The sequence below is a fragment of the Homo sapiens genome, chromosome 4, assembly GCF_000001405.40.
Source record: "Homo sapiens chromosome 4, GRCh38.p14 Primary Assembly".
NCBI lineage: Eukaryota > Metazoa > Chordata > Mammalia > Primates > Hominidae > Homo > Homo sapiens.
In genome coordinates this window covers 130,004,924-130,077,012 of record NC_000004.12, presented here as the reverse complement: position 1 = coordinate 130,077,012, position 72,089 = coordinate 130,004,924, and the positions used below count along the sequence as shown (strand labels likewise).

The 72,089-nt window shown below is 37.2% G+C and overlaps 1 long non-coding RNA gene and 1 pseudogene across 1 annotated transcript, besides 4 other annotated features; one reads left to right on the top strand and one right to left on the bottom strand.

The window, feature by feature from the left end:
- Positions 24,153 to 25,352: an enhancer, noted in NCBI's record as "MED14-independent group 3 enhancer chr4:130972816-130974015 (GRCh37/hg19 assembly coordinates)". NCBI's record gives its function as "activates an origin of replication core promoter dependent on BRD2, BRD4, P300/CBP and CDK7 cofactors, and independent of MED14, by STARR-seq in HCT116 cells {active_cell/tissue: HCT116}" and the evidence as "EXISTENCE:reporter gene assay evidence [ECO:0000049][PMID:35650434]".
- LOC105377418 (uncharacterized) lies at positions 46,248 to 53,935 on the bottom strand. The gene is made up of 3 exons (XR_939192.3): positions 53,868 to 53,935; positions 49,871 to 49,912; positions 46,248 to 46,397 (listed from the first exon to the last, which is right to left on the bottom strand). It is a non-coding gene; the product is annotated as an uncharacterized LOC105377418 (long non-coding RNA).
- Positions 47,022 to 47,721: an enhancer, noted in NCBI's record as "OCT4-NANOG hESC enhancer chr4:130950447-130951146 (GRCh37/hg19 assembly coordinates)". NCBI's record gives its function as "activates a minimal SCP1, AML or CMV promoter by ChIP-STARR-seq in naive H9 embryonic stem cells {active_cell/tissue: H9 hESC(naive)}" and the evidence as "EXISTENCE:reporter gene assay evidence [ECO:0000049][PMID:30033119]".
- Positions 50,159 to 50,705: an enhancer, noted in NCBI's record as "OCT4-NANOG hESC enhancer chr4:130947463-130948009 (GRCh37/hg19 assembly coordinates)". NCBI's record gives its function as "activates a minimal SCP1, AML or CMV promoter by ChIP-STARR-seq in naive and primed H9 embryonic stem cells {active_cell/tissue: H9 hESC(naive and primed)}" and the evidence as "EXISTENCE:reporter gene assay evidence [ECO:0000049][PMID:30033119]".
- Positions 50,706 to 51,254: an enhancer, noted in NCBI's record as "OCT4-NANOG hESC enhancer chr4:130946914-130947462 (GRCh37/hg19 assembly coordinates)". NCBI's record gives its function as "activates a minimal SCP1, AML or CMV promoter by ChIP-STARR-seq in naive and primed H9 embryonic stem cells {active_cell/tissue: H9 hESC(naive and primed)}" and the evidence as "EXISTENCE:reporter gene assay evidence [ECO:0000049][PMID:30033119]".
- CYCSP14 (CYCS pseudogene 14) lies at positions 54,130 to 54,426 on the top strand (annotated as a pseudogene).

Here is a 72,089-nt window from a genome sequence, read left to right as displayed (position 1 = left end):
TTATTTTTAATAAGCTAATCTCAAAAGAATACAGTATGATTTCATTTATATAAAGTTAGACAACAGGGAATGCTAATCAAGGTGATAGAAGTCAGAATAATGGTGAGTTTGGAGTGGGAGATGTTATTTAGAAGAGGACATGAGGGAGGCTTCAAGGCTTCTGTTCATATTCTGTAGTTTTGTCCGAATGGTAGTCTACTGGGGATATTCATTTGCAAATTGACTACAAAATAAAAAAATGAAATCGAAACTTTCACAAAGAATCAGCTGCCACCAGTTTGAGCTCATCACTTTACTGTTCACGTCCTCTTTATTCATGATGTTCCTGCACACCGGCCTCCTTGCTGTCCTCAAGCGTAGCAAGCATGCTCTCATCCAGAAATGTTTACACTTCTTTCCTATGCCTAGACTACTCTTCAGAGAGAGCCACATACTAAATCTCTCACCTCCTTCAAGATTCTGCACAAATGTTGCCTTCCGTGATAATTTTATATAAAATACACACACACACACACACCACTCTCCTCTTCATCCTGGTTATTATTCATAGCCCTTATTATACCAGTTATTAATATATTTATTTATTTTGTGTAAATATGTTCTATATATTTATAACCTTTTGTAAGCCCTAGAAAGCTGAGAATGTATTTGTTCTAATCACCACTCTATCTCAGTCTAAAACCATGCTTGGCACAAAGTAATTGCTCAGTAAAAATTTGTTCAATAAGTGATGAATAAATGTCCCAGTCTAGAAAAAAAGCTATTTTTTTAAGTCAAAACTTACAGTAACTCCTCACTTAACATTGTCAATAGGTTCTTGTAAGCTGTGACTTTAAATGAAACAGAATGTAAGGAAACCACTTTTACTAGTTTACTGGTATAGACTAATTGATATAAACGAGAGTTTAGTTCCTACAGCATATTTCTTGTCACGAAAACATCACCAAACTTATCAATAAAGACTAGAACGCTTCTAATATTGAATGTTGAAATAAATGTGAGCTATACCTACATTTAAGCAAGGTTAATTTTACAAAATAAGATAATTACCTAATTTTTCCAGTTCAGGGCCACAGGTAACCAGAGGCCATCACTGCAGCTGAGGGTACAAGCTGGGAACCAGCTCTAGATGGGAAGCCATCCCATTGCAGAGCACACTCACACACATACCCACACTTGGACGCACCAGTTCACCTAACATGCACATCTCTGGAATGTGGAAGGAAACAGGAGTTCCCAGAGAAAACCTAGGCAGACAGGAATGGAACAATCAAACTTAACACAGACAATGCTCTGCTAGGAATCAATTGTTTTTTCTCATCAATGTTATAATGAAACGATATCGAAGAAAATGACATTATTCAAGGACCAGCTGCACGTTATTAATAAAATATAAATTAACCTTTTACAGATTATAAACTCCATAACCAATTTACATCAAATAAAAGACTATTGAAAATGTTCTTCCTCTTTGTTGTTAAGGTTAGTTTTTAACAGGCTTTAGAATTCAAACAGGAAAAAAAATTCAAAAAAAGGATTATATCCAAAGTTGTCATCAGTACTAATGGCAGCTACTTTGTAACAGTGGGAAAAGTTATTCTCCTTCTACTTTCCTCTGCCCATCCCCCGTTTATTCAAAGCAGTCTCTTAGGTTCTGTTATTTACACTATCTTTTTGATATCTATATTAGATATTACCCTTTTGTACACTCTGTAGTTTTACTTTACTGCAGACACAGAATGGTCTACGTTCCAATTCCTTCATCCCTTAAAACCATGTTGAATTCATAAATTGTTCAATAATTGTGATCAGATATGTCTATTAGTTCTTCAATCCTCCCACCAATCTTGCCCTAAAGCCCCATATATATATTAATTTTATTACATATTTGTATTGCTAATATAAACACCTCTCCTAGCTAGCACCTGCCTTTCGTAAGTATATAGGCCCACTTGAAGCACAGAGAATTTACATTGATTTAGTCTGTGGCCCAAAGAGGAAAAAAAAATTGATTCTTCTTCTCCATCCTTATTTTGCCAGAAAAGAAGCAGCATTGGCTACAGTAAAGAAAGAGGGCTCTTAACTTCCACAGTAGAGAAAGACTGCTCCTGGTCACAGGTGCAACAGCCCTACTCCTCCTAAAGCAGAAATTCTGCCTGGTGATCTGGCATCCAGAAATTTAACATTCTCAATTAAATGAGGTGGTCTAACCTTCTAGTCTTTCTTTTTTTTTCAGAATGCCTGAAAGATAATAGCATTAATCATGAAAATAATAAGCAACTTCTGTTGCAAGTGCCTGCACTTAAACCTAAGTATGTTCCAATTCTGCACATTTGTAACATTGGTTAAGGAACTACCCCTTTGGGTCTTAAGTTTTTGTGCGGACAACATTTATGAAATTAAACTAATCCCAAGAAGAGAATTGAGCATTAGTAAAATAAATGGGGTGCTAATACTAAATAGATCATTTTATCTTTTACATACTTAATTCCTACTTTTTGATACTCTTGCTAAACCCAAATATCATGACCTGTAAAATAATCTTGAGTGAAAACCTGAAGAACTGAGGTGAAAAGCAACAGCGCCATCAATATGAGTACCTTCTGGCGGCAGCAGACAATCTCGTTGCATGCAGCCCTTGGCCTAGTGCTGATGCCTATGACAGGCTCAGGGCAGTGTTTGGCAGGCACTGGTGGAAGCTGATATGAGGAAGCGGGCAGGCACCTGCATACCTCCTGCTTTCAGGGAACAGGGGTGGCTGAGCAACAGGCAACACCAGAGAGCAGAGTAGGTAAGAAGAGGAATGGCAGCTGCCAAACAGTAACCAAGCACAAGCCTGTGGGCAAAACACCAAATTCATTCAGAATTTACAGAATGAGAGGAATTTGCGGGGTGCTAGAGTTTCAATGGAGCCAATATGGGTGAATTTAGGCAAATATTTCTGTTACTAATTTAGAAAGGCAGTTTTATCATTCATTAACTATATAACGTTGGAAAATATTGTTCTTGGGCTTCAGTTGACTCATCTTTAAAATGTGAGATAATAATAGCTACCTGGAAGAATTGTTGGAAGGATTAAATAAACATATACAGTTGACTCCTGTGTATCTATGTATCTATCTATCTATCTATCTATCTATCTATCTATCTATCTATCTATCATCTATCAAGATGTACATAAAAAAGCAGGCAAATCCTAACACTATATAAATGTTATTGTTATTATTATTACCTAATTTCCCTTCACCCCCGAATGCTGTGTCCTGGGGAGTATGAATTACACTATTTATAAAAGACTGCATATCATGGCAGGTGAGGGAACCCACAGTAGAGAAAGTAAAACAATAGAAAGTGAACACAAAAGTTGACACGAGTAGCAACTGCTGTTCATATTCCAATTTCAAGTAAATAGTAAAAATGGACATGTAAGTGCACTGGCTGACTGCTTATTTAAGACATACTTTAAAGCTAGTTCAGGTAGGCAGGTTTTCAAATGTGGTCAATGAATTAAACTGTGTCAGTTTCAAACTGTCACCATTAGAATCTAATTCAAATTTAAACAGCAATTTAAACAGTATAAAAGATTGCCCTCATCAGTCCTTCATAATCTTAACCTTTGGAGCTTTCCCCAGCACAGATAGCAAATTGAGTTAATTATTAGCCTTTCACCTAGGGGACCTAGGTAGAATTCAGCAGGTCAGAAGACAGCTAATGAGATTGGTAGGTTCATTTCAGTCCCCAGTGTACTTTAATCCCCAACACATATCCACCTGTCGTATTTTCCTACTGTTTTTTTTTCAGATAACATAATTCTAAGAAGTCAGAGTTGGCTGACATTTAAAATCCTCTTTGTAAAGTGACATACTCATATATACCAGTAAGGTCAAAGCAATGTCATATAGAAAACCACAAAAGAAAAAAATTAATGTCCAACAACAGAGTTGATTCCAATTGATTCCCATCATTTTGGGAGTGCATTTCTATTTCTAATATCTTCCAACAAAGCAAGCATCTCATTACATATTCATTAATTCATTTATATATTCAATTAGTACTTATAAATGATGAACATATGACAGTCCTTGTGGGTTCTGGGTACTTATTATCATAGAAATTATTGCCTGGTGGGAGATACAAACAGGTTAACCAAAAATTTTATTAAGGTATAACAAGATATGTAAAAGAGGGAGTATGAAGTTGCATAACCTGGACTGGGATGAGTCAAACAGGTTTTTTGAAGAAAATGATATCTAAGTTGGATCCTTAAGAATCAGTAGGTATTAGTTAAGCCTTGGAAATAAAATGAGGGTCTAGGGTAGTATATCTCAAGAAGAAGGAATGGAATATCCACAATTCTGGAACTTTAATGTGGCTGCAACGTAAGAGCATAAGAGGTGGGTGTTAGGGGAAGACACTGAAAAGAAAAATAAGCTCAGTACATTGTAAGACATTTAAAGAAATGTTGATTGTTTCCAGAAGGCAAGGACAACTAATTTCTGATAGGGACCATATCAGATTTGCATTTCAGAACGATTGTCCTGGCAGCATTAGTGCTAAACTGGCAAACCTGTGAAGAGGCTCTTGTAAAAAGTAAAGTTACTGATCATGATGAACTAGACAAAGGCAAAAACAATGAATATAGAGAAAAGTGAATGAGACTGAAAGATATTTGATAGAATAAACAGAACTGATGAATAGATGAATAAGGAGAAAATGATGTAGGAGTCAATTTAAAGGTCTAGCTTTCTTGTTTGATCCAACATGTAGGGGATGTTTTTGGTTAAAATAATAATAATAAAATCCTAGATGTATATTTCTAACTCCTCATTGGAAGCTAAATCTCCATGGGGTGCTAACATCCTGCATGTGTTCTGTTCCAGACTTCCTTTTAAAGGATGTTTGTACAACAAAGACACTCAGAAGATGCAGTGCCCGTGTCTTGGGCAGAGTGCAGATTTTTAAATAAAGATAATGTCTTACTGCAGTGCAAAGGTTGGAAAAGTTTGCTAGCAGCCATGTCTAACAGCTTAGGGCTGCCTTGGCTTAGAGTTCCTTAGCTGTGACACAGCCCCACTGTGTATGCATAACTGGGCCCTCCTCTACATTGCCCCATGGGACTTGGGGGCCTGGCAAAGGGAACTGATGTAAACATACAGTTCCTGCTTCCTGCTTTGCCATGAGTAAAAGCGTTCTTTTTCTCTGATCCAGTAGTTTCTTGTTTTCTGGGACCTCCATGAAACAGTAGCAGGCTAACCTGTTTTAATGTCAATACATTTCAGGTAATTCACAATTCTTGAACACTGCCCCACAACACCACTTTAAAATCATTTAAGGTTGTGGGTTTGGACTATTTGTGGTGATATAAAGTTATTATATTGAGGGTAGAAATTTAGGGTTAAAAAACATGTTAAATATATTTGAAACATTTTCAATTTTATATCTCTGTGAATACCTAAGTCCTATGTTTTTGTGTGTCAGCTTGTGTTTGTGCATCTAATTTTTGATAGATCAGTAACTAGCATATTACATTTGTATCCAAATTTTTAAAATTCTAAAATTGGCTTTTGCGGAGCTTAACTTTCATATTTGGAATCAAAAACTTAAAAAAATACATAAATTTAGATTTTAACATTAGAGAATGCAAATTGGCAAATTTGTAAGAAATTTTATTAACCCACTTAAAGTTTCCTGCAATTACTGCTGATTGCAACCAATAACTTAACAAATAAGGGGATTCTGACTTGAAAATTATAAAAGCAATGATACATTGTATAGCTAAAATTAAAAAAATTCTTTTAAGAAATGTTTGTTAGTACATTCTACAGGCTAGAAATACAACAACGAATAAAGAATCATCCCTATTCTCAAAAACTGAAAAATGTAAATAGAAAAATTGAAGCTGAGTAAAAAACAAAACATTTATTTTCGTTAAGTATGCATACTAATCTTATGGTTCTGGTCAAAGAAATGTGAGGAATTTAGAAATCTTATCATCTTTACTTCCAAGTATTCTACCTTTCTTTTTCCCTGAGTATGATAATTCAAAAGAATGACATACCCATGCTCCTGGGTAGGAAGAATCAATATCGTGAAAATGGCCATACTGCCCAAGGTAATTTATAAATTCAATGCCATCCCCATCAAGCTACCAATGACTTTCTTCACAGAACTGGAAAAAATACTTTAAAGTTCATATGGAACCAAAAAAGAGCCCGCATTGCCAAGTCAATCCTAAGCCAAAAGAACAAAGCTGGAGGCATCACGCTACCTGACTTCAAACTATACTACAAGGCTACAGTAACCAAAACAGCATGGTACTGGTACCAAAACAGAGATATAGATCAATGGAACAGAACAGAGCCCTCAGAAATAATGCCACATATCTACAAATATCTGATCTTTGACAAACCTGAGAAAAACAAGCAATGGGGAAAGGATTCCCTATTTAATAAATGGTGCTGGGAAAACTGGCTAGCCACATGTAGAAAGCTGAAACTGGATCCCTTCCTTACACCTTATACAAAAATTAATTCAAGATGGATTAAAGATTTAAATGTTAGACCTAAAACCATAAAAACCCTAGAAGAAAACCTAGGCAATACCATTCAAGACATAGGCATGGGCAAGGACTTCATGACTAAAACACCAAAAGCAATGGCAACAAAAGCCAAAATTGACAAATGGGATCTAATTAAACTAAAGAGCACAGCAAAAGAAACTACCATTGGAGTGAACAGGCAACCCACAAAATGGGAGAAAATTTTTGCAACTTACTCATCTGACAAAGGGCTAATATCCAGAATCTACAATGAACTCAAACAAATTTACAAGAAAAAAACAAACAACCCCATCAAAAAGTGGGCAAAGGACATGAACAGACACTTCTCAAAAGAAGACATTTATGCAGCCAAAAAACGCATGAAAAAATGCTCACCATCACTGGCCATCAGAGAAATACAAATCAAAACCACAATGAGATACCATCTCACACCAGTTAGAATGGCAATCATTAAAAAGTCAGGAAACAAGTGCTGGAGAGGATGTGGAGAAATACGAACACTTTTACACTGTTGGTGGGACTATAAACTAGTTCAATCATTGTTGAAGTCAGTGTGGCGATTCCTCAGGGATCTAGAATTAGAAATACCATTTGACCCAGCCATCCCATTACTGGGCATATGCCCAAAGGACTATAAATCATGCTGCTATAAAGACACATGCACATGTATGTTTATTGCGGCACTATTCACAATAGCAAAGACTTGGAACCAAGCCAAATGTCCAACAATGATAGACTGGATTAAGAAAATGTGGCACATATACACCATGGAATACTATGCAGCCATAAAAAATGATGAGTTCATGTCCTTTGTAGGGACATGGATGAAATTGGAAATCATCATTCTCAGTAAACTATCGCAAGAACAAAAAAACCAAACACTGCATATTCTCACTCATAGGTGGGAATTGAACAATGAGAACACATGGACACAGGAAGGGGAACATCACACTCTGGGGTGGGGTTCTGTTGTGGGGTGGGGGGAGGGGGGAGGGATAGCATTAGGAGATATACCTAATGCTAAATGACGAGTTAATGGGTGCAGCACACCAGCATGGCACATGTATACATATGTAACTAACCTGCACATTGTGCACATGTACCCTAAAACTTAAAGTATAATAATAATTTAAAAAAAGAAAAAAAAAGAAAAAAAAGAAAAAAGAATGATGTATACCCATGGTCAATTAATAAGCAATAATAGTCCCCCCAACATATCTTCTAATTCTTCTTATTCCAACATTCATACCTTGACTCTCTGAAGATATGCCATAAAAAATGTTGGTTTTCTGCCATGGGTCTAATTATTTATATTAAAGACTCAAAGGAATAAAGAGAGCTGAAAACAGAACTATAGCTAGCTATAAGGACCAATAAAACCTACACCTACTTACTAAATTCTGTAGCTGTTTTTGTAATAAAAGGTTTAGCTCTGTGCATCTAGCACATTGGTAAGTATATCAAATTCACATGTTAAACATGCAGCATCTTCCTAGAAAATATAGTTTCCTTGAAGATTTGGAAAACGAATGTGATGAATTGTGGAACTCTTAAAAGTGTGAAAGCAAAACCTACAGTTTACTATTTTTCCTTTGGCAGTTCATTCTCATGGTGTTTGATAAAGTTAAGAAAGCTGAAAACTTTTGTGCAGCAAAAAATTTGGTATTAGGCAATATGGCAGTATTCATTTTCTCACATTCAGAAGACCATATTATTGCCAAGAGATAAATTTACGCTAACATCACAGGTCTGCAGAGAAGACTAGCACTAATTTACCAGCAAGGGCAAGAGACACAGCATTCTGTAGAGTGTCCAAAACACCTACACAACCATCAGTTTTCTTAAAATTAGTTTGACACTGTACAAGTAAAATTTAGAGATGAATCTCTAAGCAAAAGGTTTTATTTGAAAACACATATAAAAACAGGATTGCAATTTAGCTTATAAACACTGACTAGGGTAGTCTTTGGTGTTCCAAAGAAAAAAGGAAAATTTGGGGCTTTACTGGAGAAGAGAAATGTTATGCAAATTGTTTTAAAAGCTCATTAGCACTAGTAAAGTTTTTTTGGGTTGTTGGCAAACTGATTGGTGAGTAGCAGTGGTAGGTAAACTAGTTTTAGAATCACAGAAGGTTGCTTTGGCAGCTACTATGTAAAACTGGTCTTAAGGTTACAGCAGGTCGTTTTGGCAGATAAGCTTGTGAGATAATCTCTGGAGCAGGTGTTTTGTGACCTTAGTGCTTCTTCTCCCTGGTCCCTCAACTATAATTTAGTTGGGTCTGAAAAAAATAACTCCAATTTGTAAAGTCAATTTTCACATTTTCCCCTTTTGTTCAAGATCTTTCTATGAAAATATCACTGATCAACCATCCTGAAGTTAGGTTTAATTGTCTCTTAATGCTGGGATATCCTAATTGTGTCTGGTCCCAAATTGAGAGCAAAGTATGGGAATCAGTGTTAGAAACCCAGGCCACATTTGTGGCCAGAAAGAAAACCTCTCAGGGCAGGCTTGCCTGGAGTCCAGCAGAGACTTCCAGCTTACCAGTCCCATATACATTAGCAATCATCTTGAAGTATTCTGCTAACATTATTCTTTTGTGAGGACTGGTTTTACAAAGATTAGACAGGCAAGAAAAATGGAGCTTAAAGATCTCAATGCAAAGAATGATCAGGAATAATATCATAAATTCCACTTTAAATAATTGTTCTCAACCATGAACCCAATTTTGAAGGTAATCAACTGAACAGATCAAAAAGTCCAGATGTATCTGCTGAAACTTTTTGGAGCCAAGTGGCTTGCTTGCTTATCTTGTGTAATTGCCGCTTTACTTCTCCAGAGGAATTTATCCATGTGCAGCAAACAGTGTTAGCAACTGCACAAATACTACCTTGTTTAGCTAATAAATAATCCAGAGCAATCCTGCTATCAAATGCCACTTTAGCAAAATAATCTAAGGAAGTATTTTTCAGCTGCAATAGCTTTAGCTGTGGAGTTGACTATGGACCAAATTGTTAAGGATAAATTTCTGATGATTGTTCCTAAGTGGCTAATTCTGATGCTAGGGAAAAAAGATTTAACAACTGAGGCCCATCTGCTAGATTTATGCCTCCTGACAAAGTGTCTCTTTTAAATATCACGATGTAACCTAAGAGGTAGGAACCAATAATGTTTAAATTTTGCTGATTTAAATTTAATACAGAAGTATTTCAAACCACATTGGTCTTTTAATTTTCCATTTCTTAAGATGTAATGTTGCCCAAACAGGTAGTTGACTTTTGAATCCCCCACAGATGAAAATGTATTCCAATGGAACACAAGAGGTAATTCCATAGGGACTACCTTGTGTATTAACAATTACTCATAAGGAGGTGTCAGCACCATTTTGCCAAGATTACATTACTGAACTATTGCATTGCTGGAGGCCATCAAAAATTAGAAGACCAGGGGAAGGAATAGTTTTGCAATCTGTTGAATTTCTTTTATCTTGAGTACTCTTACCATATTTTTCTTTATATAATATTAATCTAATTTTAAAGTCTTTTGTGTAGACCTTAGATACTGTTAGGGTAAAGCGTGAAATCTGCATATGTAAATCTCAAAACTTGATCTTATGAAAAGAACCAGATACACAATTTGAACAGTTCATTGGAAACATTAGTAAAATATGTTATGGGGTAAAATAAAGATTAACTTGCATAATGAACAGATGGGAAGTTGTGGTGACAAATCCAATAGCCAGTTGTGTGTCTCCCTTTGGCAATAGATTGGAAAATGTGAATTATAGCATTGTCTTTCCAGGAAAATAAAGGCATATAAGAAGAGACCAATTTTTTTTTTATATAAAAAAGAGTATATATCCTGGTCTGGACATGTTGGGAGGGAAGTCTACTTCAGATGTCATCTGCTTCAATTCTGGAAGAACTTTAGTTTTAAAACCCTTGTTGGAGTATTGGTCCAGTCAGGAGTGGGGGACTTTTAAAAATAAGATATGTAGATCCACAAGTCAGTGCCTTTGAGCTTTGCAGCAAAGGGATTGGTGAAAAGGGCTTGATATGGACTCTTCTAATAAGGCTGGTGAGAATCTTTATGTAGATATCTTTCCAGTAGACAAAGTCACCAGGTTGCACATCGTGGTGCTCTAGGTCTTTATCTCCTGAGTGCACCAAGAAAAGATTGTTCTGCCAAAGTACAATTTTTATCCATTGTCTAATAATGCTTTTGCAATATAGAAGTATATCTCCTTTTATTAACTGATGGTCAAAAGTAGAGAGAGACAAGTTCCTGTGATTATTTCAAAATGTGAATGTTTGCGAGCCTTAAAGGGAATGACTCTCCAATTTAATATCAAAAGAAGAATCTTAGATCAGGAAAGGTTAAGGTTTTCATATATTTTGCCAACTGGGTTTTTTGTTTGTTTGTTTGTTTGTTTGTTTTTGGAGTCTCACTCTGTCACCCAGGCTGGAGTGCAATGTCACGATCTAGGGTCACTGCAACCTCTGCCTCCCAGGTTCAAGAAATTCTCTGACTCAGCCTCCTGAGTAGTTGGGATTACAGGTGCCCACCACCATACCCGGCTAATTTTTGTATTTTTTTTTTTAAGTAGAGATGGGGTTTCACCATGTTGGCCAGGCTGGTCTCAAATTCCTGACCTCAGGCAATCCACCTGCCTCGACCTCCCTAAGTGTTGGGATTACAGGCGTGAGCCACCGTGCCTGGCCACCAACTAGGTTTTTATAGTTCCACTTATTTATTTTATAAAATCAGAAGCTTGGGGATAGTAGGCACACTGGAAATGCTGTAAAATTGGTCAAATTTAACATACCTACTGTATTAGTCCATTTTCACACTGCTATAAAGAATTGCCTGAGACTGGGTAATTTATAAAGAAAAGAGGTTTAATTTACTCATAGTTCTGCATTGCTGGGGAGATCTCAGGAAACTTACAAGCATGGTGGAAGATGAATGGGAAGCAGGCATCTAAAGCAGGCACACACACACACAAACACACACACACACACACACACACACACACACACACACAAAATACAGGCCAGGCACAGTGGCTCATGCCTGTAATCCCAGCACTTTGAGAGGCTGAGGTGGGTGGATCATGAGGTCAGAAGATCAAGACCATCCTGGCTAACATGGTGAAACCCCATCTCTGCTAAAAACACACAAAAAAATAGCCGGATGTGGTGGTGGGCACCTGTAGTCCCAGCTATTTGGGAGGCTAAGGCAGGAGAATGACGTGAACCTGGGAGGCGGAGCTTGCAGTGAGCCTAGATTGCACCACTGCACTCCAGCCTGGGTGACAGATCGAGACTCTGTCTCAAAAAAACAAAAGAAAACAAACAAACAAAATCAGCCTTCTTCACAAGGTGGAAGGAGAGAGAAAGAACAAGGGGGTAAGTACCACACTTTAAAACCATCAGATCTCATGAGAGCTCACTCACTATCAAAGGGCAGCATGGGAGAAACCGTCCACATGATCCAAACACCTCCCACCACGTCCCTCCCTCAGATTACAATCTGAGATGAGATCTGAGTGGAGACACAGAGTGAAACTATATAATCTACAATATTACATGACCAATAAAGTGGATTCCCTAGTTACTATAAAGAAAAAGGGAGTCCCCTACATGGGAATAATTTTCTCTAGAAGAATTTTGGCCATGGCTGAAGCAATGGCTTGTCTACAAGAAAAGGCTTCCACCCAATTGAAAAACATAGAGATTATACTAATATGTATGTATCCAAAGGAGACGCGTAGCTGGAAAAAGTCCATTTGCCAAATCTCAAATGACCCATTAGGTAAATTAAAATGTCCAGGAATGGTGTGTGTAGTATTTCTTGGACTAAACTTAGTACCACTAGTACAAGCCAAATAAGCACTTCTGGCAGACTTTTTAATGTCACCCCACCAATATCATTTCATAAAAGAAATAAATGTGTTAGTTGTCTATGAGTCAAATTATGAATTATAGTTAACAGTAGATAGCTCGATGAATCTGGGAAAATTGGTTTATTTTCATGTCCAAATCAGAGTTCTTTTTTAATCACAAAACTAGCTGCCATGATTCTCCCAATTATTTTCTAGTTTCTGGTACTCAATTTTGTGCATCTTTGAACCATCTTAATGTTCTTTTTGTGAGGCCATGACAAAGATTTGATCAATTGAAACTTTAAGAGCAGCATTACTAGCAGCATTATAGGCAAAGTAGTTTTCTCTAGCCTCCATAGAATCTTCTAACCCCCACTGAGTCCAATCTTAAATGTCCAAGAATTTTGACAATAGTCAAAACAGCTGGTACCTATGTGGCATCCAATAAGTCTTATACATAGGATCTATTTTTTATTTGACCTCCAATGAAAGTAAGATAGCACCTTTGCTTCCATAAAATCCTGAAATCATGAGCAACCAAGAAAGCATAACTACAGTCTGTGAATTCGTATTAGCAGATTTCCCTTTAGTAAGGAGGCAAGCCTGAGTAAGGGCATAAAGTTCAGCTTTGTGGGTAGAAGTAACAATAGCTAAGGGTGCAACCTCGATATCTTTAAACTAAGTAGCAATTGTATATTCTTCACCTTATTTACCAATGTCATCCTTTAAATATGCTCCATCTGTAAATCATGATAGTTCAGCATTGTCTAATAAAGCCTCTTATAAATCTTTATGCTGAGTTAAAAGATAGTCAGAGGCAAAAAGTAATAGGGATGGGTCCACACCAGAAGGAGGGGTAAAAAAAAGTAGAAGAATTAACATTGTTCTATTGAAAATGAGTTATGTAAGGAGCAGCTAGCCAAAAAAAAAAGTTTATAAGAGGTAAAATTACTGGCAAATAGGTGTTAAGTATGATGTGAATGTAGAAGAATTTAACAGCATGGAAAATAAAAAATGGTTGAAGGATATTCCATGACCATTTCTTCAGTGAAGTGACTAGTAGAGCAGTAGTTACAATAGTTCTCAAATGAGGAGGTAATTCTTGAGCTACTGAGTCTACTTGTTGGCTGTAATATCCAGTGGGACAGTGTTGATCTCCATGTTTTTCAGTTAGGACACTCAAGGCATTTTCTTTCTTTTCATAAACAAAAAGAAAAAAAGGGAGTTGATAATTAGAGACCCCCAGGGCAGAGGGATTTAAAAATCCCTCTTTAATCTAATAAATGCAATGTCTTTAGATTTTTTCCCTACAATGGGATCAGGCTTAGAAGCCTTGAGTAGGACATGCAGGGTTTTAGTAATCAAAAAAATTTGATATTCAGTTATGGCAGGGATTAGCAAGTCCAAGAAACCCTCAAAGTTGCCATTTAGTTTGGGGTTTATGGAACTGCGGGACACCTTGGATCTGTTCAGGGTTTAAATGTAGCCCTGTTTGAAAAATCAGATAACCCAGATGTTTAACTTGGGTTTTAACTAATAGTAACTTTTCTTTAGAAAACTATAATCTTTTATGGCTAGAAGTTTTCATAAACGCACACTGTCTTCCTCACAGGATACCTGTATGGGAGAGCAAAGAAGTTATCTGCATACTATAGTAAGGATGAGCCTTAGGGGAAAGTTACATATTCTAAATTAACTTTCAGAATTTGAGAAAGATTGGAAAGACTTTCAGTTTAGTATTGAGGCGTAATAGTCCAAGTATATTGTTGTCCTTCCCAAATGAAGGCAAATGGATATTGACTGGTTTGATCAAAAGGGATGCTAAGGAAAGCACCACAGAGGTAAATTTCAGTGGACAATTTACTATAAGTTGGTATTGAGGTCAACAAATTATGTGGATTTGGGACTATGGTATAGCATGATATAACAATATTATTTATCATTTATAAATAATATTATAAATTACAAATAACAAACAAATAAATTATAAATAACGGAAACCCTGAACAAATCTATACCTGTAAACATTAGATTTTCTCACTGGGAGAATGGGAGTGTAACAGAGACTGGTGCAAGGAATTTTTAAGCCTTGAGTTTTGTGTTCTTCAATGATGGGTCCTACTCCTTGTAAGGTACATTGGCCCAAAGGATTTTGTTTTGTATGAAGCAAGGGCTTTGTTCAATCAATTTGGATTTTAACCAGGGTGCACTATGGCTCTGTGTTGATGACGTGGCCCGTGAAAAGACAGGTACCTGTTTCGATAAAAAATTCTGGGAGCCAGCAGGAATATCTTTGGTGTTGGGACAATGTAACATATAAGCAGGGCATCAAAAGTAGAGTCCAGTGGATTGTTCTTATCAATTATTTTTTCTTTTTGGGAGAAAGAGATGCCAGCGTGATATTTTTCCAAAATGAGCTGGAGTAGATTCCGCCAGTAAGAAGAGATAGGTATCCTGTAATGGCTTAAGGTGAAAAGTAATAGGCTGGGACAGAAAAGCCATCAATGGTTCATCTAAAACTCCCCCATTTAAATATTTTCATTACTCCAAGGCAGGAGCTGGTTGAGGTTAGTGGAGTTGAACACCAATAGGGTTGCTCCTGTATCTATATAAACAGTCAGGACCTCATTGCCAATTTAGAGTGGTCTCCCCAAGGTGATTAAGTGGAAGAATTGGAGAAAGCTCCTGTATGTTCTCAAAGCCCCTCCATAGGGAAGGAGAAGCAGAAGGCTTAAGTGAAGAAGACTGTTTATAAACTTAAAACTGATTGCTTACGTTAACAGTTTTTCTTCCATTAGCCTTGGCTATTTACAATAATGACAGATGCCAAGAGGTGGCTTTTGTGGATTAAAGGTGTGTCATTTAGAGACCAAATTGTTTTCTCTGGGAGCATTCATGTTGCAATTGGAGGTTTAGGATTTTAGTAGTCTTCTTTTTATTAGTATTCTTTATGGTGCAAGCCAACTGATTTGCCAAATTAACAAATTCAGCAGGTGGTGTGGTCTCCCCCTCCATGTGAACTTTTTTTTTTTTAACTCACAGAGAAAGTTCTTGGTTGAGATCCTTGGCAAACATAGAGTAAAAGGTAAGTCTAGTATAGTCAACATCCATAGGTAGGCCAACGTTTTCTCTGAATATAACCAGGAGTCTCTTATAATAGTTATGAATTGGTTCATTTAGCTCTTGGGTATAAGCTTAAATTTTCCAATCTAAGGCTTTATAAAATGGATTGAGGATGGCACTCTATAAATTGAAAGTTGTTGAGCCAGTTTCTAATATTGTAGGTCTGATTCCGGGACTGGGCACAGATATTGCTAAATCCAGTTGGGGATGGGTCCAATTGGCTTTTGCTATTCAGTGTTGGGCCTGGCCTTCTCCCACAGCATGCAAATAAGTTGATAAAGACAAGAGAATTTGGGCTGGTAAGCCTGAACTGTAATGTTAAATTTATTGGTAACATAACGAGAGTCCTCCATAACCTTGGGAAATTCTTTGGCTATAGCACAGAGTTCTGTTTTACTCCAAAAGACATAGGACATCTGAAGAATCTCAGAATCAGTAGAAGTTAATCCTTATGGGGACAGGGTTTGTAGGTTGAGGTTGGGAAGCAGAAAGGGGAGAAGAAATAGGGCAAGAAATATCAGAGAACAAGGGAAGTTCAGAAGGTGAAGAGAGGAGAGACAGTAGGTGGCACCTAATAAACAGAAAGAATTTGAGTTCCTAAAGCCTTTCTTTCTCCATCCTTCATTTATTCCAGTTAACTTAGAGAAAGTATTTTGGGGCAAGGCAAATTTTGAATCTTGAATATATTATATGGACACCTCCAGATACCAATTAAGGTATACATTCAATTCGGAATGTTTGGTTTTATAGACTAAACTTCTCAGGTATTTCTGAGAAAAACAAGTTTAGGGAAGTCAAAAAAAAAATCAGGAATGTCATTGCAATTCCCAGTTGTCTTTAGTATAATCAGCCCATTGCAATAAGAAAGCACGTGCTGATGTGCCATAATGCTTAAGCATAAAACCAGCTGGAGTCCCTGATGGGGGGGTACAGGTGTGTATCTTGGCTTGCCTTCAAACATCAAGGGCCCATTTTCTGAATAAATTTATCTAGGCAATTTGATTTAACACAAAATACACAGAAGCCAAAATAAAAACCAAGAACACAAAATGAATAAAAGAATGAAGTATGTATTCACCAGGAAGAGGGACAAAGACTTCTTTAAAAGAAGGGAAGTCCTTCATAAACAGGAGTGGAAAAAACCCTCAGAAAATCTAATTTCAAATAAAACTGTACAACTCAGACAGCAGGACATGGGGTTTGGATCCGAGGTAGAGACTCACCAGGCAAAAAGGGTACACACCAAAGTGGGGCTCAAGGGGTCCATGTATTGGTACCTCACGCCATGGTTCTGGGGGCCATAGAATCTCTCCAGGCAAGTTCAATTCAGACTCCACTTATGACAATAAATATGTCAAAATCAAATAAACTGTAGAGACAAAACTCTGAGCAAATGTTTTCATTTGAAAATATATACAAAAATAGAATTGCAATTTGAGGGATAGGCACAAACTGGGATGCCCGAAGAATAAAGAATTTGGTGGTTGGGGTTTTATTGGGAAAAACATGTTACATAGAGTCATTTTGAAAGAAAGTTCATTGGCTTCAGTGTAGTTTTTCAGGAACTGGCAACCTCTGATTGGTGGGTGACAATGGTAGGTAAAACTAGTCTTAGGGTCAGAACATGTCATTTTGGCAGCTACTGGGTAAAACTGGACTTACTGTTATAGCAGATGGTTTCAGCAGCTGGGTTTATGAAACAGTTCCTGGAGCAGGTGCTTTGTACCTGAGTGATTTTTTCCCTGGTCCCTCAACTCAAATCTAATTGCATTAGACAAGAATAACTCCAATTCCTATAATCAATTTTCACGACACATAATGAATTTAAATTCTTATGATAATTCTACCTGATCGAATGTGTGTGTTGCTTTGTTCCATTTGTAAGTACACCTTACCTATCCATTAATGTATTCTGGGAAAGTGCTTCAGGAATTTCTTTGGGAAGTATATATGTCAGCTGACTTAGTACCTTAGAGTTGTTTTCTTTTTTTTTTTTAAATCAAGATTCTTGACCTTATCTCTTATTTTATTGTCACCACACCTCTTTATTGCATAGTTTTGCATATGGAATCAAAATTTGTCTTCATAGTGTACAATCACTGATTCTAGTTCACTTTCCAGACCAAATCAAAATAGCTAGGATCTTCTTTTATGGAATTATAATGACATCCTGAAAATGGAAAGGACTGTTAGCCCAACATCCCTGGTATTAAATTCTACTTCTGACATTTATTAATATGTGTAATGTCATCTGAATAACATTTTCCTCGAATTTTTAAAATTTTACTTTCTCATTCAAAGGGTCATTTTGAACATTATGAGAGGTAAAGTAGGTAAAAATACTAAGCATTTTTATCTCAGAGAAAAACAGATCTTGAAAATCCCTTTATATAATTTGAGTTTAGATCCTCACTTCTTTAGTCACCCCACTTTCAAACACTTAACAACTTCTCAATGACTCTTAAAATGTTGAACCCCAATTTGGGAAGCCGAGGTGGGTGCATCACTTGAGCTCAGGAGTTCAAGACCAGCGTGGGCAACATGGTGAAACCCCATCTCTACTAAAAAATAAAAATACAAAATACAAAATACAAAAAATAGCCAGGCATGGTGGTGTACATCTGTGGTCCCAGCTTTGGAGGCTAAGGTGGGACGATCACTTGAGCCTGGGAGGTGGAGGTTACAGTAAGCGGAGATCAGGCCATTGCAACCTAGCCAACGCAACAAAGTAAGTCCCTGTCTTAAAAAACAAAAAATGTTGAACCCAAAAATGCAGAGCATATTTCAATTATTTTCTGTAATCTGTATAGATATTTATAAGTTATATCATATTTAAAGTCAATTAAGAGAAAATATGTATGGAGTAGATATTTTAATCCTGAAAAGAAACCTCTTATAATTGAATTAACTTATAATTGAATTAAATAATTAAGCCCATAATAGAGCAACCTGTAGTACTATCAGATTTTAGCTTTCCTACTTGTGTTAGCAGTAAGATTTCTAATTAGTTATATAACTTAGTATTTATGTTTTAAGAATGGCAAACTTGTTTTAATAAATGTAGAAATATTGTCCTGAGTCTATAGTGAAAGCTAGAGACAGATTGTAGAAAAGAGAGGAGGCAATGCTAAAGGGAAGGAGAAATGCAAGTGAAGAATTGAACACTTGTCTGCATCAGTCACATCAGTGCCAGGGCAATAATAAGGAGAAATTGAAACAAACTACCTTATACTTCCCGTAGCTCCCTCAAGGAGTCTATACTTGACACACATTTGTTTGTGCTGCAGGGCTTAAGTAAAATTTATATGAGTCTGTTTAATGTTTTGGGGCATTAGTGACTTATAGGAAAGTGAAAGTATTTCATAATTCATGTAAGTCTATTTTACAAGAAGAAATACCTAAGTTCAAGAATTTGTTAGTTCAAGGATATCGAGGCATAAAAATAAAATGTGAGCAACTCAGAAAATAGACTGGAAATTAGATGTAAACATATCTGGAAACATCTGGGTGACTGACTCATAAACTGACCTAAATCACTTTCTGAGGTAGAAAAGTTATGAAGAGTTAACATTATCATGACATGTCAGTGGATGGATTCGTAAATAATAATGATAATATGCATCATTTGTTCAGGACTCCTTTAGGTAAGATGGAGCTATTATTTAAATTTTAAAGCCAGACATGCCTTTAAAATGGAAGATTCCATATTCCAGGATCTGTATGAACAAGCCATTTCAATGAAACAAAACTGGTTTATCTATGGTTAAACAAATTCCTCAAATCCCAAAATAACCTACACATGGACCTAACTATCGGGGAACCTGCCCCGATAGTCACGTAGGTTCTTTTCTCTTTTCCCTAAGTGTAGGCGGGTTTGAGAAATAAAGGGACAGAATACAAAAGAGAGAAATTTTAAAGCTGGGTGTCTGGGGGAGACATCACGTATCAGTAGGTTCCGTGATGCCCCATAAGCCGTAAAACCAGTAAGTTTTTATTAAGGAGTTTCAAAAGGGGAGGGAGTATACGAATAGAGTGTGGGTCACAGACATCACATACTTCATAAGGTAATAGAATATCACAAGGTAAATGGAGGCAGGGCGAGATCACAAGACCACAGGACCAGGGCGGCGAAATTAAAATTGCTAATGAAGTTTCGGGCACGATTGTCATTGATAACATCTTATCAGGAGACAGGGTTTTGAGAGCAACTGGTCTGACAAAATTTATTAGGCGGGAATTTCTTCTCCCTAATAAGCCTGGGAGGGCTATGGGATACTGGGGTCTATTTCACCCCTACAGTCTACAGATCATAAAACATGGCCACACCCTGGGGACCGTCTATAGACCTACCCCCAGGCATGTATTCTCTTTCCCAGGGATGTTCCTTGCTGAGAAAAAGAATTCAGTGATATTTCTCCCATTTGCTTTTGAAAGAAGAGAAATATGGCTCTGTTCCGCCCGGCTCACTGGCAGTCAGAGTTTAGGTTTATCTCTCTTATTCCCTGAACAATTGCTGTTATCCTGTTCTTTTTTCAAGGTGCCCAGATTTCATATTGTTTAAACACACATGCTCTACAATTTGCGCAGTTAACGCAATTATCACATGGTCCTGAGGCGACATACATCCTCCTCGGCTTACGAGATGGCAGAATTAAGAGATTAAAGTAAAGACAGGCCTAGGAAATCACAAGGGTATTGATTGGGAAAGTGATAAGTGTCCATGAAATCTTCACAATTTATGTTTAGAGATTGCAGTAAAGACAGGCATAAGAAATTATAAAAGTATTAATTTGGGGAACCAATAAATTGTTCATGAAATCTTCACAATCCACGTTCTTCTGCCATGGCTTCAGCCGGTCCCTCCATTTGGGGTCCCTGACTTCCCACAACACCTAACTTCATAAGTGAAACTGGCACAAAAATGGAAGCAGATAAGCAATTAACTTCTTGTGGTTTTAGAGTGCATCAGTGAAGGCATACTTCTGAAAAACAGGCTGCCAGCCTCAGTGTAGGGTGGCTATTTTGGCATGGACAGATCCATTAACTAAATAATTAAAAGAGCACTTGGCCCTGATATCCTGAACAGATTCCAGCTGGGTTATTATATACACTTATTGCCATTTTAATCTGCCCTGAAATTTCAACTGGGCTCAAAGTTTTCCTTAATCCTCTATCCTAAAATAGTATTTGTTGAATATAGGGTGTTTTTCTTCTACTACTGTTTGTGCCCAATTGTCTGGCATTATTCCCACAAATTACAAGCAAAGTTCACTTTGTAGTTTTCAGTGAGAACATTAAAACAGAACCTAATCTGAAGAAAAATATGGTGACAAAATGTGTTCAATTTCAATGAGTCTCAATGGGACTGTAGGAAACTAAAAAAATTAATATTATAAAATACAGTTGATAAGCTAGGTTAACTATGGAAATGGATTCCCACATGAGGACTTGAACACATACTAGATGTCTGTATTACTTTATATATAGCTGCACAGAAAAGTCACTAATGCAGAATTACTGTCACAGGCTATTTCACAACATTTGATAATTTTTAAAAAATAATTTTTATTATGGGATGGCCTGCACTCTACAATTTTAGATTTTCTTTTACAGTTTCCACAGAGTAAAATCATAAAATAATATGGATATATACATACATACATACATACATATTGCAATATGTATGTGGTATTAATTTCTCAGTTCTCCTTTATAAAGTGAGAACCTAGAAATTAGGCTTTCACTTTACAATGAAAATATCCAAAGTTGTTACATTTGTCCTTTCACCTGTATGAACATATCCCACTTTGTCAATAACCCCTCAACAAATAATGTACTTTAAAATAAGAATCCATTGTAAATAATTAGACATTTTGTTTATTCAACGTCGATACTTGATCCTGAAGAAAATTTAGATAATTTTCGGAAATATTGCTTAAGATGGCCATGTCTATAGATATAGATATACACATACATATATATTAAATGCATTTAAAATAATTAAATTTAAATTTTAATGTTGATTATATTCTATAACATCATATAATGTCAGATGAGGAAGTAATGCGTCAAATTTGCATAGAAGATATGCTTTCAAAATTTGATATAAAGTTAGAAGAAGTACTAAACACATTGGTTCATGATAATAATGTACATTTACAGTAATGTTTCAGAATGTTTACCACTGTTTTTACTGTATCATATGAAAACTACACTAAGTGTAAAAAACATGTTTGAAATATAAGCTCACTAAAATATATCAAATTCACTTGTGGGATGGGGATATGGGAATGAGGAAAGGCTCAAAGGGCATATAAAGTATACTTTGAGTGCATGCAGCTGCTGCTACCACACACATGCACGACTTTATGATGAATGCTCAGGGTGAATGCAAAAGGAAGTTGTATATTTAATCACAGCTATTTACTGTCTTAAGAATACATAGGAGTCTGCCTAGTCATTGTTAATTTCATCTGAAATATGAACTTTTGATTTCAGCAAGATCCTAGAAAGTTTTGATTACCCTTGATATTTGTCCAGTGAGTATATTGTGGGTTGGGTTGACATTGACATGCAGTGTGCATTGTAGGTACCCAATACATATGGGATAATTTAGCATAACTATTAAATAATTTCCAAGTATGCATTACTGAAATGACCTGGGAATTAATGTTGCAGGGGACTCAAATGGGAATTTTAAAATACTCTTCTTTTAGGTCCTAATGATCTGACAACACTGCCTGAAAGACACGAGGGATTAGAAATCTGAATTGGGAACCTGATCTTTTTTCTTTAAATGACCTATGGATATAAGGCTAGGGCAGAAATCAGCCTGCAGGACATATTTGGGGGCATGAAATATCCCTCAAAGATTCCACAAATACCAAACTTTTGATAAATTTTAATTATCAAATTTCCATAATGCCTAATTCATGTTATGGTTATGATTAGGGTAACTTTGATTTTTTAACATAATAATAAGCTTTAACTTCCCACGGATAAATATATAAGATAGACATTTTCCCACTATCAGTAAATATAAAATACTTCTGGTCATCAATTACTGACCAGAGCATTTTATATTTATTTGATATAATTAAAGAAAATAATTTCATAGCAAAGATTGGCTGATCTTTAAAATCACCTTTCATTGGCTTCATTTGGCAAGAATTATGAATATGTGGTCACAAAGGAAAGTTTATTTACAGAAAGCTTGCCTCTGGAGTTACCTGCACAAATACAGCCTTGAAAAAAACATCTGTGGAAGGCAGGACTCATTTGGTTCCTAATAAAAGTTACCCTTGGGAAGGTTACTCAGTCTACCCAATCTTTCACTGCCACTGCATACTTTAGAAGGAAGAAAACAAGAACATCAAAGTCTTACTATTTTATATATAACTTTGTCAGTTACCAATTTAAGACCTTTTTAAAAATGCACAGTCAGCAATATAGTTGCAAAAGGTAAAAGGAACTTGAAGTCAACCCCCACTGTGCATGCGACCTCTGTGCTGACTATGGACTGTGAGCTGTTTGAAGAGAAACACTGGAAACAAAGAGCAGAGGAAACACAGAAAGGCATACACGCCTCATAGACAGCTTTCATCTGTTCTTCTCAATTGCAGTCATTGAAGGAAGTGGGAGGTGCAATGTGTCCTGAATAGTTTGGTTTGTATTTGACAACACAGGGGAGAAATATACAAAGCTCATACATGTCCACCAACCCTCAAACAGAGCAATTAAAGCAACCTGGTTCAAATTTGATTTCAAACGTGTTCAAAATTTGAGTAACTATTTTTGTATTTTATTTTTTTGTATACAGAAAATAATGTAGGTAGGATCATCTTTACAAAGAGAATAAACAGATTGCTGTGAAAAAAACATAGTGTCATAATTTCATCTCTCATTCATAGAAAAATATTTTTCATTAATATAGATTCTTTTGGCCTGGCATGGTGGCTCACGCCTGTAATCCTAGCACTTTCGGATGCCAAAGTGGGCGGATCACCTGAGGTCGGGAGTTTGAGACCAGCCTGACCAACATGCAGAAACCCTGTCTCCACTAAAAATACAAAATTAACCTGTCATGCCTGTAATCCCAGCTACTGGGGAAACCGAGGCAGGAGAATCACTTGAACCTGGGAGGTAGAGGTCTAGTGAGCCGAGATCACACCATTGCACGCCAGCCTGGGCAACAAGAGCGAAACTCTGTCTCAAAAAAAGTTTCTTTTCAGGTAATCAGCTTCAGGGAAAGATGCAAGAATTAGTGAGGAAGGCACTAAGTCCAACCTGGCAATCAGTGTGGTGACAGATGTCACCCAGAGCAGGCTCAAGCCCAGAACCCACATCTGCTAGTTTACACTTGAAGATGATTTCTCTAAACACAGGATATGTTTTGTTAATTGATAATCTGATTTGTTTGCATTGTCATATTGAAGAAGAAATAACTTAAAATTAACAGGAAAAAGGCACTGAAAAAACAAAGTTTAGATTAATATTTAATCTTAATAGAAGAAAAATCCATTTATATTTTCATGGCAAATTATGAACTAATTGCAGAATCTCCTGTTAAGGAATTCTATTAAAATAATTAGTAATGTTGAAGAAAACTAGTTACTCTGCTTTCAAATTTGTTTTTCCTACTTTCCAATAACTGACATTCTGTCAACCTATCACATTTCAGTCTCCAGCAGCTTTGAACAAAAAAGTCCAGAGAGAGTCTAGTAATTTTTATTTTCTCAATTCAGTTCAATAAAAATGTATTAAATATCTGCTATGTCACAGATACCATGTCAGAAAATATTGTAACATAATGAAAAACAAATGATTCTAGCTCCCAATGATACAAGCTTAATCCTAGGGAAAGGCAAGGATAGAGAAAAAGACTCAAAAACATGAGTTTAATACAAAACTTGGGTTCCCTAGGAACTGGGCCATGCCCAGTTCCTCGTTGTGAATCACAGGGCCAATCTTAGCTTCTGGAACACAATAAATGCTCAACAAGCATTTATAGGATGAATGCAAAAAAAAATTGTGGTTATTAGAGACTGGAAAGGGTGGGAGAGAAGGGAGCATAGGGAGAGGTTAGTTAAAAGATAGAAAATTATACCGGGTGGAGCCAAGATGGCCGAATAAGAACAGCTCCAGTCTGCAGCTCCCAGCGTGAGTGACGCAGAAGACCAATGATTTCTGCATTTCCAACTGAGGTACCGGGTTCATCTCACTGGGGATTGTCAGACAGTGGGTGCAGGACAGTGGGTGCAGTGCACCGAGCGTGAACCGAAGCAGGGCGAGGCATCGCCTCACCCGGAAGTGCAAGGGGTCAGGGAATTAACTTTCCTAGCGAAGGAAAGGGGTGACAGACGTCACCTGGAAAAACGGGTCACTCTCACCCTAATACTGCAGTTTTCCAATGGTCTTAGCAAAAGGCACACCAGGAGATTGTGTCCCATGCCTGACTCAAAGGGTCCTACGCCCACGGAGCCTTGCTCATTGCTAGCACAGCAGTCTGAGATCAAACTGCAAGGCAGCAGTGAGGCTGGGGGAGGGGCACCCGCCATTGCCGAGGCTTGAGTAGGTAAACAAAGCGGCTGGGAAGCTTGAACTGGGTGGAGCCCACTGCAGCTCAAGGAGGCCTGCCTGCCTCAGTAGACTCCACCTCTGGGGGCAGGGCATAGCCAAACAAAAGGCAGCAGAAACCTCTGCAGACTTAAATGTCCCTGTCTGACAGCTTTGAAGAGAGTAGTGGTTCTCCCAGCACGCAGCTGGAGATCTGAGAATGGACAGACTGCCTCCTCAAGTGGGTCCCTGACCCCTGAGTAGCCTAACTGGGAGGCACCCCCCAGTAAGGGCAGACTGGCACCTCACACAGCCAGGTACTCCTCTGAAACAAAACTTCCAGAGGAACGATCAGGCAGCAACATTTGCTACTCACCAATATCCTCTGTTCTACAGCCTCTGCTGCTGATACCCGGGCAAACAGGGTATGGAGTGGACCTCCAGTAAACTCCAACAGACCTGCAGCTGAGGGTCCCAACTGTTAGAAGGAAAACTAACAGAAAGGACATCCACACTGAAACCCCATCTGTACGTCACCATCATCAAAGACCAAAGGTAGATAAAACCACAAAGATGGGGAAAAAACAGAGCAGAAAAACTGAAAATTCTAAAAATCAGAGTGCCTCTCCTCCTCCAAAGGAACACAGCTCCTCACCAGTGACAGAACAAAGTTGGACGGAGAATGACTTTGACGAGTTGAGAGAAGAAGGCTTCAGATGATCAAACTACTCCGAGCTAAAGGAGGAAGTTTGAACCCATGGCAAAGAAGTTAAAAACCTTGAAAAAAAATTAGATGAATAGCTAACTAGAATAACCAATGCAGAGAAGTCCTCAAAGGACCTGATGGAGCTGAAAACCACGGCACGAGAACTACATGATGAATGCACAAGCCTCAGTAGCCAATTTTATCAACTGGAAGAAAAGCTATCAGTGATGGAAGATGAAATGAATGAAATGAAGTGAGAAGAGAAGTTTAGAGAAAAAAGAATAAAAAGATACGAACTAATCCTCCAAGAAACATGGGACTACATAAAAAGACCAAATATACATCTGATTGGTGTACCTGAAAGTGACGGGGAGAATGGAACCAAGTTGGAAAACACTCTGCAAGATATTATCCAGGAGAACTTCCCCAATCTAGCAAGGCAGGCCAACATTCACATTCAGGAAATACAGAGAACGCCACAAAGATACTCCTTGAGAAGAGCAACTCCAAGACACATAATTGTCAGATTCACCAGAGTTGAAATGAAGGAAAAAATGTTAAGGGCAGCTAGAGAGAAAGGTCGGGTAACCCACAAAGGGAAGCCCATCAGACTAACAGCGGATGTCTCAGCAGAAACTCTACAAGCCAGAAGAGACTGGGGGTCAATATTCAACATTCTTAAAGAACAGAATTTTCAACTCAGAATTTCATATCCAGCCAAACTAAGCTTCATAAGTGAAGGAGGAATAAAATACTTTATAGACAAGCAAATGCTGAGAGATTTTGTCACCACCAGGACTGCCCTAAAAGAGCTCCTGAAGGAAGCACTAAATATGGAAAGGAATAACCAGTACCAGCCACTGCAAAAACATGCCAAATTGTAAAGACCATCAAGGGTAGGAAGAAACTGCATCAACTAATGAGCAAAATCATCAGCGAACATCATAGTGACAGGATCAAATTCACACATAACAATATTAACCCTAAATGTAAATGGGCTAAATGCTCCAATTAAAAGACACAGGCTGGCAAATTGGATAAAGAGTCAAGACCCATCAGTGTGCTGTATTCAGGAAACCCATCTCACATGCAGAGACACACATAGGCTCAAAATAAAAGGATGGAGGAAGATCTACCAAGCAAATGGAAAACAAAAAAAGGCAGGGGTTGCAATCCTAGTCTCTGATAAAACAGACTTTAAACCAACAAAGATCAAAAGAGACAAAGAAGGCCATTACATAATGGTAAAGGGATCAATTCAACAAGAAGAGCTAACTATCCTAAATATATATGCACCCAATACAGGAGCACCCAGATTCATAAAGCAAGTCCTTAGAGATCTACAAAGAGACTTAGACTCCCACACAATAATAATGGGAGACTTTAACACCCCACTATCAACATTAGACAGATCAAGAAGACAGAAAGTTAACAAGGATATCCAGGAATTGAACTCAACTCTGTGCCAAGTGGACCTCATAGACATCTACAGAACTCTCCACCCCAAATCAATAGAATATACATTCTTCTCAGCACCACATTGCACTTATTCCAAAATTGACCACATAGTTGGAAGTAAAGCACTCCTCAGCAAATGTAAAACAACAGAAATTATAAGAAACTGTCTCTCAGACCACAGTGCAATCAAACTAGAACTCAGGATTAAGAAACTCACTCAAAACCGCTCAACTACATGGAAACTGAACAACCTGCTCCTGAATGACTACTGGGTACATAACGAAATGAAGGCAGAAATAAAGATGTTCTTTGAAACCAACGAGAACAAAGACACAATATGCCAGAATCTCTGGGACACATTCAAAGCAGTGTGTAGAGGGAAATTTATAGCCCTAAATGCCTACAAGAGAAAGCAGGAAAGATCTAAAATTGACACCCTAACATCACAATTAAAAGAACTAGAAAAGCAAGAGTAAACACATTCAAAAGCTAGCAGAAGGCAAGAAATAACTAAGATCAGAGCAGAACTGAAGGAAATAGAGGCACAAAAAACCCTTCAAAAAAATCAATGAATCCAGGAGCTGGTTTTTTGAAAAGATCAACAAAATTGACAGACCGCTAGCAAGACTAATAAAGAAGAAAAGAGAGAAGAATCAAATAGATGCAATAAAAAACGATAAAGGGGATATCACCACCGATCCCACAGAAATACAAACTACCATTAGAGAATATTATAAACACCTCTATGCAAATAAACTAGAAAATCTAGAAGAAATGGATAAATACCTTGACGCATACACACTCCGAAGACTAAACCAGGAAGAAGCTGAATCCCTGAATAGATGAATAACAGGCTCTGAAATTGAGGCAATAATTAATAGCTTACCAACCAAAAAATCCAGGACCAGATGGATTCACAGCCGAATTCTACCAGAGGTACAAGAAGGAGCTGGTACCATTCCTTATGAAACTATTCCAATCAATAGAAAAAGAGGGAATCCTCCCTAACTCATTTTATGAGGCCGGCATCATCCTGATACCAAAGCCTGGCAGAGACACAACACAAAAAGAGAATTTTAGCCCAATATCCCTGATGAACATCGATGCAAAAATCCTCAATAAAATACTGGCAAACCGAATCCAGCAGCACATTAAAAAGCTTATCGACCATGATCAAGTGGGCTTCATCCCTGGGATGCAAGGCTGGTTCAACATATGCAAATCATTAAATGTAATCCAGCATATAAAAGAACCAACAACAAAAACCACATGATTATCTCAATAAATGCAGAAAATGCCTTTGACAAAATTCAACAGCCTTTCCTACTAAAAACTCTCAATAAATTAGGTATTGATGGGACGTATCTCAAAATAATAAGAGCTATCTATGACAAACCCACAGCCAATATCATACTGAATGCACTGAATGGGCAGAAACTGGAAGCATTCCCTTTGAAAACTGGCACAAGACAGGGATGCCCTCTCTCACCACTCCTATTCAACATAGTGTTGGAAGTCCTGGCCAGGGCAGTCGGGCAGGAGAAGGAAATAAAGGGCATTCAATTAGGAAAAGAGGAAGTCAAATTGTCCCTGTTTGCAGATGACATGATTGTATATCAAGAAAACCCCATCATCTCAGCCCAAAATCTCCTTAAGCTGATAAGCAACTTCAGCAAAGTCTCAGGATACAAAATCAATGTGCAAAAATCACAAGCATACTTATACACCAATAACAGACAAACAGAGAGCCAAATCATGAGTGAACTCCCATTCACAATTGCTTCAAAGAGAATAAAATACCTAGGAATCCAACTTACAAGGGACGTGAAGAACTTCTTCAAGGAGAACTACAAATCACTGCTCAACGAAATAAAAGAGGATACAAACAAATGGAAGAACATTCCATGCTCATGGGTAGGAAGAATCAATATCATGAAAATGGCCATACTTCCCAAGGTAATTTATAGATTCAGTGCCATTCCCATGAAGCTACCAATGACTTTCTCCACAGAATTGGAAAAAACTAAAGTTCATATGGAACCAAAAAAGAGGCTGCATTGCCAAGTCAATCCTAAGTCAAAAGAACAAAGCTGGAGGCATCACACTACCTGACTTCAAACTATACTACAAGTCTACAGTAACCAAAACGGGATGGTACTGGTACCAAAACAGAGATATAGATCAATGGAACAGAACAGAGCCCTCTGAAATAATGCTGCATATCTACAACCATCTGATCTTTGACAAACCTGACAAAAACAAGAAGTGGGGAAATGATTCCCTATTTAATAAATGGTGGTGGGAAAACTGGCTAGCCATATGTAGAAAGCTGAAACTGGATTCCTTCCTTACACCTTATACAAAAATTAATTCAAGATGGATTAAAGACTTAAATGTTAGACCTAAAACCATAAAAACCCTAGAAGAAAACCTAGGCAATACCATTCAGGACATAGGCATGGGCAAGGACTTCATGTCTAAAACACCAAAAGCAATGGCAACAAAAGCCAAAATTGACAAATGGGATCTAATTAAACTAAAGACCTTCTGCACAGCACAAGAAACTACCATCAGAGTGAACAGGCAACCTACAACATGGGAGAAAATTGTTGCAATCTACTCATCTGACAAACGGCTAATATCCAGAATCTACAATGAACTCAAACAAATTTACAAGAAAAAACAAACAACCCCATCAACAAGTGGGTGAAGGATATGAACAGACACTTCTCAAAAGAAGACATTTATGCAGCCAAAAGACACATGAAAAAATGCTCATCATCACTGGCCATCAGATAAATGCAAATCAAAACCACAACGAGATACCATCTCACACCAGTTAGAATGGTGATCATTAAAAAGTCAGGAAACAACAGGTGCTAGACAGGATGTGGAGAAACAGGAACACTTTTACACTGTTGGTGGGACTATAAACTAGTTCAACCATTGTGGAAGTCAGTGTGGCGATTCCTCAGGGATCTAGAACTAGAAATACCATTTGACCCAGCCATCCCATTACTGGGTATATACCCAAAGGATTATAAATCATGCTGCTATAAAGACACATGCACACGTATATTTATTGTGGTACTATTCACAGTAGCAAAGACTTGAAACCAACCCAAAGGTCCATCAGTGACAGACTGGATTAAGAAAATGTGGCACATATACACCATGGAATACTAGGCAGCCATAAAAAATGATGAGTTCATGTCCTTTGCAGGGACATGGATGAAGCTGGAAACCATCATTAGCAAACTATCACAACGACAAAAAACCATACACCACATGTTCTCACTCATAGGTGGGAATTGAACAATGAGAACACATGGACACAGGAAGGGGAACATCACACACTGGGGCCTGTTGTGGGGTGAGGGGAGTGGGGAGGGATAGCATTAGGAGATATTCCTAATGTTAAATGACGAGTTAATGGGTGCAGCACACCAACATGGCACATGTATACATATGTAACTAACCTGCACATTGTGCACATGTACCCTAAAACTTAAAGTATAATTAAAAAAAGGAAAATTATATAGAAGAAATAGAAGTTCTAGTGATCTATAGCACTGTAGGGTGACCATAGTTAATAATTTATTATATATCTTTAAATAGCTAAAGTAGAGAATTTTGAATGTTGCAAAACAAAGATATAAAGACTTGAGGTGATGCATGTGCTAATTACTCTGATTTGATCATTACACATGACACACATTTATCTAAATATCTTAAATATCTAAATATTTATCTAAATATCTGTACCCCATATATAGTACAAGTATTACATGTGTGAAAAAACAGTGCAATGTTTTGGCCATAGTAATGAGTATGATGTGCTATAGCCGAATAGAAAAGAGACTTTCAGTGTGGCCTGAGGAGACCCTGGGAGGTACTCACTTGTTCTTCTCTCTGTCTCTCCGAACACACACACACACACACACACACACACACACCTCTCACAAACTTTACAGAAACTTTAATGGAGTGTTCAACTTCAGTTTGCAAAGATTCCTGCATAATTTTAAATTTATTGTTTTAAGTGCTGATTTTTTTTGGTACGTCTTGAGTCTGAATATTTAGTAGTTTCAGTAGTCCTCTGTTTAGGGTGGGTAACATGGCTGTGTTGTGAGTGCCTGTTCTGGTCCTGGGTGGGTTTGCCCACAAATCATTCCTCACTGGCTCCTGTTCTGCTCTGCTCTGTAGTATGGAGTGGATGATGTTGAGTCTGAATGTCCCAGGTTCTGAGATCAGTGGGCTTCAGCAGGATTCAATCTATGGGAGGCACTGGTGAGGGACTGGGTGGTGGAAGAAAAGAGAAACTAGAGCATATCTCTTTCTCCCACAGTGCCTGTGTTCTTCTATCCTGCCTCTCTCTGGGCAACTCAGGCTCCTGAGTTACAGTTGCTTTGCATCTCTAATAGGCACTTTCTGCTGTGGCTGACCCCTGGGTTGCTTCAATGTCTCTTTTTCTGTTTGGCTTCTCAACTATTCTATCACCATGTAAACAATCTCTTGCATAAAATTCATTGAGTTTTAAATACCCAGGGTAATTTTTGTATTAATACTTAATACAAATTGTGCTTATTGTTTTACATGTATTCTTTTATTCAATTGTTTCAAGAACTCTAGACTGTCAGTGTGACTATTTTCCTAGTTTTGCAGACAAAGCAACTGAAGCTTACAGAGTTAATGTGACTCATTCGAGGCTACTTTATAAATAGCTAGCAGAACCAGGACTTATACCCAGCCTTTAACTACACTAACACTGCTTGTCGTGGGTACTATTTGTATATTGCCTCAGAGCTAGGCATCATTTCATACTAGTGCCAGCTTCCTTGCCTTTTAGCTATAGTCTACATTTGTTACTTGCTACTTTAAATATTATGCATTCTGGGAAATCGTACAATTAAACTTGCTAGAACTGAATCTACAATGTGGGGCTATGCAATCCATGTGAGGGCATAGAACGCCTATGAACACATTATTTAGGCTTTAATTTATGAACAACATGGGAACTGTTTTAGTTTATAAAAGCTTTTTATTGCTTTCTGATTCTCTGCAGTGTTCTAAAGTGTAAAGTTTGTTTGATACCTGAGTTCTAGTGTCCAAATTATTTCTACACATGTAGGAACCCTGCTAAATTGTGATATCCTTGAAGACAAAAATTGCACCTTATCAATCTCTGCATTCACAGTGCATAGTCCAAGATCCAAGTAGTCAGAGACACTCAATAAATGTGATTTGTAACGGTAATTGAATGAGTATATGTGTAAGTGGATGTGTATAAGTGATATATGTGTGAAACATTCTAAAATAAGTATGTGTTTAAGTACCTCTAAAATACACGCCCTCAGATTATCCAGAATAAACCAGCAGTAGCTGCACAAATTATTTCATATTGACGTTTGCAGGTAGAAAGTGATTTACTAATCCATTCCTTAAATAGAATAAATAAACTCAGAGGTGGTAATACAATGATCATATTTTAATTGAGAGTTACTATTCCATTGGTTAATAGTCAATTTAAATTTCTGGTCTTGCATGGAATGCTAAATACACAGGTGCCTCTAGAATCTGCTAAAACCTCCCCAAAAATGACAGTGAAGAGGTTAAAAAAACTATTGCAAATCCACAAGGGAAAAAACAACAAGACAGAACAAACAAGAGCTGTTAACTACATCTTGTAAGTTAAAAAGTTAATAGACAACTAGACTAGTTACGTGAGCAAAACTGAAAACCACAAAGAGACAGAATTAAAGTAGGCTGATTCACTGTGCAGAATAGAAGGAAGGCTCAGGGTTTGGAAAAGTCAGATATCTCACAAGGCAGGAAGTGTGTCTGGAACTGATTATAGGAAAGATTGTTGGAAAGTTTGTATGGCAAGCAGTTACATCTTCAGATGTCTCCCCTCAAGACAGATAAACAAGCACTTACTCACTTTCTACTTTGATAAAAGACTAGAGTTTACTCCCTGGAAATAGTGAATCACACAATTTCTGATCTTAAAGATTCTCAGTATTATTATTATTATTTTTGAGACAGCATCTCTCTCTGTCACCCAGGCTGGAGTGCAGTGGTGTGATCTCGGCTCACTGCAACCTCTGCCACCCTGTTCAAGCTATTTTACTGCCTTAGCCTCCCGAGTAGCTGGGACTACAGGCACGTGCCACCACGCCTGGCTAATTTTTGTATTTTTAGTAGAAACAGGGTTTTGCCATGTTGTCCAGGCTGGTCTCAAACTCCTGACCTCAGGCAATCCACCTACCTCGGTGTCCCAAAGTGTTGGGATTACAGACGTGTGCCACCGTGCCTGGCCAATGCTCAGTATTATTGAAGGTAGTGGTAAATATTTTCATCCAGAGAATATTAAAATGTAGTGCTAAATTGTGAGCCCTCACATTATATGGCCCTCCCCAGAACCTCTGGGGAGTGAAGAGACAGGCCTACACAGGTGGTAGGAATTTGGACTCGTCCCCTTTTATGCGTGATCTGCCCAAGAGAAAAGCCCATGAGAAACTGACAGGTAAAGTTTTCCTAATAAAAAAGCCAGATTCCTCTCTGCTTACCTTTGCAGGGAGACCAATCAGTCAACAAACACTACCTATTCACATAGATCTTTCAAAAACCAATTTAGTGTTTCAATAGTAAATATAAATAAACCGTAAAAAATGCCCTGAGGAAAGCCACTTACATAAATCATTAAGACCAAAACACACACACACAAACCAAACTTAAAAGTTATGCAAAGAGCAAAAGAAAAGAAAAAAGTTGAAGAGTTCTAGATTTAACAACTTAGATGTTGAGACACTAAAACAAAATCAGGATGCTATAAAAGGAATGTTCAGAAAGTAAATAAAATACTCTTGAAACAAAACTATGATAGAAATGTATTTTTAAAAGCTCTCTATGGAGGAACTGAATAAAAAATCTTCTCCAAAACCCCCACAAAAAATGACATAAAAATATAAGGAAAAAAAACTAACATTAGATGATCAACTCAAGAAATTCATATCCTGAATAGGAATTCCAAAAAAAGAATATGAAAAAGTCCAGGCGCAGTGGCTCACACCTGTAATCCCAGCACTTTGGGAGGTCGAGGCTGGCGAATCACTTGAAGCCAGGAGTTTGAGGCCAGCATGGCCAACATGATGAAACTCTGTCTCTACTAAACATACAAAAATTAGTTGGGCATGGTGGCACGCGCCTGTAATACTAACTACTCAGGAGACTGAGGCAGGAGAATCGCTTGAACCCGGGAGATGAAGGTTTCAGTGAGTCAAGATCATGCCTCCACACTCCAGCCTGGGCGACAGAGTGAGACTCCCTCTCAAAAACAAAACAAAACAAAAAAAGAATATGAAAAAGACACAGTAATAAAGGAAGTAATACAAGTAAGTATTTCAGAACTTAAGAACACAAAGCTCTAAGTTTTTTTTTATTCCAACTAAATCCTAATAAAATGAATGGATTAAAAAGACCTGAAGGCTCATAATCATTAAATTTCAAAATACTGGGATGTAGAGAAAATTTTAAAAGCATCTGAGTGCAAAAGCAAGTCATTTATAATTGATCAAGACTCAGAACATTATCAGAATTCTTAAAACATCATTAAAAGCTAAAGTAGTATCTTCTGAGCGAAAAATGTATGTTGGTTTGGACTGGGTGGAGGGAGAGAGTGGAATTCTTTATCTTGCCAAATAAGCAATCATTACACATTTTAATGATTTTCTATATTTTCTTTACTCCCAAGTACCATTCTTAAGCAGTTACTGTAGAATAGTATGTAGTAAAGAATCAAGCCTTTCCCCAAGAGATTTTTCTGGTTTTTGCCCTAAGCTTTTGGAAAGTAATGTCTTAAATCTTGGGATTTTATGCCTGATAGAAATGTCTTTGTCTGTCTACGGGCCTTGGAACATGCAGCACAGTCTAACAGTGTGATTTAAGGTGTGGCTGGCCATCCAAGGAAAGCAAGATAATTTATGTTGAGGGTTTTGGGCCATAAGATAGTAGTCAATCTAGAGACTGAAATCAACTATGTGTGCAATTAATTCATCAATCATACCTATGTAATGAAACCAAAAAAGAAGCTCAACAACAAGGCTCTGGTGAGCATCTCTTGCTGGCAATTCTCCGTGCATGTTGTCATAGATCAGTGTGGAAAGTAATGCATCCTGACTCCACAAGGATTAGACAAGAAAGTTCTGCATTTGGTATTTCCCCAAACTCTGCCCTATGTGCTTTTTGCTTTGGCTGATATTGATTTGTATTCCTTCCCTGTAATAAATGATAGACATGAGTAAAATGGCTTTCAGTAAGTTTTGCAAGTCCTTCTAGCAAATTATAAAAACTGTTTTGGAAACTTTCCAAACTTACAATTGGTGTCAAAAGTGAGGGTGGTTTTGTGTGGAATGTACTCTTTCCAAACTTTGTAGTTGGTTCTCCAAATACTGTAAATATGCTCCACCAAATGAGAAAATAAGCTGGGAAATATGTTTTGGGATCCTAGAAATGAGGCACATAATAAGAGTGAGAGGTGAGTAGAATTCTCAGGATGAAGAAGGAACAGCCCCAGATGCCAGTTGTGCAGTGGGTCTTAGTAAGCAGCCAGATTGGAACAGGAGTGCAGGAAGCTCAAGATAAATTCATTAAGGAAAATAAGGAGGAAAGAAAGAGAACTTGGAGGTTTCTACATGGGGGGCACTTTTACAGGGCCCCAATATATTAGGTTTATATAAGAGAGTGGGCAACTATTGCTCGATATTTTCATTTCTCAAACTGGAAATACAGATTTTTACATGAGAACTTTGATTTTTATATGAAAATGCCCAATTTCTAAATGTTGACAACAAATTCAAATTCAAACATTTTGCTGTATAAACATAACAAATCTGTGGGAACAAATCCATTCCACTAGCATACCACCAGTTTGCAGTTTGCAGTTTTGCTCTGCAGCATTTATTTTCTTTGCTCTGGCAGTGTTCTAAGCTAAAGCAAGACTCTTAGGATGCTCTGTTCTTATTGCTAATGTCCTATCCAGCCCTATTCCTTAAGATCATTGGGTTTTTAGTTATTTTTTTTTCCACAAATGGTTTGGAATTCTGAATTTGTTTGGTTCACTCAATGCTGAATGCCCATTTACTACCTTAATCTATAGACATGGGAGATTTCGTACTTCCTAGTGGATTCTCCAGTGGGAAGTCAGCTACCAAGTTTGAGTCAAGAGTCTTCATATGTATTAGTAAATATGAGCTTGGGTTACTGTCGCCACTGGGAAAAGACCACAGACTCCCTAATCTTGCTACTCTCCAATGTTGAGGATATTTTCCAAGGAACCAACACTTTTAAAGATCTCCAGCAAAATGGTTCCCCGGCTTAAAAGTACAGCCAGAGTCCTTGAGAAATCAGCACTTCCTTTAATTAATATCTGGAATGCAACTATTCTCACTATTTCTACCACTTCCCAGCCACCTAGAATGCAGCACAGATTAATACAATAGAACTCCAAACTGGGTAACCAGCTTCTACGCTCGTTCTTGACCTTTTCTCTCCACAGCCCCAAGAGTGTTCCTTTAAAAGGTCAAATGATGTCAGTCCTCTTCTCAAAGTCATCCAGTGGCTCCAACTTACCCAGAGTAAAAGCCCATGTAATCTTGTCTACAACCCTGGCCCCTCTTCCCAACCTTCCCTGATCTTTCCTCATTCACTCTGCCTTTAGCCAAATTGGCCTCTGTGGTAAACTGGAAAATAGCTCCCCAAAAGATATCCACCTCAAATCTCTGGAACGCATGAGTTTTAAAGGTCACAAGAGGATCTGCTGATCCTGGATTATCTGAGTAAAAACTGCAATCCTATGTATCCTAATAAAAGAAAGGCAGAGGGAGTTTTGAGAGAGACATACAGAGAAAAAGGTGATGTGAAGACAGGCAGAGATCAGAGTGATGTAGCTGCAAACCAAGGAACACCTACAGACAACATAATCTAGAAGAGGCAAGGAATGGAATCTCTCCTGTGGTCTACAGAGCAGAGGTCCCCAACCTTTTTGCTACCAGGGGCTGGTTTTGTGGAAGACAATTTTTCCCTGGGGTTGGGGGGAGATGGTTTCAGGATGAAATTGTTCCACCTCAGAACCTCAGATCAGCAGGTATTAGTTAGATATTCATAAGGAGCACACAACCTAGATCCCTTGTATGTGGAGTTCACAATACGGTTTGCCTTTCTATGGGAATCTGCTGCTGCCACTGATCCCACAGGTTAGCTCAGGCAATAATGCCGGTCAGCCCGCCACTCACCTCCTGCTGTGAAGCTGGGTTCCTCACAGGCCAGGGACTGATACTAGTCTTGGTGCGGGGAAAGGGGAACCCCTTGCTCTAGAGGGAGTTTGACCTAACACCTTGATTTCAGAATTGGAACCTCCAGAAATGTAAGAAATTCATTTATGTTGTTTTAAGTCACCCCATTTGCAGCCATTTATTACAGCAGCCACACAGCCTCTGCTGCTTTAGACGTATTGGCCTCTGAGCTTTTTTTTTCCAAGTTACTGTAAATTATTTATATATTTAATATATTCATTGTTTTAAATTGACAAATGATAATTGTATGTGTTTCTGGGGTGCCATGTGATTGAGAGGTGACAGCGTGCTGGCAGTCCTCACAGCCCTCGCTCGCTCTCGGCGCCTCCTCTGCCTGGGCTCCCACTTTGGCGGCACTTGAGGAGGCCTTCAGCCCACCGCTGCACTGTGGGAGACCCTTTCTGGGCTGGCCAAGGCCAGAGCCCACTCCCTCAGCTTGCAGGGAGGTGTGGAGGGAGAGGCGCGAGCGGGAACCGGGGCTGCGCGCGGCGCTTGCGAGCCAGCTGGAGTTCCGGGTGGGCGTGAGCTTGGCGGGCCCCGCACTCTGAGCAGCCGGCCGGCCCTGCCGGCCCCGGGCAATGAGGGGCTTAGCACCCGGACCAGCAGCTGCAGAGGGTGTACTGGGTCCCCCAGCAGTGCCAGCCCGCCGGCGCCGAGCTCGATTTCTTACTGCTTAGCTGCCTTCCCACGGGGCAGGCCTCGGGACTGCAGCCCGCCATGGCTGAGCCTTCCTCCGCCTCCATGGGCTTCTGTGCAGCCCCAGCCTCCCCGACAAGCGCCGCCCCCTGCTCCACGGCACCCAGTCCCATCGATCACCCAAGGGCTGAGGAGTGTGAGTGCATGGCGGGGGACTGGCAGGCAGCTCCACCTGCAGCCCCACTGCCGGATCCACTGGGTGAAGCCGGCTGGGCTCCTGAGTCTGGTGAAGACTTGGAGAACCTTTATGTCTAGCTCAGGGATTGTAAATACACCCATCGGCACTCTGTATCTAGCTCAAGGTTTGTAAACACACCAATCAGCACCCTGTGTCTAGCTCAGGGTTTGTGAATACACCAAGACACTCTGTATCTAGCTGCTCTGGTGGGGCCTTGGAGAACATTTATGTTGACACTCTCTATCTAGTTAATCTAGTGGGGACTTGGAGAACCTTTGTGTCTAGCTCAGGGATTGTAAATGCACCAATCAGTGCCCTGTCAAAACACACCACTGGGCTCTACCAATCAGCAGGATGTGGGTGGGGCAAGATAGAGAATAAAAGCAGGCTGCCGGAGCCAGCAGTGGCAACCCGCTGGGGTCCTCTTCCACAGTGTGGGATCTTTGTTCTTTCGCTCTTTGCAATAAATCTTGCTACTCCTCATTCTTTGGGTACACGCTGCTTTTATGAGCTGTAACACTCATTGCGAAGGTCTGCAGCTTCACTCCTGAAGCCAGCGAGACCACAAGCCCACTGGAAAGAACGAACAACTCCCGAGGCGCCGCCTTAAGAGCTGTAACACTCACCGCGAAGGTCCGCAGCTTCACTCCTGAGCCAGCGAGACCACGAACCCACCAGAAGGAAGAAACTCCGAACACATCCGAACCTCAGAAGGAACAAACTCCAGACGTGCCACCTTAAGAGCTGTAACACTCACCGCGAGAGTCCGCGGCTTCATTCTTGGAGTCAGTGAGACCAAGAACCCACCAATTCCGGACACATGATGTTTTGACTCACGTATACATCGTGCAATGATCAAATTAGGCTAATTTGCATATCCATCACCTCAAATATATACCATTTCTCTGGGGTGAGAACATTGAAAATTCTTTTAGCTATCTTAAAATATGTAATACATTCTTATTAACTATGTCACTTTGCTGTGCAATGGAACACCAGATTTATTACACCTTTGTAATTGTAACTTTGTACCCATTGACCAAGTCTCTCCCTTTACCCATTCAACTGCTCTCACCTCCTCAGCCTCTGGTAACCACCATTCTTTTCTGCTTCAATGTATTGGACTTTTAGATTCCACATTGTCTCTTTGTGCCTAACTTACTTTACTTCCCATATTGTCCTCCAGCTTCATCTGTGTCTCTGCTTTCTTTTATTTTTTATTTATTTATTTTTTTGAGACGGAGTCTAGTTCTGCTAGTTCTGTCACCCGGCCTGGAGAGCAGTGGCGCCATCTCAGCTCACTGCAACTTCCGCCTCCCGGGTTCAAGTAGTTTTCCTGCCTCAGCCTCCTGAGTAGCTGGATTACAGGCGCCCGCCACCACGCCCAGCTACTTTTTGTATTTTTAATAGAGACAGGGTTTCACTGTGTTGGCCAGGCTGGTCTCGAACTCCTGACCTCGTGTTCCGCCTGCCTCGGCCTGCCAAAGTGCTAGGATTACAGGCGTGAGCCACTGCACCTGGCCGTCTCTGGTTTCTTTGAAGAACTTTAGGCACACTCCAGGCTCAGGAAAACTGCATCTCTAGTTCTTTCTGATTGCAATAGCCTTCTCCCTGATAATCGAATGGCTTCTCCAGATCTTTCAAGTACTAACTACTTGGGGAGATCTACCCTAATCACCTCACTTAAATCTGCAATGTCCCAGCACTCCCCTCCTCTGCTGCTTTATTTCTCCCTGCAGCATGCATCTAATAACACTTTGTTTTAGTTATAAATGTGTTTATTATCTGCCTCCTTCAAAGATAACGTAAGCTCAGTGAGGGTAGGAGCTGTGGTCTGTTTTGTTTATCCCTGAATCCCCAGTGCCTATGGCGTGAAAAACATCGTTGGAAATATAATTAAGGAATCCATGCATGCAGAGTGAATGAAAGAACCAGGCAGAGAGTTGAAATCCTGACTAATAAGGTGATTTTTTTGTTGTTGTTTCTGAATTGGATCAGTGTGTTAAGACTTATATTTCATGTTGATCCTTCACTAAGCTTTCTTTCTTTTAACAAGTTTTATTCTCTTAACAGAGTTTATTTCCTTTTAGTGATCTTATTCAAATAAAATTTTAATGCTTATGAGCTGTCACTTTTTATTATTCCAAACTTGTTTTGCAATTTCTATAATACTTTATACATTTTATTTTTAATCTAGTTTCTAATGATCAGTGCATCTTTTTACTTTAAGACCTTTACCTCCAACTTTCTGCCATTTATTATTAATTTTATTTTACTTCTTTATTTACATTTTATCCACATTAATAGTGATACAGTGGTTAAAGGTGTAGACTCCATAACCATTGTATCTATGTTTAAATCCCACTTCCTATATTCACTAGAGTTGAAACTCTAAGGAAGTCACCTAATTTTCCTGGTTTGTAAAATGGTAACAATACTCACCTCCCAATTATAGGGTTCTTATAAATATTAAAGATTGAATAGATTTTAAGATTATCTAACAGCGTCAGGCTTACAATAACCCTAAAAAAAAGATTTTTAAGTTCCAAAGTAATTTTGTTACATTATTTTTATACCTGATTTTTTCTTATTTATCTTATTTTGACAGACAACATATGCATAAATTAAATATCAGAATCGCCAAATTTTTAAAGGAACAATTTTTAAAGGAACAATTTGTTTGAGGGACCTTTAAATATAAACTATTTATCTATATCACATCTCCCATATCCACCTTCATTCCTGCAATATGGTCTAAAACCTCAAATTTGTGTACTAGTACCAACCAGTGTATGAATTAGGAAATATCACTAACATTAGGCTTTCAAAACAGGAACATCTTTTGTGTCCCATAATAAAGAAGGGAGGGGGAAAAGCATTTTAAAATCGTGAAGTAAACTGCCCTGAAGGCTAAAATTGCTGCCAACTTAATAAGCCCAGTATGGTTTATGAAATATTTGTGCTCTGTCTGACAGCCACAGTAAAAACCTCCAGTAGGTTTTCAATTGGATAAAAGAAAAACCAGAATATATTGGAATGAGGCCACATTTATCTAAATCAACAGAGACATTTTTTACTGCAGTGACCTTCACTGCATCCTGAGGACTATAGCAGCATTAAAAAAAAAAGTCTTTTTTTTTCCTTAAATATATAAAATACCCTGAAAAGATCTGTCTTTATCTAGGTTTTTTTCCCATGATCACATATTCAAGAACTTCTTCTAAGGATTTCATATGCTTGAAGTTATTATACATTTCTCTCCACCTCCATAAGCTACTGTTATATTTTACATAAATGCTAAAATTCTCCTAGAAATGTCATATTCCTTTCTTTAATGATCATCACTCAAAACAACAGCTTTCAAAAAACCCATTGTGCTGACATCTAAGGAGAGAAATATTCTTAAGATGACTGGAATCAATCAACATAATGAAAAACCTAATGTTTAACATCTGTATAAATACTTAGATATGGGATAAAGTAAAGAGTCTGAGTAAACTAATCTCTTTTCTTTTTGGAGGAAACATTGGACTGAATTTGTAATCTCTTTATTTACCATAGATCCCAATACAGTGGACAAGATACTCCAGACATTTTACATGCATCTAATTTGCTGCTCAAGACATTCTACAAATCTTCATAATTTCAAGATCAACCATAATGCTTTCCAAGTTGCCAAATTTTAAAATATACTAGTTTAAACCATGGTTATTAAGTTAAAAGAAATATATATATACACATATATACATTATATATATATATATATATATTTTTAGATGGAGTCTTGCTCTTGTTGCCCAGACTGGAGTGCAGTGGCGCGATCTTGGCTCACTGCAACCTCCGCCTCCCGGGTTCAAGCGATTCCCCTGCCTCAGCCTCCTGAGTAGGTGGGAGTACAGGTGTGTAGTGCCACCACGCCCGACTAATTTTTTGTATTTTTTTAGTAAACACGGGGTTTCACCATGTTGGCCAGGATGGTCTCTATCTCCGTACCTCATGATCCACTCGCCTTGCCTCCCAAAGTGCTGGGATTACAGGTGTAAGCCACCACGCCCGGCCCTAAAATATTATTTTTAATTGGAAGGGGAAATACGGAATTAATTTTATCTCAGTTTCCTCCATCTTTCCATTTGGCCAAACTAACTTTTCATTAAATTTATATTACTTGATAATTAAAATAAATAGAATAGATATCCTTTTATTTTTTATAACATATATGTGCATATATTTGTGCATATGTACATAGATATGAATAAAATATTTAAGTCTCACATACATGGATACATTTCCCTGGCATTCATATATTTAATATTAAGATGCCCATTGTGTGGCCGAGTGCGGTGGCTCATGCCTGTAATCCCAGCACTTTGGGAGGCCGAGGCGGGCGGATCACGAGGTCAGGAGATCGAGACCATCCTGGCTAACATGGTGAAACCCCATCTCTACTAAAAAATTACAAAAAAATTAGCCGGGCGTGGTGGTGGGTGCCTGTAGTCCCAGCTACTTGGAAGGCTGAGGCAAGAGAATGGCGTGAACCCAGGAGACGGAGCTTGCAGTGAGCCAAGCTCGCACCATTGCACTCCAGTCTGGGCGAAAGAGCAAAACTCCATCTCAAAAAAATAAATAAATAAATAAATAAATAAATAAATAAATAAATAAATAAATAAAATTGCCCACTGGGTTATGTGAAATGGTTCACTAAAGAGTAATCCAAAATACTAAGTATGTTCCTCTAATATGAAAAAAGAAAAATTTTAATCATCCATGCTACTTGCTTATCCATACCTTTTCTTATGTGTAACTTGCTAGTAAGTTATGACTGGAGGCGTGCCTAAAAAGCCTTAGGTCTTCAAAATGTGACCCATCTGTCCCTGTGCTACTGACCAAAATTGCTTCACAAAGGTTCCTTTGAGTTAGACAATGAAGGAGCTGTGAAAATTAAACACGACCTATTACAGGTGGTATGTTATGCCTTATAAGCCTTAGTTGTTAGTGGCTTAGCAAGTTGCTCTGCAATCTAGCATGGCCTTCAAGAAAAGAATGAAGAACTGCTGACCTTTAATCTAGTGAATGCGTGTGAAAGAGAAGGTGATAGGAAAATGCCTTGAGAATGACATGATTCTTTAATTCAAGGAGTCACATGCTGGCATAGCATGTGGTCATCTGGGGGATATTGGAAACACAGGAAGTATCTAGAACACAGTGATAACTACAGGCTTCCAAATCATCATCCAGAGCGGCCTCATAATGTTTCGTTTGCAGATAAAATTTTAATGAATTCATTTATTTAAAAATATTTATCAAGTACCTATTCTATGCTAATATCTGTTCTAGGAATTGAGCTTCATTAGTGAAGAAAACACAACATAGGGAAGAAAACAAAATTTCTACCTGCATGAAGCTTACCGTCTTGGGTAGTGATCTTGGCTCACTGCAACCTCCATCCTGGGTGGCAAAAAGAGAAAATAAACATAACCAATAATTAAAATATAGAGAGTAATTGAAAATGATACATTGAAAAATATAAAAGAAAGAGAGCATTATAAGGAGGACCAGGTGTAAGGGATTGGGATAGCTATGTTGGAATTTTAAATACAGTGACTGGATTAGGGCTCATTGAGAAGTGCCATCTGCATAAAGATCTGAAAGAGGTGAGGAAATTAGCAAGGCAGTTGTCTCGAAGGGCAGATGTTGAAGCAGGGGAACAGAAGTAAAAGACAAGGTCAGGGAGATGGCAGGGGACACACTGCTGACCATTTAAGGCTTCATCAGTCATTGTAAGGATGTTAGCTTTTACTTTTAGAAAACTGAGAAGTCACTGCAGAGTTTTGATCTAAGAAGTAACATGAGCTGAAATTTTCACAGGATCACTCTGGCTGCTATTTTGAGAATAGATCATAGTTAGACAACAGTAGGAATAAGGAGAACAGTAGGGCTACAGTTACACCCATCCAGGTGAGAGATGATATTGCCAGGGTCCACGGTGACAGCAGCAGAAGTGATGAAAATGATCACAATCACCTTATGAATGTATTCTAATATTATTCTCCGATCGATTGGATGTGAGCATAAGAAAAATAAAGTAAAATAATAACTTGATGGCTGTTTTGAGCAGAACTGAGCTGGAGAGAACTGAGCTGCCTGGTGTCAGGGTAATTAAGACAAGAAACCAAAATGAAAGCAAAAATCAAGTCTTTACTCAATAGCAAAGAAAGAAGCTAAATAGGAGAATGTGTTGGTCCTTCAATGTTTCATTCTTCTTCCATAGAATGGCTGCAGGCAAGGGTCAGGTAAATCAGCACAGACTTAAGGATCATCTTACTGTTGATGTAGGCTCCAAAAAATTCCCAGACAAAAAGATCTCCAAATGAGGGCACTTAGCCTAGGAATGAAGGTGTAAGAGCATGGGCAGCCAAGGAATCTAGAGTTCATAACTGCAACTCTCTTTAGAGACAACAGAGCACTCTCTGTGCCTCACGTGGTATGGGGAGGGCAGCTTTCTTGCATTAAGTCCTATCTGGTAGAGACTTTGTAATTGCCTGAAACATCACAGATAGGTTTTTAGCCATGACACAGACTCCATATTAAATAACGTGACATACAGCCGAGATACGTTGTAAAAATTTTTCAGAGAAGATAGAGGGATTCAGTTTTGGACATTTCATTTTCTGAGTCGTCGGTTTAAGCTAAAATATGATGTAATAATAAAAACCTCCAAATCTCAATAGTTTATAAAGATTAAAATTTTTTCTCTTACTACACATTCATAAAGTTTCTGAATTTGTCTTTTATTTCTTAGTCTACTATTGTTCCCTTCATATTAAAAGGTACTTTTAATTCCAGAAGATCCTCAAAAATCTACTTTTTAGATATCATTTTGGGATTCCATGGATATCTTCTCCTTTTAGTAAAGGTACGATCAATAGATGAACTGAATTAAACCCTGACACCCAGGTGCCATGGCAAAACTCCCTATGTAGCCAACATTCCATTGTCCAGAAGCTTCCAAGATAATTGAGGAATACAACATTTTATAGGGGCACAAACAGTAAACTGAAAGCTAGGAAACAAGATTCTGGTTCCTACACTGAGCCCCAACATACAATTAAGTTTGGGGCCATTTTAAGACCTCGACCTTGGAAATATTTGTAATTTTTAACATACTTAATCAACTAAGACTCTTGAAACTGAAAGTGACAAAAAGCCAAATTCAAACTCTAATAAGTCAAAAACAAAATGGATTTCCTCTCCTTATTAGAAAGTCAGTATATGGGACTGGAGCCAAACACACCGGGGGCAGGGCGGCCTCATGGAGCAGTGGTTGGACTAATGAATACCTGCAGCATCAGCAATTCAATACTGTCCTCCTTCTCAAACTAGTTCTCCCCTGCATATTGCATTATGACCACAGGAACTTCAGGTCTTACATATTCATAACCTGAAGCCCAGTAGAAAAAGAGAGAATTTTCCTTTTAACGGAAAGTAAGACAACAGACCTGATCCTGGCTATCACTGTTACAAAATATGCCTCTGCTTAGTTAAACCACTGTGGCCAGAGAAATGACTTAAGGCAATTAATTATATTCCTTTTCTTTAGCTGGGTAGTTTAGCCACCAAGAAACACGCGTATTGATAACAGAGGGACAAATTTCCCAAAGGAAATGTGAAATTATTCTTTAACAGAAAAAAATGAATGTAGACCTTGTGAGTGTAAAGGCATGTAATTTGGCAAAAATTACCTACTGTTCTTTATCCATAAAGTGAAGGTTTTATACTAAATGATTTCAATGTCTCTTGTAGATCAATGCTTTTTACACATCCCAGAGTCATTTCATGTTGTGAGCCTCTGGGTCCTCTTTACAGGTAAGACTCATGCAGCTCTGAGGACCCTGGTGAAATTGGGACATGAGACAGACACAGGTTTAAAACATTATGATATATTTCAAACAATTTCTCTGAGATTTTTTCTATTTAGAAGCTAAACTGCAAATATTTTATTCTTATGATAGATAAGTTAGCCTCGATTTTTATGAGTGTATATACCATTAATGCATTTGTGATACCTATTAGTTGATGTTAATTCTTTTCTCATATGGTAGTTTCACTATATGCAATTTGTTAATAAACACATATCAAAGATACTAGTAAATTTGTGGGACAAATAAATAGTGTTGCTTCATAATAAAATTACCTTTATGTTTTATATTTTAATTTTATTAGTTATGACTTGAAATGGACAGTTAATACATTCCTTCAATGCACATTTTAATATGGCACTACCATACATTTTTCTTATTTAGGTATAGCATTAACTGTTACTTTTTCAAGCCATAATGCTTGCTTTTCAAGGGCTGACACTAATTTTCATTTCATTCTGCTTTGGAATAGATAACAGGGAAGAATAATTATCACTTTCAAAATGAGGGTATTGATTCTTGACCCATGCATTACAACTATGACTGAATGTGTGTGCTTTGTGCTTAATAAACCATAAAATAATAGCATACTTACACTTTCAAATAATGTACAAACACTTAAAATATAACAGCAATTAAAATGGTTAACAGCAGACATCTGCACTATTGGGACAAAATGAGCATGTTTACATGAAATAATAGTATCGTGGGTTTATGGTGATTCTAAACTTTTGAATTTAAGAACTTAATCATTGTCAATCAAATTAACTTAATAAATTTGACCTGTGAACCTTAACCATGTGATGAAGAATGTGCTATCAGCTGTCTCAAGTTCCCTTTCCTTATACCAAGGATAACTATTTAGGATTGGGGTGTGTGTTTGTTTGTTTTTAGCCAAACCCGTTGATTAATGGTCATTAAGGTGATCTAAACAAGTACTCAGGATTTCTCCCTCCTGCTGGGCACTTCCCTGAGGGAGAGAGTATTTGACCACCCACATTTACTTTGTCCCTGTCCAAGTATATTGCCTATCTCTTGAACATGCCCATTATCCACTTTTCCCACTAGCAAATATTCAGTGTTATATCTGACTTAGACTACATATTCAGAGAGAGGTCAGCTCATTATCTCATGGTGTGTGGTGACAGACAAGTTAAGGGATTAGAGTGTCATTCAGTAAGATAAGATAATGTGACAGAAAAGGAGCAAATAAATAAACTAACTGTTTAGTGCTCCTGGAGCATGGATGCTACAGAGCTTCAGTGTTGGTAAAACAGAGGAGACACACGTAGATTCATAAAATTTCAATCATAGGCATAGTCTCCCATAAAAATGTTTGACCATATATCCATTTTATGCATTAAAAATATATTGAGACAACTAATTTACACTGGAGAGAAAAGTTTTTTATAATATTAATTCGTTGATATAAAAATGATACTCAGAAATTATACATTTCAATTCTCATCTTTTGTAAACAAATAAGGCATTTTCATTTGAAAAATGTTGATTCTGAAGAATCAATACCTAAGTATCACAGAGATATATCCCAGCTATATGACTAAATTTCTAATTTTAATAATTGTTGTTGTTAAATTGAACTAAGTCTGAGCTTTAGAAGCTTCAGTACAAGTCCTCCTAAATAAACTGCAACCTAAGCTGGTATATAAAAAAGCTGAAAACTTATCTTCGGAATTTGCCTTTATAACAAATAGCTGAGTCTCAGCCAATCACTCCAGCCTAGCTTCAGTCCATGGCAGCCAGCAGGCTGTTCAAACCACATTCAATTAAGGCAAATGCTGAGCTTTAACCGATTAATCTGGCTGTACCTCACTTCTGCTTTTTGTATGTCACTTCCTTGTCCCTGGCTATAAATAAAACCTGCACTTGTGAGGTGGAACATTCTGAATGATTTTTGGTCCTGACTGCTGTCCGATTCTGGAATTGCAGATACAAGCCAATTAAGATCTGCAAAACTAGGTTTGTTGTACTTTTGTCTTTTAAGAATCTAATAGATACACATGATTTTATGAAGATAATTATTCTACTAAATTCAATTCAAGAGGTAATATAGGTATTTTTCTAAGCCCATATTATCCAAGATGTGGCTATAAAGCACCTGAATGTGGCTAGTCCAAACTGAGATGTACTGTAAGTGGAATATATACACTAGATTTAGAAGTACAAAAAAGTGTAAAATATCTCAATAATTAATTTATATTCATTATATGTTGAAAAAATAATATTTTGGGATATGACAGATTAAATAAAATATGACATTGTAATTAATTTCACCGATTTTTCTTTACTCTTAAATGTGGCTGCTAGAAAATTTTACATTCCAATGTAAGGCTTACATTATATTTCTATTGGATCGCTGTGTTCTAGGCAGTACAGCATAGCATTAGCATATTGAAAATTACCTTTTTTCATTCCAGACTCATGCATGGTTCATATAAATCATGGCCTTTATGTTAAAAATGCTCTCATATAGCTAAAGCCATTAGAATGTGCTATCATAAAGGAATAAAGAAATGAATTTTCCTCCACTTACAATTTCATAACTGACACTGAAGTCTTTTTCTCTGTAACTATTCCATGCATTAGGAATGTCTGGTACAAAGCATAAATCTGCACAGTTGTACATTTTGTTATGATTCGTTTTGACATTCCCAATTACATTTTGGAAACCTTAGCTACAATGTGCCCAGCAATTTTTTCAACCAGCTGAATAAATTTTGTTAAAATCATCTAAGGTATTGAAACATTTATTTATTTAGCTATTAGCTCTAGTTTCTTTGGGATACCCAAAAGTTGAATTTGCACTCAAATTTATATACTATCTTATTATTAAATAGTACAGAGCTGGTAGAACCCCACTTTCAGAAACACTGGGCTTCTGTGGTTCCTTCCTGGAGTAAATGGAATGTGTGAAGTTATTAATTTTTGTTCAGCAAGTACCGGTGTGAAAACTGATCTTTTTATAAACACTGGTGAAATGAAGAAAATAACCTCTTGCTATTTCTATTATCAATCCCAGCTTTTTTGTCTAATACTTAAATTTGACCAAACCCTTGAGCCAAATCAACTTTTTTCTAAACTCACTTGCCAATTTTTTTTAAAGCTAAACTTTTCTCCATGCACCACTTTTATCGAAATAAAGAACAACCAAATGTCAAACAATCTGTTTCTATTCTAAGAAGACTTCTATCTAGATGGTGTTTGCAGTACTCGAATATAGAATACATTTTTGGAACATCAAATAAGGTAGCTAGGAGACCTAAAAATTCACTGCATAAAATTTCTATCATAAGTTATTTTATAATCTATAGCCACAATAAAAATAAAAGATTAAAATAAAAGATATTCATGATTAAAGAATGTTTTTTGACTGAGAGTAAAAATACTATATTTGAACTACATGAAGTAAACTCATGGGCACTTACCTTAACACAGTATAACCCCGATTAAAGTTGTTTTTCAGGATCCTAAAAAGATAATTTATACGTAGTATTAGATATCTAGAAAAAGTGAAATATAAATCTATTTATTTGTAAGCGCTCATTCTCAAAAATCAAATTTTTGCATAATATCAATTCTATACCCTGAAGTCCATGTACAAGAGCCAATATACATTGTGTAATACCCAAATCTTTTTATAGTGTAGCATCAGGAAGTAGTCTTCTTTGAAAATAATTCTATTCACAAGATGAATTCTGTGGAGATTATCTTTTGAGCATACCAATGAATTCTCCAAACAACATTTTTTTTAAATCATGAAATTTAACAGAATGCCAAATTAAAAAAAAATATACTTACAATTGATAGTAAAATAGACAGTCATCCAACCTTTATATTATTATTATTTGAAAATTTATGTTTGCAGTGGAGATAGTGTATAACATAATATAAATAGATGTAAAGGCAGAATGAGAAAGATGCTTTGTTTTTAATTTTCTTAATAAGAACTGGCGCATTCCTCCTTTGCTTTTGATAATTTCAATTGGCCACACTCACACTGTATAAACCAATAAAAGATCTCAGATAATAGAGGGAAGAGGAGGTGAGCCACCTGGCTGTATTCCCTTTTTAGCAATTCTATGGCATTGTTGTGGAAGTCAATTCAGCTCCAGGCAGTTAGGAAGTTAGCTTTTACTGAGTACTCACTACACACTGAGTAGAGCACTCACACCCGCCAGGAACAACTGGGACCACCTGTGGAGCAGAGCAAGAAAGCACCTGGGGACAAGTGAAGAGGCAAACAGAAACCAATTAGCTTAATAAGGCAAGGTTTTCTACAGGATGTTGCAGCTTGAGTCCCACTGTTCTGGCTTTCTCTTTACTATTTTGCCCTCTAAGTTATTTTATTTTTTTCCCCACAAAAGAAGCCTGCCTTATTCCAGTTTTTGAAATTTGCTAGTTTAATTTCCTGTTTTCTTAGCATTTTGTCACAAATTTTAATATATCCTTGCTTGTTAAATATTATTTACGTGTACTTGTTCTTCTCAAATAACTACATAGACTGAGCAAAATAATTATTAATTTTATTTCTATTATTTTACACAAAAGGTTTATTATATAATCATGTAATTATTTCATGTAATCTTGTTGGTTTTTTTTCTTTTACTTTTAAGCACATGATTAATCCTGTTATCCGTTAACTTTAATGAATGTGGTTAAGGACTTGCTACTCTAAGTGTTTCAGAGAATCCAATGAGATTACTGTTCTAAAAGCACATAGGAAATAGAAATGGAAAAATAAACAGTACTTAGCATAGGGTCCATGGGAAGGGGACAAGATTGCTACAGAAGATCAGAGAAGAAATGAACCAAATATTTGGAATAAACTACTCTTACCTAAAAACACTTTTTAAAGAAGCTAATGAAAAATGTTTTCTAAGTTCCATAATGGAGAATGTGACAGACATACAACAAATTAAGTCAAACAAAGAGCCCATTAAAATTAACATCAAGGTGAACCAAAATTAAATAACATTTGAGACAGTAAGTAGCAGGCTATAAACTGTAGAAAATTCAGCATGAGACTCCTAAATGTCTTCTAAACTATCTTTGGGCCAACTTTTACTCCAAATCACACAAAACTCACTCTAATTAACTAGTGCCTTCAAACAAAAAGAGCCACTACCTACTGAGTCTCATTTGAAGAGTGCCCAGCAATAATGTGTACCCAATGTTACAACCATGAAGCTCATGATTGGTGCAATTAAACTAAAAATCCAGAGGCAATACCAACATACCCTCTGGGATTACAGAGATAGACAAAACTATACCTCATTCCAATCCCTGGGATGATTATAAATGTGAAGTCTGCCAACAATGTAAGCCTTTACAAATATTGGCCGTTTTCCTATTAGTTATATTGATCTCCCCCACTCCAGTGCAAGACTCATTTATTGAGGTGGAAAGAAATTGCACTAACAGACCAAGCGTACCTGACCATGGGCCTCATTCCTGATCACTTATCAATAGATATATATAAGGAACATGATGTATACAACATAATATTACCTGGGCCAAAGCATGTCTCAAAAATCAGGGACTACAACCATCTTGGGAACTGTTCTCTAACCTGAAAATACCAACTGCAAGTTTTACATAACTCTCAAGGAAAAAATTCTCTACAATTGCAACACTGGCTTCCCACAGAATCAACCAGAGCTCTTGGATATTACAGCCAAGGGAATTCTTACAAAAATATATTTAATTTGTTTAATATATACAAATATACTTAATCATATGGAGAAGTCTAGATGTTCTCTGAATAAGTTTCCCCACCCAGTTCTACTAAGACCACCACTAATAAGAAATTAGGAAATAAATTAGGGAAATTTCCACCCAATGTTATTCTGGGAAATTCTTAAAAACGTACACACTCCACCATAAAGGAGATAGAAACAACAGGGAAAAACTCAGAGATAAATTTGACCTGGGAGGAAATGTATTGGTATAATTACACCATCATCTTTGAAGGGGTCCCCTCTGAGGCTACTAAAGGTATACAATTGGCTGACCTAGAAAAATTTTCCCTACCACAGAAGCAATGGAGCAAGCAGTGACCCAATGAAGCACAGCAATGTCATGATAACAGGAATAGAAATGGGTCAAATGTATAATACGATCGATGTCTATTTCTGAAATAATTTGGTCCACTTGTGATGATCTCATATTTGAATCACATGGTTCTGATTCTGAACCCAGAGTTCAAATCTAATTTGGTAAATGGCTGAATTCAGAAAAGAAAGCAAGCATTTGTATGATCTTTATTTTTCTGAATACAGTAATGTTTCTTCATAATATGTTTTTTTTCTTTTTTGGTGGGACAAAGAGTTTAGCCTAAAACAGGTTTTCTCAACCTTCACACTATTGACATTGTGGATCAGATGACTCTTTGTTGCTGGAGGAGGGGAACCTTCCTGTGTATTGTAGGATTTAATAGCATCCTTGATCTCTACTACACATAACTAGTGCCCTCCCTGTCCCCAGTATGACTATCAAATACATCTCCAGATTTGCTGAATATCCCCTATGGAACAAATCCCACCACACGCCACCTGACTGGCCTAGAAAGCATGCTAGACCTTTTTATTCTGGCTTGCCTATACCCACTCCCAGTCCTCCCGTTTCTAGTTACTGGAATCTTGTCCACTCACCAGATTATTTTTGGATGGGTGGATAAATGGACTTTTCATTAATTGCCAAAATTTCTTCTTCCAAACTACGCTTTTAACATTAGGCTTAATTTTTGCTATTTTTTCCTCTTTGAATTATTTTTATTTATTTTGGTTCTTTTAAAATAGCAAAAAAGGTTTGTACATCTGTGACTTTATCCCCATATTTTCCCATAACTCTTTCTGTTCTTTTTTAAGTAGGACTTACTCATAAAAAGATTTTTGGCTCAATAAAGTTCCGAAGTTCGGCCACTTTATAGGTTAAAAAAATATTCTTTCAAAGTACAAATGTAACTGGGAGATGTGAAATACTGTCACTGATGAAATTCATTTTGTGAGTTAAAAAATTACTGTTTCAGAATATAAGTCTAAACTAAAGCTTTAAAATACTGTCATTCAGTCTTTACGGATGTTATTTATCATTAGTTTCTTCCTTTGCCTTGACTCTCTTAAGAAAAGTGAAGTTTAAAATACATTTTACACAAAATAATTTTTTCCGGCTCTTAGAAAAGAATAGGCACTTTGAATCAGTGATGCTGGATTTTTAATAGGGGGTTCTGTGTGCTGGTGCCTTCTCAGAGTGTCTTGCTGTGAATTGTGAGATGCTCTGTGGGTGGGAGAAGTGACTGGCTTCCTGGCCCTGGTGAATATAAACATTAGAATGACAGAGAACATGCAAGGAGTTAGGAAACCTTTATCTACTTAAATATTTCCTCAGAGTAAAAGACAAATGAAATTATATGCTATTACATACATCTATATTGAGTCTCCGCTTTGTTCTTTCTCTTGCCTCTTCATTCTGGGAAATATCTTCTGGATTCTACAAATACACATTACATGTTTCGTAAACTTAATTTTCTAAATTTTTCAATTTATTTTCAAACTCTATTTGAATCATCCAGTATTATTTGACATTGTGAAATAATGTAAATTCAGCCTCTACTTCACATATAAAGGTGCAGAGTCCACAGAAAGCTGTCTAAATACATGCTTGGGGTGGGTCTCTGATACCAATTGTTGTTGATGCTGAGAGAGGCAAGGACGTTTTTTTTCTTAAAAAGTGTGTCCTGTGCTTCACGTGTGAAAAAAGAGGCTAGAAGAAAAATTAATTTACATGGACAAATTGTGCAAGAGATAATCAAGCACCTGGATTTTTGTACACAGATCACAACAAAAGCAATGCAAGCATTGTGAAGAACATGTTCTAATAAAACCTTGGAAAATCCAAAAAAAAAAAATGTATCTCTAGAGCCAAGTTAATTAACATTAGGGAAGAACTAATACAATACCTGGAAAAAGCTACCAGTGAGAAAAGTTGTTTATTGCTTTATCTATTTTAATAATTTCATTTTCTTGATCTTTTACATGCAATTTAAACCCATGTCTTGGATTGGATTTCCTAGACAGAGAGCCCAAGACAGCGAATCGGAGCATGTGATTAACTGAAGGAGAACTCTTGAACAAATCTATCAGGAAATGAAGTCTAATAGGAAAGAGGGAGGAAACAAACAAAGATGTGTCCTGAGCTATACCCCAGGCTTGGCCTGCACAGAGGGAGGGTTCTGGAGCATAAACCACACTGCAGAGTTACTCCTCTTGAGACCAGGATAGCCTTATACCCTGACTCAGTCAACCATTGGGAGTGAATGTCACCTGAAGGCAGAAAAATGGAAAGCAGCAACATTTTACTTGATCACGCCCCAGCTGCAGACTTGTGAGCAAAATAAATTTGAGCATTGTTTTAAGCCACTAAAGTTCTAAGGTGCTTTGTAATACAGCCATAGCAGCTGGAATACATGGGTTTTAAAGTTAGGTGAGATCTCACTTCACATAAAATAACTGTGTAATAACTTTGAAGAAGTTACTGAAATCCTCTGTGCTTTAGTAGAGTGAGTCCTTACCTTATAACATCTTCTTAGGAAGATTAAGGAATGTGTGTATATGTATATGTACATGTATATGTATTTGTATATGTATATACCATCAGCCCTCCTTATCCACGAGTTCTGCATTGGTGGATAAAACTAACCTCACATGGAAAATATTCAGAAAAAGAAATGTACGGGTGTGTCTGTACTGAACATGCACAACTCTTTCCTTGTCATTATTTCCTATATAATACAGTATAAAAATTATTTGCAAAGCCAGGCAGGTGGCTCATGCCTGTAATCCCAGCACTTTGGAAAGCTGAGGGGGGAGGATCACTTGAGGCCAGGAGTTTGAGACCAGCCTGGGTAACATAGTAAGATCCTGTCTCTAAAAAAAAAAAAAAAAAAAAAAAAAATTAAAAATTATTTGCATAATATTTACAGTGTATTTGGTATTATAAGTAACCTAGAGATGATTTACAGTATACAGGAAGGTGTTCATAGGTTATATGTAAATACTACACCATTTTATATAAGAAACTTGAGCATCTTATCCATGGATTTTGGTATCCACGGAGGGTCTTGGAATGAATCCCCTACGAATACCAAGAAACAACGATACCTTTGTGTGTGTGGATTACATTACACAGTACCTAATAAATAAGCGTAAGTTCCAGATATGGTACCAGACAAGCACTGTTCAACCAGTACAGATGAACCTTAACTTACAATAGGGTTGCATCTGATAAGCCCATTGTAAGTTGAAAATATCTTAAGTCAGAAATTCATTAAATACACCTAACCTACAGAACATTATACCTTGCCTTAGCCTGACTTAAATGTGCTTAGACCACTCACATTAGCCTACAGTTGGGCAAAATCATCTAACACCAAGCCTATTGTACAATAAAGTATTGAATATATTATGTAATAATATACTGAAAGTGAAAAACAAAGGGTTATATGAGTACTCAAAGTATACATTCTACTGAACACTTAACACTTTCACACCGTCATAAAGTCAAAAAATTGTAAGTTAAATCATCGTAAGTCAGTATTATGTGTATTAGAATCTGGATTGATTCATAGAAGTGACTTAGTCTATCTGAAGGTCCTCTGAATTAACAAAGGCATTTTTATGCGAATTTCCTTCATTTGTCACATAACAACCTTGTGATATTGTGATCTAATAGGAAGTATATAGTTGGTCTTCATCTCTGGGTCCTGGCACACAACATTTAAAATCCTTGAAATTTCTTGAGTGATAGGTGTGAGGAGTGTCTTTTGTTGTCCATAATAAATCCTTTTCAATTATATCTGAGTTTATGCTAATAGAGTGACTCTTGATGTATGTCTAGATAGCCTCAGGATGAAGGGTGGTTGCCATACAATGGGAGGGTTGGAACTTTCAGCTGCACCTCTGACCTCTGGGAAGGGGAGAGGAGCTGATCACCTATGGCTCAGTTTAATCAATCATGCCTATGTAATGGAAACTTCATAAACTCTCTGAATGATGTAGTTTACAGAGTTTTCATGATGGCTAATGCATCTATGTGCTAAGAAGGTGGCACATCCAACTCTACAGAGAATAAGCTACTGTACTCATGACCCAGTCCAGACCTGGCTTTATGTATCTCTCCATCTGGCTTCACAGTATCCTTCATAGAATCTTTCGTAATAAACTGGTAATGTTAAGCAAAATGTTTCCTTGAGTTCTGTGAGCTGTTACAGTAAATTATGGAACCTGAAGAAGGGGCTGTGGAAAGCCACAATTTGTAGTCATGTCAGACAGAAGTGTGGGTAACCTGGGGACTCGCTACTTTCAACTGATGCCTGAAGCAAGGGCAGTCTTGTGGGACTGAGCCCTTTCTCTGTTGGGTCTGTGCTAACGCTGGGTAGTTAGAGTCAGAATCGAATTGGATTGTAGGACACCCACGTATGATATCTCCAGAGACCTGGAGAATTGCTTGGTGTGGAAAACCCACATATTTGATGTCAAAAGTGTTATGAGCAGAGAAGCAGTTTTCCTATAAACCTAAACATAATTCTCTTCACATAGATGTTACCTTTCAAACAGTAACATTAATTTCAATGTGGTTTATGTACAATATGACTTAGAAGATGTCTAACTTGCTTTTCTAGTTCTTTTAATTGTGATGTTAGGGTGTCAATTTTGGATCTTTCCTGCTTTCTCTTGTAGGCATTTAGTGCTATAAATTTCCCTCTACACACTGCTTTGAATGCGTCCCAGAGATTCTGGTATGTCGTGTCTTTGTTCTCGTTGGTTTCAAAGAACATCTTTATTTCTGCCTTCATTTCGTTATGTACCCAGTAGTCATTCAGGAGCAGGTTGTTCAGTTTCCATGTAGTTGAGTGGCTTTGAGTGAGATTCTTAATCCTGAGTTCTAGTTTGATTGCACTGTGGTCTGAGAGATAGTTTGTTATAATTTCTGTTCTTTTACATTTGCTGAGGAGAGCTTTACTTCCAACTATGTGGTCAATTTTGGAATAGGTGTGGTGTGGTGCTGAAAAAAATGTATATTCTGTTGATTTGGGGTGGAGAGTTCTGTAGATGTCTATTAGGTCTGCTTGGTGCAGAGCTGAGTTCAATTCCTGGGTATCCTTGTTGACTTTCTGTCTCGTTGATCTGTCTAATGTTGACAGTGGGTGTTAAAGTCTCCCATTATTAATGTGTGGGAGTCTAAGTCTCTTTGTAGGTCACTCAGGACTTGCTTTATGAATCTGGGTGCTCCTGTATTGGGTGCATAAATATTTAGGATAGTTAGCTCCTCTTGTTGAATTGATCCCTTTACCATTATGTAATGGCCTTCTTTGTCTCTTTTGATCTTTGTTGGTTTAAAGTCTGTTTTATCAGAGACTAGGATTGCAACCCCTGCCTTTTTTTGTTTTCCATTGGCTTGGTAGATCTTCCTCCATCCTTTTATTTTGAGCCTATGTGTGTCTCTGCACGTGAGATGGGTTTCCTGAATACAGCACACCGATGGGTCTTGACTCTTTATCCAACTTGCCAGTCTGTGTCTTTTAATTGCAGAATTTAGTCCATTTATATTTAAAGTTACAAGAGCAAACACATTCAAAAGCTAGCAGAAGGCAAGAAATAACTAAAATCAGAGCAGAACTGAAGGAAATAGAGACATAAAAAACCCTTCAAAAAATCAATGAATCCAGGAGCTGGTTTTTTGAAAGGATCAACAAAATTGATAGACCGCTAGCAAGACTAATAAAGAAAAAAAGAGAGAAGAATCAAATAGACACAATAAAAAATGATAAAGGGGATATCACCACCGATCCCACAGAAATACAAACTACCATCAGAGAATACTACAAACACCTCTACGCAAATAAACTAGAAAATCTAGAAGAAATGGATACATTCCTCGACACATACACTCTCCCAAGACTAAACCAGGAAGAAGTTGAATCTCTGAATAGACCAATAACAGGCTCTGAAATTGTGGCAATAATCAATAGTTTACCAACCAAAAAGAGTCCAGGACCAGATGGATTCACAGCCGAATTCTACCAGAGGTACAAGGAGGAACTGGTACCATTCCTTCTGAAACTATTCCAATCAATAGAAAAAGAGGGAATCCTCCCTAACTCATTTTATGAGGCCAGCATCATTCTGATACCAAAGCCGGGCAGAGACACAACCAAAAAAGAGAATTTTAGACCAATATCCTTGATGAACATTGATGCAAAAATCCTCAATAAAATACTGGCAAACCGAATCCAGCAGCACATCAAAAAGCTTATCCACCATGATCAAGTGGGCTTCATCCCTGGGATGGAAGGCTGGTTCAATATACGCAAATCAATAAATGTAATCCAGCATATAAACAGAGCCAAAGACAAAAACCACATGATTATCTCAATAGATGCAGAAAAAGCCTTTGACAAAATTCAACAACCCTTCATGCTAAAAACTCTCAATAAATTAGGTATTGATGGGACGTATTTCAAAATAATAAGAGCTATCTATGACAAACCCACAGCCAATATCATACTGAATGGGCAAAAACTGGAAGCATTCCCTTTGAAAACTGGCACAAGACAGGGATGCCCTCTCTCACCGCTCCTATTCAACATAGTGTTGGAAGTTCTGGCCAGGGCAATCAGGCAGGAGAAGGAAATAAAGGGTATTCAATTAGGAAAAGAGGAAGTCAAATTGTCCCTGTTTGCAGACGACATGATTGTTTATCTAGAAAACCCAATCGTCTCAGCCCAAAATCTCCTTAAGCTGATAAGCAACTTCAGCAAAGTCTCAGGATACAAAATCAATGTACAAAAATCACAAGCATTCTTATACACCAACAACAGACAAACAGAGAGCCAAATCATGAGTGAACTCCCATTCACAATTGCTTCAAAGAGAATAAAATACCTAGGAATCCAACTTACAAGGGATGTGAAGGACCTCTTCAAGGAGAACTACAAACCACTGCTCAAGGAAATAAAAGAGGACACAAACAAATGGAAGAACATTCAATGCTCATGGGTAGGAAGAATCAATATCGTGAAAATGGCCATACTGCCCAAGGTAATTTACAGATTCAATGCCATCCCCATCAAGCTACCAATGACTTTCTTCACAGAATTGGAAAAAACTACTTTAAAGTTGATATGGAACCAAAAAAGAGCCGGCATCGCCAAGTCAATCCTAAGCCAAAAGAACAAAGCTGGAGGCATCACACTACCTGACTTCAAACTATACTACAAGGCTACAGTAACCAAAACAGCATGGTTCTGGTACCAAAACAGAGATATAGATCAATGGAACAGAACAGAGCCCTCAGAAATAATGCCGCATATCTACAACTATCTGATCTTTGACAAACCTGAGAAAAACAAGCAATGGGGAAAGGATTCCCTATTTAATAAATGGTGCTGGGAAAACTGGCTAGCCACATGTAGAAAGCTGAAACTGGATCCCTTCCTTACACCTTATACAAAAATCAATTCAAGATGGATTAAAGATTTAAACGTTAGACCTAAAACCATAAAAACCCTAGAAGAAAACCTAGGCATTACCATTCAGGACATAGGCGTGGGCAAGGACTTCATGTCCAAAACACCAAAAGCAATGGCAACAAAAGCCAAAATTGACAAATGGGATCTAATTAAACTAAAGAGCTTCTACACAGCAAAAGAAACTACCATCAGAGTGAACAGGCAACTTACAACATGGGAGAAAATTTTCGCAACCTACTCATCTGACAAAGGGCTAATATCCAGAATCTACAATGAACTCAAACAAATTTACAAGAAAAAAACAAACAACCCCATCAAAAAGTGGGCGAAGGACATGAACAGACACTTCTCAAAAGAAGACATTTATGCAGCCAAAAAACACATGAAGAAATGCTCATCATCACTGGCCATCAGAGAAATGCAAATCAAAACCACTATGAGATATCATCTCACACCAGTTAGAATGGCAATCATTAAAAAGTCAGGAAACAACAGGTGCTGGAGAGGATGTGGAGAAATAGGAACACTTTTACACTGTTGGTGGAACTGTAAACTAGTTCAACCATTGTGGAAGTCAGTGTGGCGATTCCTCAGGGATCTAGAACTAGAAATACCATTTGACCCAGCCATCCCATTACTGGGTATATACCCAAAGGACTATAAATCATGCTGCTATAAAGACACATGCACACGTATGTTTAATGCGGCACTATTCACAATAGCAAAGACTTGGGACCAACCCAAATGTCCAACAATGATAGACTGGATTAAGAAAATGTGGCACATATACACCATGGAATACTATGCAGCCATAAAAAATGATGAGTTCATGTCCTTTGTAGGGACATGGATGAAATTGGAAACCATCATTCTCAGTAAACTATCGCAAGAACAAAAAACCAAACACCGCATATTTTCACTCATAGGTGAGAATTGAACAATGAGATCACATGGACACAGGAAGGGGAATATCACACTCTGGGGACTGTGGTGGGGTTGGGGGAGGGGGGAGGGATAGCATTGGGAGATATACCTAATGCTAGATGACACGTTAGTGGGTGCAGCGCACCAGCATGGCACATGTATACATATGTAACTAACCTGCACAATGTGCACATGTACCCTAAAACTTAGAGTATAATAAAAAAAAAAAAGAAAATTAAAAAGTAAAAAAAAAAAAAAAAAAAAAATTAAACCCCCCCCAAAAAAAAAAAAAAAGATGTCTAACTTATCTCAAAAACAAAAAAAGTACAATTAACCAAAATGATAGCTTATTGTTAACTTAAATGAAACATATTTTGTAAGTTTCTCTGCTATAAATTTACATCCATCATTTCATCTGACATCACAAAATATCTATGATGAATGTTGGTAAACCTCATTTCACAGATAAGGAAAGAGAGACTGCAGTTAAATTGCCTGATCAAGGATACAATGTTAATATGTAGTAGAGTGGCAATTTTAAATAAATAAGATCTGTTTACTAAGTTAACATGGTCATTTTAAAAGTTTAGTGACCTCCCACTGAGTTGTAAACTCAGAATTACAAACTAAGTGTCCATTATTTCAGGCATTACTTCTTAAATAACTGCAAATTGCTTTTCTTCCCCTTTTACTCACCTTTCCTGGAAGAACCAGTAGATATCAAACTTGAAAATTGGTAATTACAAAATGGTAGAAGGAACAAAAAAGCCATTTTGTGCTATTCCAAGGGTAATGAAAGACAAAGGATACTCTTTCAACTCAAAATAAGGAAGAATTTTTCAACAATCATTGCTGTACAGCATTGCAAGAACTATTTGTAAAGGAAACAACTTCAGAAAACATATTTAGTAAAAGTTCCATGAAACTGCATCCTGAAATCCTTTGACTATATTTTTTTCTATCTGCCCCCAAGTATTTAAGTTCCAGCCAATTTTAGGTTAGCAGAATATTTATCTCAGAGACTTGTGGAAAAGTATATTTTTGGCCCTTTGAATTATTTTAATAGTATTTAATTTATATGTTAACATTAAATATAGTACAAATATATACAAGCTTACCCGTATTCCAATGAACTTTAAGTATCTATAAAAATATGTTACCCTTACTCTCCAATACTCTGTGTGTGCATGTATTGTCATTTTGCAATACACTAGGAAATCCTGCCATTTTTAATCTGTTAAAATCTCAGAATTTAATTAGCAAAGCAGATTAGCACACTTTGCCTCTAGGACCTACCAATTCTGTGCCCTAGACCCTTTTATCAGGAATGGTACCAGGTTGATATTTTCATGGGCAGTCAATAAATGTTGTTTCCAGCCTGACACCAGTAATAACTCTCCAGGTTTTAAAGACCAGTTTATCATCTTGGCTTTCCATCCTTGAAAATAGGTTGTTAAAGTGAAAAATATAAAGGATTTTTATAGCTCCACTTCCCTCAACTACCTTTATACTAATATTAATTTTATTTTAATTCAATGCCATCTTAAACTTCTCTTGCACATGATTTGTTCACCAAATTACTATAGTTTCTGGACTGCTAAGACAGCCACAATTCAGAGGCCAGACCCAAGTGGTAAAGGACATTTTGTGTCAAAATAGAACCTGGAGAAATTCCAGTTGGTGAACACACCGTGGGGTATATATATCTTAGAAGTAAAGTAGTTATCTAGTACTTTATGGACTTCTGCACAATACAGCTAGACATAATATGTCCGGAATTGGTAGGTTCTTGGTCTCACTGACTTCAAGAACGAAGCTGTGGACCCTCGCGGTGAGTGTTACAGCTCTTAAGGTGGCACGTCTGGAGTTTGTTCCTTCTGATGTTCAGATGTGTCCGGAGTTTCTTCCTTCTGGTGGGTTCGTGGTCTCGCTGGCTCAGGAGTGAAGCTGCAGACCTTCGCGGTGTGTTACAGCTCTTAAGGCAGCACGTCTGGAGTTGTTCATTCCTCCTGGTGGGCTCGTGGTCTCACTGGGCTCAGGAGTGAAGCTGCAGATCTTCGCAGTGACTGTTACAGCTCATAAAAGCAGCGTGGACCCAAAGAGTGAGCAGTAGCAAGATTTATTGCAAAGAGCGAAAGAACAAAGCTTCCACAGTGTGAAAGGCGACCCAAGCAAGTTGCCAATGCTGGCTGGGGCAGCCTGCTCTTATTCTCTTATCTGGCCCCACCCACATCCTGCTGATTGGTAGAGCCGGGAGTGGCCTGTTTTGTCAGGGCGCTGATTGGTGCGTTTACAATCCCTGAGCTAGATACAAAGGTTCTCCACATCCCCATCAGATTAGTTAGATACAGAGTTTCGACACACAGGTTCTCCAAGGCCCCACCAGAGCAGCTAGATACAGAGTGTTGATTGGTGCATTCACAAACCTTGAGCTAAACACAGGGTGCTGATTGGTGTGTTTACAAACCTTGAGCTAAACACAGGGTGCCGATTGGTGTGTTTACAAACCTTGAGCTAGATACAGAGTGCCGATTGGTGTATTTACAATCCCTGAGCTAGACATAAAGGTTCTCCACGTCCTCACCAGAGCAGCTAGACACAGAGTGTGGATTGGTGCACTCACAAAACCTTGAGGTAAACACAGGGTGCTGACTGGCGTGTTTACAGACCTTGAGCTAGATACAGAGTGTCAATTGGTGTATTTACAATCCCTGAGCTAGTCATAAAGGTTCTCCAAGGCCCCACCAGAGCAGCTAGATACAGAGTGTCGATTGGTGCACTCACAAACCTTGAGCTAAACACAGGGTGCTGATTGGTGTAGTTACAATCCCTGAGCTAGATATAAAGACGCTCCAGGTCCCCACCAGACTCAGGAGCCCAGCTGGCTTCACCTAGTGGATCCGGCAGCGGGGCTGCAGGTGGAGCTGCCTGCCAGTCCCGAGCCGTGTGCTCGCACTCCTCAGCCCTTGGGTGGTCGATGGGACTGGGCGCCCTGGAGCAGGGGGCGGTGCTCGTCGGGGAGGCTTGGCCGCACAGGAGCCCACGGAGGGGGTGGGAGGCTCAGGCATGGCGGGCTGCAGGTCCCGAGCCCTGCCCCGTGGGAAGGTAGCTAAGGCTCAGTGAGAAATCGAGCGCAGCACCGGTGGGCCGGCACTGCTGGGGGACCCAGTACACCCTCCGCAGCCGCTGGCCCGGGTGCTAAGTCCCTCATTGCCCGGGGCCAGGAGGGCTGGCCTGCTGCTCCGAGTGCGGGGCCCGCCAAGCCCCTGCCCACCCGGAACTCCAGCTGGCCCGCAAGCGCCGCACGCAGCCCCGGTTGCCGCTCGCGCCTCTCCCTCCACACCTCCCTGCAAGCTGAGGGAGTGGGCTCTGGCCTGCCCAGAAAGGGGCTCCCACAGTGCAGTGGGGGACTGAAGGGCTCCTCAAATGCCGCCAAAGTGGGAGCCCAGGCAGGGGAGGTGCCCAGAGCAAGCGAGGACTCTGAGGACTGCCAGCACGCTGTCACCTCTCAATAATACATTCAGATAAAAGGCAGCCATAGATAACACTTCTAGAGAACTACCCACAGAACCCCTATAATCTATAGCACGTAAGCTGAGCATACAAGTAGGTTATTAGGCATAATCTCTACAATTTTAAGTTAAGTGCCCACAGGATCTTAGATGAATAGATGGTGGGCTTAGCAGTTCGGGATGCATTTTACAAGGTGCTGCAGTATTAGAGGCTTAATAATAAACCTTTTCTAAAAGAATCAAATATTATTTATTCTTTGCTACCCAACCTAAAACAACTTATCAGAATTATTCAATGGAGAGTCACACAGGCTGACCATTTTCTAATACTCAGGAATATACTTTAAATTCTTGCAAAATTCTATTTATTTTGGTTAACTGACAGCTATTTTAATTACATGACTTTAGAAACTTCACAATCCTTTGCTAGGAAAGCAGACATTTGGAAACTGGGATTCTAGTTGTATACCTAACAGTGCTTCAAAATCTCTCTGAGACTTACTTTATATATAAAATTAGAATAATCAAGATGATTTTCATTGTTATTTCCATTTCTATTAACAATGGAGGGGTGTGTGTGTGTGTGTGTATATATACATATACACAAAACTATCTGTATTCTAATGTACTTTAAATAAGTATAAAAATTATTTATATACACACACACACTTTCCTGTGACTAGTTTATAAAGAAAATATTTCAAAATAAAATTAAAGAAACATGATTTGATTAAATAGAGTTCTATTTTTAAAAATAACAAAAGATAAGGTCGGGCGCGGTGGCTCACACCTATAATCCCAGCACTTTGGGAGGCCGAGGCGGGCGGATCACGAGGTCAGCAGATCGAGACCATCCTGGCTAACACAGTGAAACCCTGTCTCTACTAAAAATACAAAAAGTTAGCTGAGCGTGGTGGCGGTGCCTGTAGTCCCAGCTACTCAGGAGGCTGTGGTAGGAGAATGGCGTGAACCCAGGAGGCCAAGCTTGCAGTGAGCCAAGATCACGCCACTGCACACCAGCCTGGGCAAAAGAGTGAGACTCCTTCTCAAAAAAAAAAAAAAATATATATATATATATATATTTATATATATTTATATATAAATATATATAAATATATAAATATATATAAAAATATATATAAATATATATAAATATATATAAATATATATATAAATATATATATAAATATATATAAATATATATATAAATATATATAAATATATATAAATATATATATAAATATATAAATATATATAAAATATATATAAATATATATATATAAATATATATATAAATATATATATAAATATATATAAATATATATAAATATATATAAATATATATATAAATATATATATAAATATATATAAATATATATAAATATATATATAAATATATATAAATATATATAAATATATATATAAATATATATAAATATATATATAAATATATATAAATATATATATAAATATATATATAAAAATATATATATAAATATATATATAAATATATATATATATAAGAAACAAAAGATAAACTGACATTGCATTATGAAAACTAATGATCCAAAAAGTTGGGCAAAGCCAACCAGTAAAAGAAAGAATAGTTATTGACTCTATTACTTTGTTCTCTTACTTTAAACAATAGAAAGAAAAAAAAAAAAAAACTAGTCCGAGTGCGGTGGCTCATGCCTGTAATCCCAGCCACTCAGGAGGCTGAGGCAGGAGAATTGCTTGAACCTGGGAGGCAGAGGTTGCAGTGAGCAGAGATCACGCCACTGCACTCCAGCCTGGGCAACAGAGCGAGACTCCATCTCTAAAGAAAAAAAAAAGAAAAGAAAGAAAAAGAAACTGAAATATTTAAAACGCATATATTAGAGATTGTCATTGTTACTTAAGAAAAAATTAGAATATGAATGCTTGTCTATAATATCTAATTTTTCATGGAAAATGAATGAATATGGCATTTAGTGCTTTATTGTTATTTTATATTATAGTACTTTATATTAAAGATTAAAAGAAGCAGACACTAAGAGTTTCTTTTATTTTCAATGGGCCCGAACATTCTGTATGGTGACGAATCAGAAACGTAATATGTTAGTGACTTTCTCTCCTATCTACATAATACAGATTACAGTGCTTTTTTTTCTCCTTCCACATACAAAGACAAAAGAAAAAGAAAGTGCTTTTTGCTTTGATTACCACGACACAAAAGTTAAAAGCATGCACATAAATTACCAATTATATTAAATTAATATTAACATTTAATGATTAGTAATTTTTATACTGGGACACATGTAACAAAAAAATAAGGAAAATAAATTAGATGTTTTTCAAGTCTCAATATACTGTTCTCAAATATAATTCCTCCAAAAATAATGAAAATAGTTTATACATGCATATACAATGTGCTACTGAATATAAATGCAATTTTACAATGATACTACCAAGTCATGTTCTTTGTAACAATGTTAGCATTTATGCACCATTTCTATCAGCATTGATGCTGAACTGTTCACCACCTGACCCTTGACTAATTGAGGGGCTGCTACTCAGGGCTTTCCTTCAACTATTCTGCAGTGTCAGTCAGCAAGTTTCCACTAACCAACGATAGCTTGGCCTGATTGGTGACAACTGTAGATTTTCAGATTTTGGACATAAAGTGTTGAATAAGGAGAATGCTAAAAATGTTATGACTGTGTTCTTCCATACAAATCTAAGGATTTCTTAAGCAAATAAATAACCAGCCTAACTCACAAGTAAATAAAGAGAGAAATAAACTTAACGCATACTCGATAAACTATTTGCTACTTAGAAGTAAAAATCTTAACCTTTGTCTCTAGACATCATGGAAAAGAACAGCTTTGCTCAGATTCCAGCTCTGGTCACAGAATAAAATGTACATCTGCCTGCCTAAAATAAATATAAATATATACATATGTACACATAATTTTTGAAAAGAAACTATGAAATCTCACTGCTAAAGAGACTGCTGATATATGTATTAAAAATGTGAGCTTAAATTTTCCAAGTGACTAGTACCACACAGAGTCGTGCTGGCTTTGTAGAAGGCAAATCTCTTTTACAGAATTTTATGAGCCTAAAACTGCGGAATAAATAATAGACAAGTCGATTTTTATTCTTGAACTCTTATGTTACATCAAATAACAATCAAAAGCATATTTTGAATTATGAGACTATAATATTTTATACCAGGGTTCTATTGGCCACATAAGCCACTTGCTTTCATTATAACAACCTTTTATGTAATTACAGTCCGATGATTTAGAATAGCTTATTAAATATTTGATATCATTCATCATCCACAAACATTTTAATTCTGACCATTGTCTAGATGGATAGATCAGGGAGGAGAGTTGAGATGTAAAACTAAAACCATGTTAAACACTTAGGATCACTGTAAGAGATCAGTGTAAGGAAGCACTGTAAGAGCTTCAAAAAAAGCACTAGACTTCCTGTACAAAACATTTTTAAATGGTAAATCTGACTATCAGTTCTCTACAGTGCAATGTTTGTTTGGGGGTTGTAACCTGTACAAATTGGAGTCATCAAGGATGCAATATATCTCTCTGAGACTCAGTTTTCTTTCTGTAAACCGAGGATGCTAATTTCACAATATATAAAATTCAGTCTAGCTAGCTCTGGTATTCTGGTATAGAATCTAGATACACAATCCAGAAATCAAATAGGCTCTTGCAAGAAAACACTACCTTCATTTCTGTGCATGTGAAAATATTTATTACTTCAAGAGAAGGATACTGAGATTTCTTCCTTTCAGAGCTATCTCTTAAAAGAAGGGAATAAATGTGAATCACCAAACACAAGATCTTTCCCAAAATCTTGAACCTAATTCTCAGGGGTAATTTATTCATCTCTGCAGTGCTTTCCAAATAGTTATCTAACTGGATGAATATTTCTTGTTCCACTTTTTTTTTTCCCACAGAAATTAGATTTTTAGTTTCTAAGCCAATATTTTAAGATCTGCATGAAGAATATTGTGCTTTTTCTTGGCAAACATGGCACATGAAAAAACATTTCTACTGTCTGCTAAAATGAAAGCATGAAGCATCAGAAATTGAAACAAACTCTGTACATTTATTATAACTTAAAACTTTCAATTAGTTTTAGGTACCAACTAAAAATCCTTCATATTAAAAACCTCCAAAATAATAAACAAGTGTCCTATGAATACAAAAGGTATACCTAGAAATTATATCACTTTTTAATATTTATCTTTGAACTGGTTTTATCAAGTAAAACTTCTTATAGTGTTATAACTAAAGTAAGCATGAATATATACAATACATTATATGTGGAAATCTTCATAGAGTTTTTATAATATAGAATTCACAAATCTTAAAATATTTAAAAGTTAATTTAGTTAATCCATGTTTATTGAACATCCCTGTATTTTATTTCATTTTTTGATAATACCATGTTTTTAAATTGGATAAATAAATCAAGGAACTTTTGCACTGTGTATTATCTGCATGCAAAATTTTCAAATTCCTTAGTAGATAATTTTTATGATTGTGAAGCCTATTGTCACATTTGCTTAAGCATTTTTAGTTTGGACAATTTGTGTGCTTTTATCACCTCCTGCATTTAGTCTGGTTTCATTTGTTCATTTCCAAAAGTATCTCTTTCATGAAGGTGCAAGCCTAAACAGACTTTGGAATAGTAGAATATTCGAAAGATGTTTTAATAAACCCTGAAAGACTTCAATTCAGGATATTTGTTCTATAAGATGGTCAAAACATTTAAGATTAGTTGCAACTTAAAGTAGTTTTGTTTCAACATTTTATATACAAAATGTTTTATTTAAATGTTCTCTTATCAAAAAGGCGTTTCATTAAATTAAGTGATTTGTCATTTAGAGCTTGATATCTTAGAAACAATGTTTCTTTTAACAGAAATACATATCAAATGTTACCATGATTATGGGACAAATAAGATCCAATAAACAGATATTCAGAAAATATATAGCAAACTCTGTATGGAGCAAATAAATCTGTAATATACAATAAAATGCAGCTATCGCTTTACAGAAGCACTTTCTTTTATTGGAGACATATTGGCTAATCCATTTCTATTTTGTTGTGTATCCTTACAGCCCTTTATGTTTGTCCCCAAATTGTTAAGTGCATACTGGCGGACATCCATCAGTTCATTCAGGCCTCCCTGAAATGACCCTCAAAGGCTACCTCTAGACTTCATGCAGAAAGTAATTTTATTTTTTAAAGGAATGGTGATGCTATAGCCATAGAACACCTCTTCAGATATCTTTGTAAGATAAGAATCATTTTCCATCAAAACAAATGTGACTATTTTCAATGTACTCACTCTATCTGGGTCACTAATAAATTCTTTTTTCACCCTCTTCTGCTGTCAAGGATAATTATAAATGATATCAGAGAATGATTTCCATCTTTTCTCAAGAAACAGCATAGTGTCAGGATAGGATGTTTTACATTTGTTGGTGGAAGGAGAACTGGAAAAGGACAGCCCTTGAGAAAGTTTGTGAATTAAGTCATTTGCCTTTTTCCTGGTACCACTGGATTCTTTCTCTGCCAATTTCTAGACACTGAAACTTTCCACACAACTTTTAACTCTTGCCTCTTTGGGTAACTTTCATCATTGAAAATATCTGATGCATTGTTAGATAATAATTTGCACATTATTTCGGACTAGAACAATAATGGCATGACTTTAGCCCTGTGATTGGTTGGCAAAAGATATCTTTTCTTGTGAAAAATTCTTGGTAAAATACGTGGTTAACATATGTTGAAGGACACCTCTTGATTGGCCAAATTTATGGCTGGGAAAAAACTGAATTAAATGTGTTTATGAGCCTTAAAAGCTGTATCATTTTATTACCTGTCTTACTATTACACCGTTTGCTTTTTGATGAATATTTTGGGTAATAAAATAGAGATGAATTGCCCATTTCTGATGATATATACTTGCATAAATACACCACATCGGAAACAGATAATATATGTGTGTGTGTTTCTGAATCTTTGGTGTTATTTTCTTTAAATGCACAAGGATGGTCTGCGAAGACTGATTCACCTATTGGCATTAACACCTTGGTCCAAATCACCTTTTTTATAGTTTCCAAGTATCCCATCTGACCTTAGTGGCAACTCATTTTGAAAAATGATGAGCATTATGCTGTATTTCACATTAGAAGTATGGATGCAAAAAGCATATTACAAAGGATGAAAAATGTAACTACATGTTGCAATCTATTTCTTATGTAGGTCATTCTCTTTGGTCCTCACTTGAAAGCATTACCATTTCCAGGAGATGTTACAAAAAAATAAAAAGCAATTACCACCGCATCTCAGTTAGAGGAGCTTATAGTATTAAGGGTTCATCGCATTTTTCACTCTTCCTCTTTTCCCATCTGAAAAACAGTGTTACGTGGTCTCAGGCCAAGAAGTTGCGATTTTACTTTTCCATTAGGATTTTTTTCTTTAGCCTTACAAAAAAAATTCAACTTGGGAGTAGGACTTTTTAAAAGAGTAGTAAAAAATAAAGAACGGATACTCACCCTTTTATTGAACAAGGAACTGTGATAGACGATGCTCAGTCTTTCAATACCATCACTGAATATTAAAATGGCATTACTACTTCAGTAAAAACTTTCCATTATCCACAATAGTTTTCCAATTTAAGAAAACGTTCACAAAACTTGAAATTCAGCAAATTTAGACTATACGAATACCCCAAATTTGAATATATATATATATATATATATATATGATGCAAATGGAAGATTTCACCAATCTAAATAAAAGCTATGAATCCAAATGGCTTAATTCAAATTATTAAGATATATTAAAATAATATTAAGATTATTATATATAATTTTAACATTCAAAATAATTTCTACTATATTTTACAAACTTATTCTCTAAGGAAGGCAGAACATTGTCATTAGTATTTTATTAATAGGGAAGCAGGAGCCGCAGTGACAAGAATTTTCAAAGTTGCCAAGCTGGAGTGAATGGCAGGATTGAAATTAGACATTTGTCTCTTGAAACATAAACCAATAAATACACTATTATATGCCTAGAAAAATTAATTCATTAATTAATTGTTTAGATAACCAAAATTGGGAACATAATTTTGTTAGACCGACTTATGATGGATTTGTATTTACTTGTATTTTACAAGTACCAGAGCTTTGTTGGTTATTTTGAGACTTGAGACTTCATTTGGAAATCTGACAAGTAGTCTGGAAATATTTTGGTCTTAATTATTTTAAAAGAAATCTAAAAGAGGGAAGAAAAGAGATTTGAGAATTATATCTCTCCCCTCAAAACACCTTATACTTCTAATATCCAATTCTTTGATGGCATTTTCTAACAGTTATGAACCAACTGCAAATATTTTCTTCATATAGAATTGATTGTAAACAATTTATATTTTAAGCTTGGTTATGTTAATTTTTAATGCATGCAACTTGAAATATTATACTTGGAGAAACTCCCTCTATATTATTCATTTATGTATCCAATTTTGAATACATTCATAAACTTTTATGATTTCCTGTTATTGAATCTAAGACTGAGTAAAAAATCATATGCCAATTTTTAATGACTAAATTAATTGAGATATTGTATATGAAAATATGTAGCTCATTATAAGTGT